Source organism: Diaphorina citri, unplaced genomic scaffold (assembly GCF_000475195.1).
Source record: "Diaphorina citri unplaced genomic scaffold, Diaci psyllid genome assembly version 1.1 scaffold199, whole genome shotgun sequence".
NCBI classification, from domain to species: Eukaryota; Metazoa; Arthropoda; class Insecta; order Hemiptera; family Psyllidae; genus Diaphorina; species Diaphorina citri.
This window is the reverse complement of record NW_007377636.1, coordinates 210,513-280,609: the sequence shown is the minus strand read 5'-3', so window position 1 is coordinate 280,609 and position 70,097 is coordinate 210,513. Positions and strand designations below refer to the sequence as shown.

Here is a 70,097-nt window from a genome sequence, read left to right as displayed (position 1 = left end):
TGTGGCGTATGGTACAGGTGGGCCAATAAATGGTACGTTTTTTAGGTGGGCGAATAAATGGTACACTTACCCTACTATCTGATTTGCTCGTACATAAGAATAATATTTTGGCCTGACCAGATCATTCAGATCATTAAAAGACTTACCTAAAGATATTTCACTTTTGTCGTTCATCGCTGTCGTTCGTGTTGCACGACGACCGACATTTCGTTCAAGTCGTGTTGCAGTTGCAGATCTTCATTAATTCAATATCATTTGCAGATATTCTGATTCTGTAATCGTCACTTTTCCATTCCAGAGTACAGAGTTTAGCGAAACCCAACAGGACTTTTCGATTCACCCTGTAACATCACAAGTTTCCTCCGGAATACTCCTCCAACGTTGCTGAAATGAGGAAACAAAACCCCCGAAATGATCAAAAACTTTCGAAATGAAAAGAGAGAAAATGGAGCAGAGGAGGTTGTGGGGGCAAACAAAACCCCCGAAATGATCAAAAACTTTCGAAATGAAAAGAGAGAAAATGGAGCAGAGGAGGTTGTGGGGGCAGAAAAGGGTTGGAGGGGAGGTTACGGTAGGGGGTGAGGGAACCTCAGAGAATGGAAAGAAGTAAACATGGCGACCTCTTCACATCTGAGTTGTATAATGGAGGATGCCGATGATTTTCGATCTTCGACAATATCGTTATACTGCCCGCATATTTGATTTATCAATACTTTTGACAATATTAGGTGTATTATCCTTTCGGAAATGCAACCGATTTCGATGGGGCGCTATATTAGATTTCCTATGATTTAATACAGGCGACATTTCTTGATACTTTGATCCAAATGTCAGTGGTTAATTTGCAATGCGGCTTGGAAGCATCGATTTCCGTCAGATCACTGAAGTTGAACAATGTCGCCCGTACCTTTCGGACAATCTAGGATCGAGTTATGCTTTTGCTTACTATTTCGACATTTCGGAGCATTCATTCTAGTGGTAGGTAACAAAAATTGGGACTCAAGGTAAAACCCTACCTAAAAAGGCCAGGCGGAATAAAGCATAAAGCCCGAGTTTCGAGTTCGTTTCTGTCCCCAAAAACACCTAATCTTCGACTTTCAATAGTTTCCAGCTTGAACGGGATGGCGACCTCTTCACATCTGAGTTGTACAATGGAGGATGCCGATGATTTTCGATCTTCGACAATATCGTTAAACTGCCCGCATATTTGATTTATCAATACTTTTGACAATATTAGGTGTATTATCCTTCCGGAAATGCAACCGATTTCGGTGGGGCGCTATATTAGATTTCCTATGATTTAATACAGGCGACATTTCTTGATACTTTGATCCCAATGTCAGTGGTTAATTTGCAATGCGGCTTTGAAGCATCGATTTCCGTCAGATCACCTTTGATCCAAATGTCAGTGGTTAATTTGCAATGCGGCTTGGAAGCATCGATTTCCGTCAGATCACTGAAGTTGAACAATGTCGCCCGTGGTTACCTTTCGGACAATCTAGGATCGAGTTATGCTTTTGCTTACTATTTCGACATTTCGGAGCATTCATTCTAGTGGTAACAAAAATTGGGACTCAATGTAAAACCCTACCTAAAAAGGCCAGGCGGGATAAAGCATAATGCCTGAGTTTCCCATTTCATTTCTGTCCCCCAAAAACACCTTATCTTCGGCTTTCGATAGTTTCCAGCTTGAAGGGGATATGAATGAGAGAGAGAGAGAGATAAAATTCTGGAAGAGGATAAAGTGAAGGATGAAAAGAAGATGAAGGAAGGAGCAGAGAGAGAAGAAGAAAATTATTAAATTGAATTTTAATGGATAGAAGAGAGAGCAAAAAACGGGAAGGAGTGAGGGAGACAGATTTGGTCTTCTAAACTTTGAGATTAAAATGAGAAAAACATACGCCAGTAAGGAGAGAGAAAGAGAATGTTTTACGAGCGAGTAGGAGTGAGAGAAAAGGACAAAGGTAAGTGGGCGACGGATTTAGAGGAAAGAGATGCAAGGAGTTCTCGCATTCTGATTGGTTCTTTCATTTTGGGTCGATGACTCCTTGCTGCCATATTCAAATGGATAAGGTATAGTTCTAAAAATAGGTACTCGTACAAAAGCACTCAGTAGTTACCATAGAATCGTCGTGTGTAGAGTAGACAGAAACACCATTATTTCGATTGGGAACATGACAGTGAAATCGATAAAGTTTACCCTTACCCCTAAGCCTCTGAGGGGGCTTTTTGTGTAGTTTTTATAGTTTCAACAGAAGTTCATAGGGTTTCGTCATGTAAGCAGCCTTTATAGGTGCACACTTAACTAAGCTTCGAAAAATTCTAGTTCAGGTTTCAACAAAAATAATCTACCTACTGGAATCACTGGATTCTGGACGGGGGCGAAAATTTGGTGTTTGGTTGATGGCAGTGAAAATTTTGTGTCTAAATACCTACTACTCATAGGGTTTCGTCATGTAAGCAGCCTTTATAGGTGCACACTTAACTAAGCTTCGAAAAATTCTAGTTCAGGTTTCAACAAAAATAACCTACCTACTGGAATCACTGGATTCGGGATGGGGGCGAAAATTTGGTGTTTGGTTGATGGCAGTGAAAATTGTGTGTCTAAATAAGTAGTAGGTAAAGACAAAAATATGGCCGGCGACGATTCTGTCAGAAGAGAGTGTCTAAACATCTGTCAAGTAGGTTGAAACATATTTTGTTCGGTACTACTATAAAGTTTACCTGCTCTCAACTCCATACCTTCCTAGCATCCAGGAAAAAAGTTTCCCGAAAACGTAAAATTCCTACCGCGGTGTTTTTTGAGGATCTCCTGATTTTCCGCGGATCAGGTAGGCAATGTGGTGAACAAGAAAAATGCAACATGATCGATTTGATTTTAGGGGAACGTGGGGCGAAATAGATATACTTGGATGTTTTGAAGAAGACTTTGGATTTTCAGAAAAATTCAGGATTATTTCGACAGATTCTTGAGAGGAAAGTAGACGAGATTAATAGATTAATACCTAAAGTTCTTGCTTCTTTCTAGGGCTAGGGACAAATAATCTGAAAGAAATAAGTATCAAACCAGGAATAACTTTAGTAGATACCTATCGATGCATGGAATCGTATAGACCTACATTTTTGTTCCAGTGTTTCATCATTAGCACATATCAATATTGAGTTCTCAGCATAAAATGCTGAGTATGCTGAGAATCGCAAGGAAATGTCTAGTGGTTAGTGGTTGCACTTATTATTATACTTGGATGTTTTGAAGAAGACTTTGGATTTTCAGAAAAATTCAGGATTATTTCGACAGATTCTTGAGAGGAAAGTAGACGAGATGAATAGATTAATACCTAAAGTTCTTGCTTCTTTCTAGGGGTAGGAACAAATAATCTGAAAGAAATAAGTATCAAACCAGGAATAACTTTAGTAGATACCTATCGATGCATGGAATCGTATCTACATTTTTGTTCCAGTGTTTCATCATAAGCACATATCAATATTGAGTTCTCAGCATAAAATGCTGAGGAAATAAGTATCAAACCAGGAATAACTTTAGTAGATACCTATCGATGCATGGAATCGTATCTACATTTTTGTTCCAGTGTTTCATCATTAGCACATATTAATATTGAGTTCTCAGCATGAAATGCTGAGAATCGCAAGGAAATGTCTAGTGGTTAGTGGTTGCACTTATTATTTGCTTCTTCAAAAATTTGATTTTTGATGTGATAAAACGAGAATGACGAGCTTTTGAGCGATTCGTTGATATCAAGTTTAGAATGGGGTAGATCTCAAATACTGACAAGAGCAAAAAATTGCACAAAATTCCACACTTAACTAAAAATAAAACTAAGTTTCGTTTTTATCTATCTATCTTAAAAAAGACGAAAATGTATTTTAAATTGAATTTCATACATTCTGAAGCTCTCAAAACGGCGAAAGAGTTTAGGTTTGCTTCTTCAAAAATTTGATTTTTGATGTGATAAAACGAGAATGACGAGCTTTTGAGCGATTCGTTGATATCAAGTTTAGAATGGGATAGATCTCAAATACTGACAAGAGCAAAAAATTGCACACAATTCCACACTTAACTAAAAATAAAACAAAGTTTCGTTTTCATCTACCTATCTTAAAAAAAAGAGGAAAATGTATTTTAAATTGAATTTCATACATTCTGAAGCTCTCAAAACGGCGAAAGAGTTTAGGTACCTATATGACATTTTATAAATGATAAATTATGTGTCCTGTTTATTTTCTGACAGGGATACTCTACTCGACAAGAGATGGGGGATCGTATGACATTTTATAAATGATAAATTATGTGTCCTGTTTATTTTCTGACAGGGATACTCTACTCGACAAGAGATGGGGGATCGCCCCCCCCACTTGCTCCAAGTTAGAAAATGAGGGCACGTAGTATAGAAAATATTTATGTTAGGTACGTAAACCAAACACAGGGTGTTCAAAGGGTGCTGAGTTGTTTTTCCCATGGAAGTTCGATGCTAGAAAACTAGAGCACAAGCATGCCATAACGTTTGAATAGAAGTTTACATTCCAGATTTTCTACACAACGATAACTCCAAGTTAGAAAATGAGGGCACGTAGTATAGAAAATATTTATGTTAGGTACGTAAACCAAACACAGGGTGTTCAAAGGGTGCTGAGTAGTTTTTCCCAGGGAAATTCGATGCTGGAAAACTAGAGCACAAGCATGCCATAACGTTTGAATAGAAGTTTACATTCCAGATTTTCTACACAATGACAACGGTAGTTACTTTCTAGCTGGTGGGTTAGTTCTTGCTTTTGCTTGATCTATACATCTGTTAGACTAATGTCATTCGTGGGTTAGTTCTTGCTTTTGCTTGATCTATACATCTGTTAGACTAATGTCATTGACTTAATTTTTACGAGTCTCAAGACTAATCATCAAAAAGTGGTTTTTCACGCTGGGCTGATGGAAAACGCCCCATTTCCATAATGTAGTTTCTTAAAGAAAACCTTCTCAAGATCTCAAGTCATGTTGAACAAACTAAGCTGCCATACTTCAAACTTGAAAAACGAAAGATCTGCTGAGAGTCTCAAGACTAATCATCGAAAAGTGGTTTTTCACGCTGGGCTGATGGAAAACGCCCCATTTCCATAATGTAGTTTCTTAAAGAAAACATTCTCAAGATCTCAAGTCATGTTAATTGATTGATTGATTGATTGATTGATTAACAAATCAACGGGTAAAACCCATGTAGTCTCAAGACTAATCATCGAAAAGTGGTTTTTCACGCTGGGCTGATGGAAAACGCCCCATTTCCATAATGTAGTTTCTTAAAGAAAATATTCTCAAGATCTCAAGTCATGGCATGTTGAACAAACTAAGCTGCCATACATTCAAACTTGAAAAACGGAAGATCTGCTGAGCCCACGACAGTTTGCTGGGCCAAGTTCCATCAACTAAACCAAGATCCAAATGGAAAACGCCCCATTTCCATAATGTAGTTTCTTAAAGAAAACCTTCTCAAGATCTCAAGTCATGTTGAACAAACTAAGCTGCCATACATTCAAACTTGAAAAACGAAAGATCAGCTGAGCATATAAAGTGAAGGATGAAAAGAAGATGAAGGAAGGAGCAGAGAGAGAAGAAGAAAATTATTAAATTGAGTTTTAATGGATAGAAGAGGGAGCAAAAACGGAAAGGAGGAAGGGAGTTGAACAAACTAAGCTGCCATACATTCAAACTTGAAAAACGGAAGATCTGCTGAGCCCACGACAGTTTGCTGGGCCAAGTTCCATCATCTAAACCAAGATCCAACATCCTTACCAACCGAGTTTCCGATTGAACTACCTATAACCTCCTTCAAGATGATGTGTAACGATTGCCAGGTCAGTAAACAACTTCAAGAATAGACTGGACAGGTGGACAGTTACTGCAAACACTTTTTGAGACAGACATTCTTTCAAAACAGTGACCATTGAGAGTCAAAGCTTTTGGGAACATGCGGTAATAGTCCCATCTCAGGTAGAAAGAGAGATACGGGATGGTTTTTGAAGAGAGACAGAGAAAGAGTTGGGAACATGCGGTAATAGTCCCATCTCAGGTAGAAAGAGAGATACGGGATGGTTTTTGAAGAGAGACAGAGAAAGAGGAGGAGGAGTAATGAGTAGCGTTCCTCGCTCATTTCCAAAGAGGTAAAAAGAGGAGTGAGAGGGAAACTCGCTGGGTTTTATAAAACTAAGGGGTTTTATTTGTTCAGACATCTCTTCTAAATGGTTGGAGAATAAATTTATAAAATATAGAAGTTTCCGACGTTGCCAGTCTCACACAGAGAGGATAAAAAAAAGGGAAAATGTGAACAGAACACACAAAGAAGGGAAGAGGAAGGGAGAAAAGAGTCTCTTGGCTTCAACTTTAAACAGGGTCATAGTGGTCCCACACCCAAAAGGGACGGGGTTTTACTTAACAAGCAGTAAGCGCCAATTACATGGTTAGAGATCATCACCCCAGTGTATGTATGGCAGATAAAAGAAATACCTATCAATCCTTTATTCTGCCATCACCATTGGGTTACAGCCAAAGCCGCTACAACAACAGGCAGTGCAAAGCGGCATATACTATACATTTTCCGGAGTGTCTTTGAGGATGCGGCACGAATTTTGGGGTGTGGTAAGTACGAGTATTTTAAGATTCTAGGATTTTTGACATTTCTCCAATAACTAATTCACGCAATAAATGAGAAGAGTATCCTTTACAGATATTGGGTAGAGTCAAGAAGTGTAATATTGTTGCTTGGCTCCCTTTGAGATTTGTGTCCAAGCCATTGCAGGTAGGGCCGAAAATACTTACCAAACACAAAGAAGGGAAGAGGAAGGGAGAAAAGAGTCTTTTGGCTTCAACTTTAAACAGGGTCATCATGGTCCCATACCAAAAAGGGACGGGGTTTTACTTAGCAAGCAGTAAGCGCCAATTACATGGTTAGAGATCATCACCCCGGTGTATGGCAGATAAAAGAAATATTAATCCTTTATTCTGCCATCACCATTGGACTACAGCCAAAGCCGCTACAACAACAAGCAGTGCAAAGCGGCATATACTATACATTTTCCGGAGTGTCTTTGAGGATGCGGCACGAATTTTGGGGTGTGGTAAGTACGAGTATTTTAAGATTCTAGGATTTTTGAGATTTCTCCAATAACTAATTCACACAATAAATGAGAAGAGTATCCTTTACAGATATTGGGTAGAGTTGCTTGGCTCCCTTTGAGATTTGTGTCCAAGCCATTGCAGGTAGGGCCGAAAATACTTACCACCCATCTCAAATAGGTCCTGATGGGTGAAAACAAAAGCAGCAGAAACAGGTTTTTCGAAACAACATTATAATTACAGGTCTTCATCTTTCAGAGGAGACTTTAGGTACCATGGGTGAAAAACAAAAGCAGCAGAAACAGGTTTTTCGAAACAACATTATAATTACAGGTCTTCATCTTTCAGAGGAGACTTTAGGTATGTGCGACATCTTGTTAGAGTTCTACCGCTTTCTAATACCTCACAGGTGCTTCTTGTGTACACTGTAAGTCTAATGCTCTGTACTCTACATACAGAATTATGTGTTCAGCTCTGCAAAAAGATATAGATAATATGAAATCCATAAAAGTGGAAGGAGGGTTTTTTTAGAGGAAAAAGGCTGGTAAAGGTTTTCTAACTTGAAATTTCATTGGCCAGGAAAACGCTCCTTCTCTCTTTCACTCCCTCTCGCTCCTCTTATGTATAATTTATATTTTATGTGCTTTTATTTACAGTGAAAATATAAGCTCTCTCTTCCTCTCTTTCTCCGTTCTCGGGCTATAATTTTGAAAAAGTACTTTACCTTCCTTTATACAGGATGACTTTGGTCTTTCAGTTTACACATTGACTTTTCTGGTTTGTGAGCCACAGGCCACAGAGCAAGTTCTCAAAGACCTCAGTCCCTCTGTGAAACATACAAGAACAAATGTAGGACCAAACGTAATAGGACCAATTGAAGTGAATTCAAATCTAACCAAATCTCACAAGATCGGAAAGGATAGAAACATCAATTTCATAATTACTTCCATAATTCAGTTCTCAAAGACCTCAGTCCCTCTGTGAAACATACAAGAACAAACGTAGGACCAAACGTAATAGGACCAATTGAAGTGAATTCAAATCCAACCAAATCTCACAAGATCGGAAAGGATAGAAACATCAATTTCATAATTACTTCCATAATTCCATATGATTCTTGAACAAGAAGGATCATAAATATGCAATCTTTAACCTTTTATCCCCCACCAGGGATTTCAACCAGTTCCTTAGGTGTCCTCAGGAGGCTGAGTGCACCTCGAAATAGTCAGGTAACTTGTTCTAGAAGACCACCCCTACAGATACCAACCACGAACAACACTGTTGAACTTCAGTGATCTGTTGGGAACTTGGGCTTTCAATTCCCTCTGTGAAACATACAAGAACAAACGTAGGACCAAACGTAATAGGACCAATTGAAGTGAATTCAAATCTAACCAAATCTCACAAGGTCGGAAAGGATAGAAACATCAATTTCATAGTTACTTCCATAATTCCATATGATTCTTGAACAAGAAGGATCTTTAACGTTTTATCCCCCACCACAGGGATTTCAACCAGTTCCTCAGGTGTCCTCAGGAGGCTGAGTGCACCTCAAAATAGTCAGGTAACTTGTTCTAGACGACCACCCCTACAGGTACAGATACCAACCACGAACAACACTGTTGAACTTCAGTGATCTGTTGGGAACTTGGGCTTTCAACCAGCTAGTTCCACAGTTTTGAATGCAAGGTTTTCCGGGAGCTTTCGTCAACTAAGACGCCCCTCAGGGTGCAATAGTCCTACATACTGGACTCCGCACACAGGAATTTCGTCAGAAAAGACCCCCATTTCAATGCAATGTAAGACGCCCCTTAAAATTTGATTAGGTCAAAATTCACCTCACAAGGGACATGGGATACCACCTGTGTATCACCCCACGGTGTGCGTTAGGTATCGTCAGTGGAGCTGTCGTAAAGAAATTACCTACTACATTACGGGAAAACTTTGATCAACATTTTTCTGGCTGAATTGACTCGTTATCCCCCACCAGGGATTTCAACCAGTTCCTTAGGTGTCCTCAGGAGGCTGAGTGCACCTCGAAATAGTCAGGTAACTTGTTCTAGACGACCTACAGATACCGACCACGAACAACACTGTTGAACTTCAGTGATCTGTTGGGAACTTGGGCTTTCAACGAGCTAGCTCCACAGTTTTGAATGAAAGGTTTTCCGGGAGCTTTCGTCAACTAAGACGCCCCTCAGGGTGCAATAGTCCTACATATTGGACTCCGCACACAGGAATTTCGTCAGAAAAGACCCCCATTTCAATGCAATGTAAGACGCCCCTTAAAATTTGATTAGGTCAAAATTCACCTCACAAGGGACATGGGATACCACCTGTGTATCACCCCACGGTGTGCGTTAGGTATCGTCAGTGGAGCTGTCGTAAAGAAATTACCTACTACATTACGGGAAAACTTTGATCAACATTTTTCTGGCTGAATTGACTCATGACTATACCCATGATGTATGATGTCACAGGAGCTCACGTGACGTAACCTAAAGATAATAGGTAAAGTGTTTCACTCTAAATTAAAACTATGTACCTAATTTAGAATTTTGGACAATACCTAGGTTAGATTAGTAATTTAGGTTTATTAAATGGACATGGGATACCACCTGTGTATCACCCCACGGTGTGCGTTAGGTATCGTCAGTGGAGCTGTCGTGAAGAAATTACCTACTACATTACGGGAAAACTTTGATCAACATTTTTCTGGCTGAATTGACTCGTGACTATACCCATGATGTATGATGTCACAGGAGCTCACGTGACGTAACCTAAAGGTAATAGGTAAAGTGTTTCACTCTAAATTAAAACTATGTACCTAATTTAGAATTTTGGACAATACCTAGGTTAGATTAGTAATTTAGGTTTATTAAATCACTAGCTGAATTCCGTCGCTTCGCTCCGGAATCCCGCTAGTTTATCCCGAGGCATGGCCAAACTTGTGGAAAAGGCATGGCCGAACTTGTAGTTATCAAACTAAAAACATAAACGAAACTCAAATATTAGGCGAGCGAGGAAAAGTTTTCTCTCCCGCAGTCTCTGCACTCTGTGTATTTCTTATGGAGATTTCAGCGATCAAAAATTGATCATATCTCAGGATCGGTGTAGATTTTCGCAAAATCCTTTCTTATTGCACACCCAGACCATAAAAGGAATATTCCTACCAAATTTAAGCTTTCTAGGTGTTGTGGTTCTCGAGATAGAACGATCAGTGTGTGAACTATGAAATGTGAATGAGTGAATGGATCTCGTTCTTATAATATAAGACTAGCTGAATTCCGTCGCTTCGCTCCGGAAGCCCGCTAGTTCATCCCGAGGCATGGCCAAACTTCTGGAAAAGGCATGGCCGAACTTGTATTTATCAAACAAAAAAAACATAAACGAAACTCAAATATTAGGCGAGCAAGGAAAAGTTTTCTCTCCCGCAGTCTCTGCACTCCGTGTATTTCTTATGGTGATTTTAGCGATCAAAAATTGATCATATCTCAGGATCGAGACTAGAGCCCGTTCGCCCAAATCCGCGAACATAATCGCCAAATCCGCGAACATAATCGCCAAATCCGCGAACATAATCGCCAAATCCGCGAACATAATCGCCAAATCCGCGAACATAATCGCCAAATCCGCGAACATAATCGCCAAATCCGCGAACATAATCGCCAAATCCGCGAACATAATCGCCAAATCCGCGAACATAATCGCCAAATCCGCGAACATAATCGCCAAATCCGCGAACATAATCGCCAAATCCGCGAACATAATCGCCAAATCCGCGAACATAATCGGGAAATCACATAGGTACGATATGTACATAGGTACGATAGGTGATATGTGATAGGTAACATACCTATTTCTGGGAATTTTTTCTGGGACAAAAACGGAAATTCGGGACAAAGCGCCCCAAAATGAAAAACTGAACGGGACGCCGGGACACCCCCTGAAATTCGGGACGTTTGGCAAGCCTACTCTTACACACACTGTGTTAACTGATAGGTAACTTATACATCTGACAGATGATCTCGATGTTTTCGGTCACTATGTTTACGCTGCTTATCGTACCGTATGGCTGCTCTGAAAGCCTTGTTATAGATTCCAAGATCTCTCTAGGGCAGGGGTGCACAAACTGCGGCCCGCGAACTTTTTACGTGCACGCCGCGGGACATGGGATACCACCTGTGTATCACCCCACGGTGTGCGTTAGGTATCGTCAGTGGAGCTGTCGTGAAGAAATTACCTACTACATTAAAACTTTGATCAACATTTTTCTGGCTGAATTGACTCATGACTATACCCATGATGTATGATGTCACAGGAGCTCACGTGACGTAACCTAAAGGTAATAGGTAAAGTGTTTCACTCTAAATTAAAACTATGTACCTAATTTAGAATTTTGGACAATACCTAGGTTAGATTAGTAATTTGGGTTTATAAAATCATTGAAGTCGAAATATGACTCACAAAAAATTCGTTTTAACTCGACGACTGCTTAAATCTAAGAGTCGGAGTGAGGTCTGATACAACTTGTAAGATGTTGAGTTCATACACACTCCTGAAAAATGAAAGGAGTGAGAAGTTATATGTTGTATAATATTGTGCAGTGTGCACAGTGAGTACAAAAAATTCCTGACTCGTGACAGGAAAGGAGTGAGAAGTTATATGTTGTATAATATTGTGCAGTGTGCACAGTGAGTACAAAAAATTCCTGACTCGTGACAGTCGTGACTCGTGACTCCATTTTGTAGGAGTCAAATTTTGTTACATTTATAGATTTTAATTTTGGGTGATTTTTACGGGACTAAATTATTGTGTTTTAAATTTTTAAATGCCTATATCTTGCAAGGTAGCTAAGTTTTAACCCTATAATATTATGTTGATAGGAAAACTTACACTCATCCATATTTTCTGGAATCAAATGCTGATTTTCTACCTTTGAAAAGCTTTAGATCCTCTTCAAAAAGTGGTTTGTCTTCTGCAGCTAGCCAGAGTAATACAGTCATGATACGTCATGATGTTACAAGGTATTGCTTGATTGTACAAAGTTTATCGTATCGTCTTTACTAGGATATGAAGAACCCTTCATATGCTAGTAAAGCCAAAGACATTAACCTAGTATTTGCGGTGAGCATACACTCTACTCATCGAAGACTTTACATCCTGTTGGTGTAATCCCTCCATGGACGTCTCAGAAACCAACTCACACCGTCACCATGGAGGACGGAGCACAACTATGCCACTGATATGTATGAAATAGGCCATTTCTTTCAATGTCTCCAAAAATAATTATATTGTCTAAAAGTAAACCATGAAAAAAGAAACTGGGCCTTCACGTTTGTAGGTAGGTATCATTATCACATAATCAGTGATCCTCTTTTATAACTTTTGTTTTCGGAGTACCCTCCCTCTGAATAAAAGACTCGCGGCACTTCGCGATTCACGTTTCCTACCGCGGTGTTTTTTGAGGATCTCCTGATTTTCCGCGGATCAGGTAGGCAATGTGGTGAACAAGAAAAATGCAACATGATCGATTTGATTTTAGGGGAACGTGGGGCGAAAGCACCCCCAAACGATATTTCCCCCAGCTCTTTCTCTTATTCCAAAATGTTTCATTAGCTTTCCACGATAATAAACGACGGCAAAAAAAAGGAGAAAAAAAAAGTCACGAGAGAGAAAAAAGAGAGAAACCCCCATGCCAATCTATTGTGCGCAAGTTCCGAAAAAAAAAAGAAATACAGACAAAAAAGCAACCAGCAATGTAGATAAAGAAAAATGGAAGTTTGCTGGCAAAATGAGGGTGTGAGTTGGAAAAAAAGATGGGAGGAGAGATTGGTACATTGGATGGAAAAAACTGAGCAAGAAATACAGACAAAAAAGCAACCAGCAATGTAGATAAAGAAAAATGGAAGTTTGCTGGCAAAATGAGGGTGTGAGTTGGAAAAAAAAGATGGGAGGAGAGATTGGTACATTGGATGGAAAAAACTGAGCAAAAAATAATGGTATTAAAATGTGTACTAACGTATCCTAGAGTGAAGGGGAAGGTTGAAATGAGGATCTGGAAAAGTGGAGGGGGTAAAGTTTGCGAATATTGTACAGGGTGTGATAAATGTTCTTTGGAGAGATTTTTTTCCACCAGTTTTGATAGAGAGAACTGTAACTGCTAAGGTCTTATCGTCACGAAAACGAAAGTTGAAATGAGGATCTGGAAAAGTGGAGGGGGTAAAGTTTGCGAATATTGTACAGGGTGTGATAAATGTTCTTTGGAGAGATTTTTTTTCCAGCAGTTTTGATAGAGGGAACTGCAACTGCTAAGGTCTTATCGTCACGAAAACGAAGAGAGAAAGGATTGGAGAAAGCAAGTCGTTCCGAGAACGAACATTTTCCGTTCAGGATAAAATCCGTCCCGGGCAGGAATCAAACCCTAGCGCTTACAAGGCAGACGCGCTACTAACCAAGCGAAATGTAGCAGAGCCACAGAATGGGCTGCGTCCTCTAAAATTTAGGCTATTTGGACTGATAGACTCATCACCCGTCGTATGTAGGCACCATTACGAATCAAAGAACACTCTGGTGCGGATTGCCTTTCTAAGCATTACTTTACAGTAGAAGGTACGTTACTAGCACTTTGGTTTTAGGAGGATCATCTTTTACCTCTCAAATTTTATGATCCGCTAAGTAGAGACAATTTTATGATCCGCTTTGCTGTGTTTTAAATGGATCACTGAATTTAAGCAGCACAATGTTGAGAGAAGAAGTCTTGTGACGGGTAGGTACATGGGACTTGTTTAGACTGCTTAAGTAAAGGGACTTTTCAGTCTCATTCTGGCTAGATAGACAAGGTGTATTCTATTCTATTCCTTGGGCTGCTGAATAAATACCCTGTACGTGTGTGTTATAAAAACTCATACCTACCATTTACATTTGGAAAAACTTTTTAAAAGAACAAAATATGAAAATATTCCCCGGTGAAAGTTATGGACATGGGAGTAATGGAGATTAATTTCACGCAAAACTAACGTTTTTTTTTCCAAACCCCCCGAAAAAACAAAAGACCGCGGAAATTGCTAAAACAAAATCCAATCACCTAACAAAAATACCACGCGTACCTCGGGGGTGATTTTTTGAAAATTTCCCATTAGCCAAATAACTGCCCAAGTCACTCTGGACCAAAAGTAGGGATAGAAGGTATTGTAATAATTTTATAATGCTACATTTTTGAGTCGTTTTTCCCTCTAGATCTTCATTTCCTTCAAAATAATCCCATTTCACAGCACTCTAATAAATACAAATAAAAATCCCTTTTCTTATCCCCAGAATTTCAAACTAGGACATTCCTCTCTTTTTTGTCAGCAGAATGTCAAACTAGGACATTGGCCAGCTCCCTTAAGAACACCCAGAAAATTTAAAGGGTAAGGGTAGCTTCAGATATTATATAAATGAGGGTAAAAAGTTACCTTCTTTGGTTAATCAGGTTTATACCCTGAGAACCTTTACTCGAAGAATCATGCTTTTCTTTAGAAATAAAACGTCTTAACCCAAAATATTTGCTAATACTGCCGTATGTAGGTATATATATATACCTATACCCAGCTCTCATTTAAGCAGAACATTATTCTGACAACACCAATCCTAATCACTCTAGCAGTCATCAGTACTTTCATTTTGGGGAAGCAAAGCTTTATACATTAAATAAAGAGAAAAATAATCCCATTTCTAGAAATTTCAAAAAGCCCAGATTAAAAAAAAAAGTCCCAAACGCCATTATTGTGACGGCAAAAGGCTTTTTTTCTGTATTTATTTTTTAAATAATAATATGCTGCAGTTGTCATGTTTTCCTTGCGGAGGCTTTTGATGAATTCGTTTTTTGAAGACACTCAGGATTCTGATTTCAATTAATGAAGTAAAGACTCTATAAGTTTTTCCCTCGATGGTTTTGGCTGTTTGTTTGATACACGATAATTCTGGAACAGTTGGAGCTCAACATAGTGCCCGTCATTCGCGCTCAGACCGTTGCGTAGCGTCTGAACGTGTGTGGCGGAAAAAGATCTAGGTCTGTCAGGCCTGGGTCTGAAGCTTTTTCCACCACACACGTTCCGACGGTTTGAAAGACCGGTCTCTCAGACAGTCTGAGCGTGAGTGGCTGCCTTGGGCTCCATTGAAAGATCTCCGTAGACCCATGAAGCTCCGTTTTCTGAGGGGTACCAGCAGCAGGATCTTCGTAGTAGATTGAACCAAAGGCACAGTTTAGCCAAGGTTTGTGCCTGTGGAACTTCTGCGTAATTTTTGAAGCTTTGGATGATGAACTACTCACCAGCTAATGGAAGATACCTAATACGTACATACCTAGAACACAAACACATGTATTATACTGAAAATTTACAATAGCTATTTTTAGTTCTTTTTTTAATATACTCATGTACCAAAAATCTTACATACATCTTACATAATGAATTTCCTTTCTTGATCTTTTTTTTTCGATCAAAGATCTTCATTTACATTAGGTTTTGAACTTTGACTTTTAAATCCAATATCTAAAACTTGAGCCTCCTACATTTTGTTCTGTTTTCTACATTTATAAAAATAAAATAGGTACCAGGTCTCTCAGACAGTCTGAGCGTGAGTGGCTGCCTTGGGCTCCATTGAAAGATCTCCGTAGACCCATGAAGCTCCGTTTTCTGAGGGTTACCAGCAGCAGGATCCTCGTAGTAGATTGAACCAAAGGCACGGTTTAGCCAAGGTTTGTGACTGTGGAACTTCTGCGTAATTTTTGAAGCTTTGGATGATGGAACTACTCACCAGCTAATGGAAGATAGTATTATCCTGAAAATTTACAATAGCTATTTTTAGTTCTTTTTTTAATATACTCATGTACCAAAAATCTTACATATCTTACATACATCTTACATAATACATTTCCTTTCTTGATCTTTTTTTTTTTCGATCAAAGATCTGTATTATACTGAAAATTTACAATAGCTATTTTTAGTTCTTTTTTTAATATACTCATGTACCAAAAATCTTACATACATCTTACATAATAAATTTCCTTTCTTGATCTTTTTTTTCGATCAAAGATCTTCATTTACATTAGGTTTTAAACTTTGACTTTTAAATCCAATATCTAAAACTTGAGCCTCCTACGTTTTGTTCTGTTTTCTACATTTATAAAAATAAAATAGGTATCGATCCGAATTCTGTAAAAAGGGGCATTTCTTTTGTTTTATTTTCATATTCCACACGGGCTTTTCGGTTCTTATGTTCATTGTTTTCTCCTCTTTTTGGGTCTGAGCTTTTGGAACAGATTTCCGCTTGACGGCAGTGGACATTACCATTCATCTGATCATCTCCTTACTGATGATGGTTGGTATCATCTTATAAAATTATGTTCGCCAATCTTGGAGATTACTAGACTGAAAATACAGTGAAAAATTCGCAAAAGAATGTTAAAAATGGTCTCTAAAGAATGACAAATTAAGAACTAAACTTACCGGAATGTCCATCAATACTCCTGAAGTTTTTTTAATTTTATCCAATGGTAAAATGGCACATCCACTAATACAAGAGGATCTTTTTATATAACCACTCGTCATAAATATTCAACGCTCAGCATTCCGAAGCTCAAAGCCTATACTCGGTTAACCCTTTGGTGTAGTCGAACACTGGATTGTTTTGAAAATTTGAAATTCAACCAGAATAAGGACAGGTAGTATCCACGCTCAACGTTGCTTATTTCAGTGATCGGACGGGAACTGGTGTATTCAACGTGATATGAACGCCGATATAATTTTATAATTTATTCAAATGTTTATTTATTTACACGCTAAGCAACAAGGCCTAAGAGATTAATGAGAAATGTATTTTCGTGATGTCAACACTCAATACTATCAAGAAGTACGAGGAAATGAAGAAATTATCTCACTCAATGGAGAAAACTATGAAGGAGGTGAACGAAGACTACCGCTATCAACCAATGAGATTGTGAACAAGACAAGATGAGTGGGAGAATACAAATAAATAAATTCGAACACTGGATGGTTTTGAAAATTTGAAATTCAACCAGAATAAGGACAGGTAGTATCCACGCTCAACGTTGCTTAAATTCAGTGATCGGACGGGAATTGATGTATTCAACGTGATATGAACGCCGATATAATTTTATAATTTATTCAAATGTATGTATTAGAAAAAAAATTGGAAAAAAATGTATTAGAAAATCGAACACTGGATGGTTTTGAAAATTTGAAATTCAACCAGAATAAGGACAGGTAGTATCCACGCTCAACGTTGCTTAACTTCAGTGATCGGACGGGAATTGGTGTATACAACGTGATATGAACGCGGACACAGAAATGTCTTGGGTATTTACTGGCCGATATAATTTTATTCAAATCTATTAGAAAAATATTCAAGTTTACCCATAAGGCCAGTATAATTTTTATTCGTTCTAAGAATTAAACTCCTGCATTGTCACAGTGCCGAGGTTCTCAAAATTCAGTGTTCAAAATTTTCCAAATTTTACTAACAAGTCGGATTGGATCTGCCATGTCGAGACACCCTATGGCAGATCATTACAACGTTGCAAACCCACGCTTCTGACCTCAGACCGTCAGGTTTGGGGTCCTAGTGGCTAGCACATCTTTTAGGTCTTATAGACCAACCCTTTACTTGCACGAGGACTGTTTTTAGTTAGATTTGTATCCGTGTGGTAACAAGCACGGTGTCGTCCCGGAACTCCGCTCTGTTTGGGTCCCGGTTCTCCAGACTTTTTAACCTCAGTAAAAAAAGAAAATCAAACGCCAAGGCCGGTCAGCCCCTATGGGGAAACTCATAGCGAGTGTGGGGATGGCATCCCGGCTCCTATTGGTAAGCCGGACATTGGTAAGGTTTGCTGATATCTGGAGTGACTGAGTGCAAGTTGGGTAGCTAGGGGTTTCTTCTCCTTATGGGACTTGGTTTTTTCTTTCTCAGATAGGTTATCTGAAGGGTTTTGGAGAGATAGCACCTTTGACCAGGGTTGACTTGGCACTGGTTCTCACAAAACCCAGGGTTAGATGACGGCTTAGCCTCTCTCTAACCAAGACGGGACCATGTGACTAGACTACTATGGACGGATCTAGACTGGGAAGTCGATAAGGGAGGGAAAGTATTGACAGGAGTGGGAGGGGAAGGGGGAGGTGAGGAGCGATTTTCTTTTCTTTTCAGATCAAATAGAAAACGAATGTTAAAGCAATATTATGGTTCAAGCTTTACCTAGAAATATCCATGACTGGAGAAAAGAGAAAAAAATGACTGCAGGAAAACTCAAACTTATTTGAAGTACTGGAAGAAGTACCAACATACAAAGAAGTAGACAAACAAAGGAAGATCTCTGCAGGACAGGCGAAATTGATCGGTCACATCATCTAAAACATGAAAAGAAATTGTTTGAAACAGTTATTGGAAGAAGTGATCAAGAGCAACGTATCCCAATAAGAGATTAATGAGAAATGCATTTTCGTGATGTCAACACTCAATACTATCAAGAAGTACGTGGAAATGAAGAAATTATCTCACTCAGTGGAGAAGACTATGAAGGAGGTGAACGAAGACTATACCGCTATCAACCAATGAGATTGTGAACAAGACAAAAGATGAGTGGAAGAATCTTTCAATTTTCCGCAATTATTTAGAAAGCCACAATTAAGTGCAACCAAGTGGCAGATGGCCGATTTTTTTTTTCTATCTCTCATTTATTTATTTTAATTAATTCAAAATCGAGTGTTCCCCCCAATCATGTCCGAATAGAGTTACGATCTAAACTCCCTTTTTTTTTGTTTTAATTATTATTAGGTATTATTATTTTTTTTTTTCACCTGCTTTCTCAGTTTATCTCCTAGTATCGGAAGAAAGAAATTTCCAACAGAAATTACTTCCAGATACCTCTATACGCTTACGTTACTTGATCGTAGGCAAGAAAAGTAGATATTATTTTACCATTTTGTAAACGAAATCTTTAGTGAAAATACCTAATTTTTCTAGTAAATGCAGGATGGAGAAGGGGGAAATATGCTAGCGAGAAGAGGGAGAGAAAAGAGAAATAAAATGATAGGTATACACCTACATTACATACCTATGAAGATAGTTTACCTGATAAACTTTATCAAGATTAAAATAACGTGAAAATACCTAATTTTTCTAGTAAATGCAGGATGGAGAAGGGGGAGAGAAAGAGAGATTTGAAAGTTAATACAGAAAATATTTTTTTAGAGGTTATGCCAAATAACAAAATATGCTAGCGAGAAGAGGGAGAGAATAGAGAAATAAAATGATAGGTATACCTACATTACATACCTATGAAGATAGTTTACCTGATAAACTTTATCAAGATTAAAATAATATTTCTAATATTTCAATCGAATACCTACATATCTTTTATTTGTGATTCTATCATTATTATGACCTCATTCTTCTCCCATAGGATTATGTAGTTCTTCAAGTCGTAAACTTGGTAGGTTAGGTTTCCAGACTGCCAGTCAGTGTACTTGAATATGTAAATAATATTAAATACCTAGGAACAGGTAGGTACCTAACTAGTACCTAAGTAACAGAACTTAGGAGCTGTTTTCATAAGTAAAATAATAATAGGTAGAGGTATGTAATAATCCTATTGGTAAGCCGGACATTGGTAAGGTTTGCTGATATCTGGAGTGACTGAGTGCAAGTTGGGTAGCTAGGGGTTTCTTCTCCTTAAGGGACTTGTTTTTTTCTTTCTTAGGTTTTCAATAGGACTGAGAATTGAAATAGGAATGAGAACTTATGTATGAACATTTATTTTTACAACTCGGCACATGAGTTTACAATAATTTTTTCATACCTAGTTTTTTTTTCAAGAGGTTTAACATAGGGAACTTATCTTAATGAAATCGAAGAGAGAAGGAAGACAGGATAGGAGAAAGCCGGCTGTTCCGAGAACGAACATTATCCGTTCCGGATAAAATCCGCCCGGGCGGGGATCGAACCCAGATAGCACCTTTGACCAGGGTTGACTTGGCACTGGTTCTCACAAAACCCAGGGTTAGATGACGGCTTAGCCTCTCTCTAACCAAGACCGGACCATGTGACTAGACTACTATGGACGGATCTAGACTGGGAAGTCGATAAGGGAGGGGAAGTATTGACATGAGTGGGAGGGGAAGGGGGAGGGCAGGAGCGATTTTCTTTTTTTTTTCAGATCAAATAGAAAACAAATGTTAAACCAATAATATGGTTCAAACTTTACCGAGAAATATCCATGACTGCAACAAGCTATCTAGGCTGGCTTGAAGTGAAACGATAATGGGTAGTGTACGGACCTATTGGGTAATTATTTACATTTACTGAAAAAGGTCCGTTAAGTTTAACGGACCTTACTGAAAAAGTGCCAATTTCTTCTGAATTCATACTAGGTAGGTACCTTACCTAAACCCTAAACCTAACCACATCTACAAATGAAAAGAGTAATAATATGGTTCAAACTTTACCGAGAAATATCCATGACTGGAGAAAAGAGAAAAAATTGACTGCAGGAAAACTCAAACTTATTTGAAGTTATGGAAGAAGTACCAACATACAAAGAAGGAGACAAACAAAGGAAGATCTCTGCAGGACAGGCGAAATTGATCCGTCACATCATCATCTAAAACATGAAAAGAAACTGTTGAAGAAGTGATCAACAGCTACGTATCCCAATAAGAGATTAATGAGAAATGTATTTTCGTGATGTCAACACTCAATACTATCAAGAAGTACGTGGAAATGAAGAAATTATCTCACTCAATGGAGAAGACTATGAAGGAGGTGAACGAAGACTACCGCTATCAACCAATGAAATTGTGAACAAGATAAGATGAGTATCCCAATAAGAGATTAATGAGAAATGTATTTTCGTGATGTCAACACTCAATACTATCAAGAAGTACGTGGAAATGAAGAAATTATTTCACTCAATGGAGAAGACTATGAAGGAGGTGAACGAAGACTATTGCTATCAACCAATGATTTTGTGAACAAGACAAGATGAGTGGGAGAATACAAATAAAGAGGTTATGTTATGCAATTCATTTCATAAAACAAAATAAAAAATATCAAATGCATGAATATGAAGGGTTCTTGTCTTTTTTCTCTCCATTTTTGCTTCCTCTTTTTTTTCCAAAAGGAATGAACTATCCATATTTTCTGGAATCAAATGCTGATTTTCTACCTTTGAAAAGCTTTAGATCCTCTCCAAAAAGTGGTTTGTCTTCTGCAGCTAGCCAGAGTAATACAGCAGTTACATTGAAGACCTAAGTTAGTCAATGAAACCTACATATATAATACAATACGTCATGATGTTACAAGGTATTGCTTAATTGTACAAAGTTTATGGTATCGTCTCGCAAGAGTAATTGAGTACCTACATATCTTTTATTTGTGATTCTATCATTATTATGACCTCATTCTTCTCCCATAGGATTATGTAGTTCTTCAAGTCCTAAACTTGGTAGGTTAGGTTTCCAGACTGCCAGTCAGTGTACCTGAATTTGTAAATATTAAATACCTAGGAACTGGTAGGTACCTACCTAGTACCTAAGTAACAAAACTTAGGAGCTGTTTTCATAAGTAAAATAATAATATGTAATAAATTTTAGCGGGTATGTAGGTACCTACCTAAAATATTATCATCATTAGGTATTTATCTTTTTTTTTACAAAGATATGGGAGAAAATTCAGTGGTATTGCAGAAGCGGAAATTTAATTAGAAATGAAAAGCACGAAGCAAAAAGTTCCATTTTTTCAACTTAAATTATTAACATTTTTCAAAACTTTGTTTAATTTTTATTTAATTTCATAAAACAAAATAAAAAATATCAAATGCATGAATATGAAGGGTTCTTGTCTTTTTTCTCTCCATTTTTGCTTCCTCTTTTTTTCCAAAAGGAATGAACTATCCATATTTTCTGGAATCAAATGCTGATTTTCTACCTTTGAAAAGCTTTAGATCCTCTTCAAAAAGTGGTTTGTCTTCTGCAGCTAGTCAGAGTAATACAGCAGTTATATTGAAGACCTAAGTTAGTCAATGAAACCTACATTACAATACAATACGTCATGATGTTACAAGGTATTGCTTGATTGTACAAAGTTTATCGTATCGTATCGCAAGAGGAGGTTAAATCTGAGAATGTGCTAGTAAAGCCAAAGACATTAACCTAGTATTTGCGGTGAGCATACACTCTACTCATCGAAGACTTTAGATCCTGTTGGTGTAATCCCTCCATGGACGTCTCAGAAACCAACTCACACCGTCACCATGGAGGACGGAATAGTAAAGCCAAAGACATTAACCTAGTATTTGCGGTGAGCATACACTCTACTCATCGAAGACTTTAGATCCTGTTGGTGTAATCCCTCAATGGACGTCTCAGAAACCAACTCACACCGTCACCATGGAGGACGGAGCACAACTATGCCACTGATATGTATGAAACAGGCCATTTCTTTCAATGTCTCCAAAAATAATGATATTGTCTAAAAGTAAACCATGAAAAAAGAAACCGGGCCTTCACGTTTGTAGGTAGGTATCATTATCACATAATCAGTGATCCTCTTTTATAACTTTTGTTTTCGGAGATTTTATTTAATGTGTTCATTTTTTACTCGCTCGCTTACAAGTCCCAATGAGCACTGTAGCTTTTGACTGCTGAGACAGGGCCAGCAAGATAGGAATCATACCATAATCAGACTTTCATTCAAACTCATAAAATCAGTCTAAATTCTACTCTTGCAAAAGTAAGTTGACATAACTTCACGGAGACGCTGGATTTTTGCAATCAAAAACAAGAAGGCTGCAAGAACGCTTGCACAGAATAAATGTCTATTTTCACTCGGTACGGCCTAGCCTGAAGATAGTTCTGTAAAATACGACTAGGTGCTGAATCAGCAAAAGGCAGTTCCAGAGGTTTTCATGCAGCAAAAACAGTTCGACGGAGCACTGTAGCTTTTGACTGCTGAGACAGGGCCAGCAACATAGGAATCATAACATAATCAGACTTACATTCAGACTCAGAAAATCAGTCTAAATTCTACTCTTGCAAAAGTAAGTTGACAAAACTTCACGGAGACGCTGGATTTTTTGCGATTAAAACAAGAAGGCTGGAAGAACGTTTGCACAGAATGAATGTCTATTTTCACTCGGTACGGCCTAGCCTGAAGATATTTCTGTAAAATACGACTAGGTGCTGAATCAGCACAATGGCAGTTCCAGAGGTTTTCATGCAGCAAAAACAGTTCGACGGAAAAAAAAATGGGAAATTGTGCTTTCCAGAGCTTTCTTTTTTTCATTCTGCTGGAAAAATTACTCACTATGCAAATTCGAGTTTTTTACATTATATAAAAAAAACCTCCTTCCTACCTCCCTCTCTCCTCCCCATACATATTCCCATCTCTTACAAGTTGCCGTATTTCCAAACCCTCTCTCTCTCTCTCTCCCGGACTTTCCGTTCCATATGCTGGCAGTGGGTAATTAATTCAAAATTTTATCCTCGGACTGGACATATAGGACAGAAGGAAGGGGGGAGAGGCCGTATAGAAAGAGCAAAGGGACGGAGAGTTTGGGGAAGGGGGCTGGAGAAAATAATGGCAACAACAGAAAAGGATGAACAAATTTCCCAATGGTCGAACGAAAATTACAATAGAAGAAAATTGGAAAACTGGTTTTCTTACAAATGTCTTGCAAAAGTTTCGTAAAACCAGTTTGCTTGCAAAAAAGACAATAAAATATGAGATGAATGGAAAATTGAAAAAATATCAATTGATTTGCCCCTTTTGCTTCTTGATCTTGGTGAGTAGGTAAGTATGTCATCAAATGGTGTAAATCTGTATGTATAATATAATAAGTTAATGATATGTATGTGTGATATAAACTTAAGCAAACCAATATTTCTTCATGGTTTTTCTGATCTACTCTATATCAATGTTGAGATGTTGCGTACCTTACGCTTCAAGGTACATAATATAATTTTATAAATTAATTTATGAAGACACCATAGCACCATACTATTGGTCCTGGTTGATATCTTATTCGGTCACATAAGCAACTCTCTTGCTACAAGCAGAAGAAAACCCTCTCCGTTGCAAGGTACTGAAGGTACCAAATATGATGAGAGAGAAGAGGACTCGGAAAGTAAGTAAGCAGCTTTCCAGTCTTGATCCCATTTTCTGTTAGTCTTCAATTTACTGTATTGCCTTCCATTGCAAATTCTTCTAAAGTTGAATAGGTAGGTACATATAATTATGTTTGTTGCACCACCTGAAACTTTTGAAGTAAAAGGTCATCAAAATGTTATCGAACTAGTTCTCAATATAAACCGGACAGAAGATGTGGGTGGAATACCCCCCTATTGAACTTATTGAACCAGTTATAAATATTATAATCCTCATCTATTTGTTTCAATTACAAAGCCTGATGTTACGGTAATCAAGAAGGCGTGGGTTCAAGTTCAGCCGAGGCGTAGAATTTTATCCTCAGCATTGTTTGAGAATGTGACATCAAGAGTAGTAGCCTACTGCTGGGGTAAAGACATTTTTTAGTCCTATAGTTTATTATTATTATTATTGAGATTGTCTATTGATTCCTTGTTTATTGTGTGTTTAAAAAGAATGGTTTTAGGAACTCCAATATTGAATCTTGATTTAAAGTTGAATAGGTACATATAATTATGTTTGTTGCACCACCTGAAACTTTTGAAGTAAAAGGTCATCAAAATGTTATCGAACTAGTTTTCAATATAAACCGGACAGAAGATGTGTGGGTGAAATACCCCCCTATTGAACTTATTGAACCAGTTATAAATATTAGGTATAATTCTCATCTATTTGTTTCAATTACAAAGCCTGATGTTACATCTTTTCAAGTCCACATGCTGCAAGACAGCTGATTCATCTTTGAAAGAAAACCTCTTGAAAATGAAAATTCAAGCACGAGCAAGAAGGGACGACTGGATTTTTTTTTTAAAAGAGGACATGGACATGGGCTTGAACACCGGAATGCTGCAAGACAGCTGATTCATCTTTGAAAGAAAACCTCTTGAAAATGAAAATTCAAGCACGAGCAAGAAGGGACGTTGAACACCGGTCCCGGAGTTCCATTCCCAGCCAGGTCGATTTTTTTCCTGCTTTGTGCTTGGATTTCGGTAGCTAGTTTAAACGAGTAGCGACAATTACAGTTTTTCTTTGCCATCACCACTCAGCTAAAGATGCTACAACAACATCGCCAACAACAACAACACAACCACCAACAACAACACAACCACCACCACCAACAACAACACAACCACCACCAACAACAACTCAACACCGACAACAACCAGACAAGCACCAATATTACTTCGATAGCTCAGGAAGAAGAATCTCAAAATCCACTTCCTCTTGTTTACAAGAAAAAAAATAGGCATAGGCAGACATATTGCATCAAAAGAAATTGCCACTATTGTCAAAAAATAATGTCACCAAGACCGGGGATTGAACCTGAACCCTTCTACTCGGCATTTTTTATCACCAGCTGTGGCATTAATTTCTTCTTCGTTCTCCATATTCGTTCAGTGACGAGAAGTTTTCAAATAGTTGAAGGGAAATCCACCAGACTGCGCTACTCGTGGAGAAGTTTAGAATGAACTGAATAATGTCTAGTGTACGGACCTACCTACGAGTAAGTAGTAATTATTTACTGAGATTTAAAAAATGTCATACGATAAATAAGGCATAGGCAGACATATTGCATCAAAAGAAATGGCCACTATTGTCAAAAACTAATGTCACCAAGACCGGGGATTGAACCTGAACCCTTTTACTCGTCATTTTTTATCACCAGCTGTGGCATTAATTTCTTCTTCGTTCTCCATATTCGTTCAGTGACGAGAAGTTTGCAAATAGTTGAAGGGAAGTCCACCAGACTGCGCTACTCGTGGAGAAGTTTGGAATGAACTGAATAATGTCTGGTGTACGGACCTACCTACGAGTAAGTAGTAATTATTTACTGAGATATTGCTATTTATTTCTTCTGAATTCATCTCAACGATTGGATAATAAAAACCTCTAACGAGGCCTTCAAAAAATAAATATAAGAGCAAAATGAGGACTCATTTTACCCAATTGCAACTGCTTTAAAATGATGTTTTAAAGTCATGATGATAGGTAGAGTGTGCAGGTTTTCAATAGGACTGAGAATTGAAATAGGAATGAGAACTTATGTATGAACATTTATTTTTACAACTCGGCACATGAGTTTACAATTTTTCCATAGTTTTTTTTTCTAGAGGTTTGACATAGGGAATTTATCTTAATGAAATCGAAGAGAGAAGGAATACAGGATAGGAGAAAGCCAGCTGAGTAGAGTGTGCAGGTTTTCAATAGGACTGAGAATTGAAATAGGAATGAGAACTTATGTATGAACATTTATTTTTACAACTCGGCACATAAGTTTACAATTTTTTCATAGTTTTTTTTTTCAAGAGGTTTGACATAGGGAACTTATCTTAATGAAATCGAAGAGAGAAGGAATACAGGATAGGAGAAAGCAAGCTGATCCGAGAACGAACATTATCCGTTCCGGATAAAATCCGCCCGGGCGGGGATCGAACCCGCGGCCTAAGCGCTTACAAGGCAGACGCACTACCCAACAAGCTATCTAGGCTGGCTTGAAGTGAAACGATAATGGGTAGTGTACGGACCTATTGGGTAATTATTTACATTTACTGAAAAAGGGCCGTTAAGTTTAACGGACCTTACTGAAAAAGTGCCAATTTCTTCTGAATTCATACTAGGTAGGTACCTTACCTAAACCTAAACACATCGACAAATGAAAAGAGTAAAAAACCTCCAATTTCTTCTGAATTCATACTAGGTAGGTACCTTACCTAAACCTAAACACATCGACAAATGAAAAGAGTAAAAAACCTCCATTATTCTGCTTCTGATTTCTTCTGTGCAGCTTCCGTTTGATTTTATTAATCCTCCCAGGTATCTGAAGTTTTCTACTTGCTCAAGTCTCCCACCATTACAAGTTACAATTACAACCCTCTACAAGACTACAAGTATATGATTGATGATGTAAAAAACTTAAAAACCTCTATTAGAGGTCCTCAAAAAATCGTTAAAGAGAGAAATGAGGGAACTCATTTAACTCGTAACTGCTATTTTAGAGGTCTTATCGTTGGAGAGGAAAGGGAAGTGCAGGCTTTGAGTCGGAATGAGAATTGAAATAAGAGTGAGAACTTATGTGTAAATTTTTATTTCTACAACTCGGCACATGAGTTTAAAGTTTTTACTTCCTTTCATACAGTTTTGGTTTACAAGTTTACATTTCAGTATCACACATGGCCTTGCTGCTTAGCGTGTAAATAAAATGCCGAAAAACGCTGAAATTCTGTTTCGTGTTAATATAGGCCGGGCGGCGCTTCGAACTCTTGACGTTCGCGCGCCTCCCGGCACGCTTGATAAATAACATTTCAGTGTAAATCTGCCTCGATGGTGTAGTGGTTGACATTCACCTGGTAATCAAGAAGGCGTGGGTTCAAGTTCAGCCGAGGCGTAGAATTTTATCCTCAGCATTGTTTGAGAATGTGACATCAAGAGTAGTAGCCTACTGCTGGGGTAAAGACATTTTTTAGTCCTATAGTTTATTATTATTATTATTGAGATTGTCTATTGATTCCTTGTTTATTGTGTGTTTAAAAAGAATGGTTTTAGGAACTCCAATATTGAATCTTGATTTCTTGATACATGAATGTGTAATAGGTACGTAGGTATGTTTATCTAGGGTCATTAGATTTTTCATTTCAGGGGCATTAGAATTTTCATCTTTGTTTCCAAATTGGACTTTATCAAGGAACATAGGAGAAGGTACTTACGTACCTTTTATGTACCTACTCGTATGTAAAAAATGTACATACCTAGCTATTCCATAGTCAATGTAAAATATGTTTAGAGAATAGTCCATGTACTCTGTTGTTCATTGTGGCAAGGGCAACATTGTTTTCAAAATACTAATGAGTTGCATTTTGTAAAACCTTTTTTCTTTTCAGCGGCATCGGGAAAAACAGAGGCCTCTTTTTTCCTCCTATTCCCGTGTATATCACCGAAAATATTTATTGTAACCTTTTGGGCTGTATTGAGGTATGTTTTATATGCGGGAGGGATAGGGTTTTCATACAAAGCAATAAAAGTTACATTCAGATGCAGGCCTCGTGTTTATTGTTCGGCACACTTGTCATTTTGGAAATTGAGAAGCACAAATAGGAAATAATGAGAGAGCCCCCCCCCTCCCCCCTATCTGGCTCATTATTCATTGCCCTTCCCGGTCCCTTTGTCACATAATGAGGAAAATGGCAACCGTGTGGTTCAAAAATAAATACTTACTTTACTTTCCGTGTCCGTCTTTAACATCACCATTAGATTTTGTTCTCCCACAACTGTGCTGTACATATTGCTGTTTCATTTGCATTGATAAGGTCATCCCGGGTGCACTGATCTAGGAGGCTACATACGAGGAGGTGGTCGCCTGTCTGCCCCAAATAATAAAAATAAATTATCTCAAGGAATTCACCGTCTGAAGTATTGTCTTCGACACCAGACACCATCAGAAAAATACGAGTAGGTATGCTCAACAGCTATGGAGTCAAATCGCTAGACAATGTCTGGTAGACATGAAACTCTGAAAGCAGTAAAAGATGCTCGATTAGTAAGCAGTAAAAACGCAAGCTTATAGTTTTCTTTGTAAGCAGTAAAATATGCTAGATCGGTAGTGCTCGGATGCTAGATCCGGGCAGTAAAGTAATTTTGTCCGGTAAGCACCTAAAGACGCTAGACCAGTAAGCAGTTAAAGACGCTTGACTCGGCTAGACTACTCCTGATATTTAGCACTATCTGACTTTTTGAGTGCAGTTGAAGAAAATAAGGTGTCGATAGGATAAGTAGGTATTATAGGTAGTTCCCAACCGAACATTTCAAATTTTTCCTTTAAATTGTTCACATCACCCTTTATGTGCAGATTGTGCAGGTACAACTTCAATTTAAAATGGACAAAAAGCGAAAGAGGATGAGGGAAAAATACCACTTCAAATATAAATTGAAAGTTTTTGTCCAACTGAGAAAGAATTTTCAATTTCCCAGTCTCTCTCTATCTTTTCCAAGAGAGAAATAGTGCTAGCAAAGTTTTTAAAGAGCACTGGACAAAATGAGGCCCACATAAGACAATTAACTACCACATTGTGAAAATAAATTATCTCAAGGAATTCACCGTCTGAAGTATTGTCTTCGACACCAGACACCATCAGAAAAATACGAGTAGGTATGCTCAACCGCTATTGGAGTCAAATCGCTAGACAATGTCTAGTAGACATGAAACTCTGAAAGCAGTAAAAGATGCTCGATTAGTAAGCAGTAAAAACGCAAGCTTAGTTTTCTTTGTAAGCAGTAAAATATGCTAGATCGGTAGTGCTCGGATGCTAGATCCGGGCAGTAAAGTGATTTTGTCCGGTAAGCACTTAAAGATGCTAGACCAGTAAGCAGTTAAAGACGCTTGACTCGGCTAGACTACTCCTGATATTTAGCACTATCTGACTTTCTGAGTGCAGTTGAAGAAAATAAGGTGTCGATAGGATAAGTAGTTGTTATAGTTCCCAACGGAACATTTCAAATTTTTCCTTTAAATTGTTCACTTCACCCTTTATGTGCAGATTGTGCAGGTACAACTTCAATTTAAAATGGACAAAAAGCGAAAGAGGGTGAGGGAAAAATACCACTTCAAATATAAATTGAAAGTTTTTGTCCAACTGAGAAAGAATTTTCAATTTCCCAGTCTCCCTCTCTCTCTCAGTTTTCTTTGTAAGCAGTAAAATATGCTAGATCGGTAGTGCTCGGATGCTAGATCCGGGCAGTAAAGTAATTTTGTCCGGTAAGCACTTAAAGACGCTAGACCAGTAAGCAGTTAAAGATCCTTGACTCGGCCAGACTATACTCCTCATATTTAGCACTATCTGACTTTCTGAGTGCAGTTGAAGAAAACAAGGTGTCGATAGGATAAGTAGGTATTATAGTTCCCAACGGAACATTTCAAATTTTTCCTTTAAATTGTTCACTTCACCCTTTATGTGCAGATTGTGCAGGTACAACTTCAATTTAAAATGGACAAAAAGCGAAAGAGGATGAGTGAAAAATACCACTTCAAATATAAATTGAAAGTTTTTGTCCAACTGAGAAAGAATTTTCAATTTCCCAGTCTCTCTCTTTTCCAAGAGAGAAATAGTGCTGGCAAAGTTTTTAAAGAGCACTGGACAAAATGAGGCCCACATAAGACAATTAACTACCACATTCTCCCTGAAATCACATTGAGACAAGTTACTTCTGTTGTTGAGGCAAGTTGGATAAGCATAATCCTTTACCCCTTTCAATTTCTAAAATATACTTCCAGCAGTGATTCCTCCAAGTACAATAAATATATTCTCAGGTATGCATTGCATATCTATAAAAAATTGAAGGGTCAGACTTACATCTACCTGCCCCTGATAATGTTGAGACAACGCACTTAACATCTCAACCCCCTTTTTTTCGATTTCTGTGGTATACTTCCCGCAATAATTCGCACAGGTAAATTTTATTAATAGTTCAGGTGCTTGTTACATACCTATGAAAGGTAGCTGATTATGAAGGCGTATCATTTGCTATAGAAAATTTGATAAAAGTTTTTGAACCCAACATCAGGACTCAGAGGCATGTGTTTCGGTATCTGTTATTAATTTTTAGAAAATCTCAGAATGATCTAGAAAATTTACGAGGAGAAACTAAAATTTCATTACCAATTTCATTTCCGTACTTAGGTATTTATTGTACCATTGTGCAAAAAAATTAATAAATTGAAATAATCCCATGTCTACAGTTCGTTTTGTTGGAAAATTCTGGACAAGGTAGTATTTTAAATAGGGGGAGTTAATGGGAGTAAAGGACGGACATTGAGACAAGTTACTTCTGTTGTTGAGGCAAGTTGGATAAGCATAATCCTTTACCCCTTTCAATTTCTAAAATATACTTCCAGCAATGATTCCTCCAAGTACAATAAATATTTTCTCAGGTATGCATTGCATATCTATAAAAAATTGAAGGGTCAGACTTACATCTACCTGCCCCTGATAATGTTGAGACAACGCACTTAACATCTCGACCCCCCTTTTTTTCGATTTCTGTATCTATAAAAAATTGAAGGGTCAGACTTACATCTACCTGCCCCTGATAATGTTGAGACAACGCACTTAACATCTCAACCCCCTTTTTTCGATTTCTGTGGTATACTTCCCGCAATAATTCGCACAGGTAAATTTTATTATTAGTTCAGGTGCTTGTTGCATACCTATGAAAGGTAGCTGATTATGAAGGCGTATCATTTGCTATAGAAAATTTGATAAAAGTATGAAAGGTAGCTGATTATGAAGGCGTATCATTTGCTATAGAAAATTTGATAAAAGTTTTTTTTTTTTTTACAAAGAGACTTCCAAAACAGGATTTACTTACCAAAGATTAGCTTTGTCCAGGGTTAATCACAATCCTTCGAACTAATTTCACTTGGTGATTCCCGGCCTAAGAATCCTAAGATGGTGGAAAATTGTGACTTCCAAATCAGGATTTACTTACCAAAGATTAGCTTTGTCCAGGGTTAATCACAATCCTTCGAGCTAATTTCACTTGGTGATTCCCAGCCTAAGAATCCTAAGATGGAGGAAAATTGCCAAATGTTCCAATTAAAATATATATAGATTTAAAAGTTATAGTTTTATTTGAATGACTTCCAAATCAGGATTTACTTACCAAAGATTAGCTTTGTCCAGGGTTAATCACAATCCTTCGAGCTAATTTCACTTGGTGATTCCCGGCCTAAGAATCCTAAGATGGAGGAAAATTGCCAAATGTTCCAATTAAAATATATATAGATTTAAAAGTTATAGTTTCTAAATAAAAATAAAAAGTTATAGTTTTATTTGAACAGCCATTAAAAGTTGCAATCTCCTATTGCAAAAATTCAGATAAAACACCGATTCTTCAAGTTACAATAAAACCGCTCCAATTTGAAACTGCATTTCACGTACCTTTTTAATTGGATACAATTTGTTCACGATTTTTTTTTTTGCAAAAATTCAGATAAAACACCGATTCTTCAAGTTACAATAAAACCGCTCCAATTTGAAACTGCATTTCACGTACCTTTTTAATTGGAGACAATTTGTTCACGATTTTTTTTCCTAAATTAACATAATTTGGCAATGAAGTCAATCCGACGCTCGCATGTTATGTTTTGGGAAAAATCAAATAATGTTTCCACTGGAAAAAGCTAGAATTACATTTTATTTCTAGAAATTAATGTGCCATTTTTATGTTAATCTAAATTCTGTACGAGCTTTTCTATTTTATTTCTGTTTGTACAATTCACAATAAAGCAATACACACGATTGCTTAATTTGAATTTACAATGGCCCTGTAGCAAACCACACCTTTTTGGTGGCTTAAAATGGCACACCGAGATATTTCCACGACCCTTAAAGTGTGTCCAAACATGGTCGAGCGGCCGTCGATCGATGAGATAAGTCTATATCATCGAGGCAGTATGGACGGGTCAGTCGACATCGATCGACGGCCGGTCGACCATGTGTGGATACACCTTTATGCTGCGTCTTTTTAATTCAATTCTCTTATCTATCATCCCCAATGGGAAACAATCTTCATTTGTACAAAGGAGAAAGTTGGCGAATTGCAAAGAAAAACGCAAAATGGATTTGCGTGTATTAAAGAGTTCCGTTCCAGGTTTGAAAAGAGTAAAGGATAGACAAAGTGTGGTAAGGAGAGCGTGCAAAATATGACTAATCTTATCAGGTTGGGAAGTTTGGCATCTGTTCTCACCAGTCGGTCTAAGATAAGAATGTTAGCTTAATGTTCTTTGCAGAACATCTGAATACATACAGGGTGCTTGTGTTTGCAGTTCACACTTTTGTAAAGAAGATTTCGTACTTCAGAAGTTTTGACAGTATCTACTCATATTATGAACCATATTAATCCTGTAAAGTTCCATCCCTAATACCTATTAGTATGCTGTGTCTTTGTGATCGAACCCGCGGCCTAAGCGCTTACAAGGCAGACGCACTACCAAACAAGCTATCTAGGCTGGCTTGAAGTGAAACGATAATGGGTAATGTACGGACCTATTGGGTAATTATTTACATTTACTGTAATTTAACGGACCTTACTGAAAAAGTGCCAATTTCTTCTGAATTCATACTAGGTACCTTACCTAAACCTAACCACATCTACAAGTACAAATGAAAAGAGTGAAAAACCTCCCTTTGAGTCGAATATTTGAAAAGAATCGAATCGTGGTATTCGAATATTCAAAAAGAGTCGAATATCCCATCCCTACCATTAGAGGTCCTCAAAAAATAAATCGAAGAGAGAAATGAGGAAACTCATTTAACTCGTAACTGCTATTAAACAGGTCTTATCGTTGCAGGGTAAGGGAAATGCAGGCTTTGAGCTGTAGAGTAACATCCCAATAACATGAAGCGTATCTTTAGCGATATTTGAAATTTTTTAACTAACAAAATCAAAAAAGTAATTCAGAAGATTTCGTACATAACTTTTAGCAGTATCTACTTATTATGAACCATATTAATCCTGTAAAGTTCCATCCCTAATACCTATTAGTATGCTGTGTCTTTGCACAGGTTAAGTAAGGTTTTGCATGTCTGATATGAATTATTTTCCACGGGCACTAGAAATCGTTCTTTTATCTTTTTCTGCGTTCAAATGGGGATAAGTCGAAAATGTGTTATTTCCTTGCTATTTAGTCCTTTTCGTTGGTTATTATTATTTCGTTATACTTTACTACCTGTTCGGACGTTTTAAGACACCTTAAATTTCCTGAATCCAGGCATAATATGCGAGGTTCGAAAATGTGTTATTTCCTTGCTATTTAGTCCTTTTCGTTGGTTATTATTATTTTGTTATACTTTACTACCTGTTCGGACGTTTTAAAACACCTTAAATTTCCTGAATCCAGGCATAATATACGAGGATGCCATTGAGGTGTATGGAAGAAAAAGTGTACTTTTCAGCATTAAATTCACATGGGATAATAATTCTGCAACAGCCTCACAAACAGTACTCGAAAATGTGTTATTTCCTTGCTATTTAGTCCTTTTCGTTGGTTATTATTATTTTGTTATACTTTACTACCTGTTCGGACGTTTTAAGATACCTTAAATTTCCTGAATCCAGGCATAATATGCGAGGTTGCCATTGAGGTGTATGCAAGAAAAAGTGTACTTTTCAGCATTAAATTCACGTGGGATAATAATTCTGCAACAGCCTCACAAACAGTATATAATGCTCGTATAGCTTTCACATGAATTGCATTGACTAATTACTTTCGAGTCCGCTTATAAAATATCCACTACTGTACTTAATGTTCAAAGTCTAAATGAAGGATTAGCAAACAAACAAAAGAATCGGGGGAGGGAGAGATTTTTTGCCAACGTTATTTTCAAGTTTTACAGCGAGAAGAAAAAGGGGCCTGCAGAAGAATGCAAATAAAGCGGTGCATTGACTTTTGCAATAATGCAGAAAATTGCATTGTTGTTGGAAAAGTCCGAGCTTCATTGTGAGTTTTTTTACAACTTTAATACGTAGAATGGGCATTTTCTGAAGAGTTCTTCCATTGTTCTCCTCGTTATTAGTTCTTGTTCGATTTTTACAACTTTAATACGTAGAATGGGCATTTTCTGAAGAGTTCTTCCATTGTTCTCCTCGTTATTAGTTCTTGTTCGAGCGTTTTTTAATTAAAGAGGGGCCTGGAGCCAAGAGCAGGCGAAAAATAATGGAACTCTCTCTCACACTCTCCCACGCCACGCCATCAGCTTTGAATAGGGCCGAACTGAAGTGAGCCCCAATTACTGGTTTTTGACTGGACTCAGGTACCTACATATGTATGTGCTATAGGTACCTATGTACGTGCTATGAAAACAAGGTAGGTATGCATGTATAGTAATAAAAAAAGTTCCTTAAAAATAAAAAGTAGGTACCTTAAAAAGCCTCATTTCAGGGTTTAACTATCATGCCAATTGGGTAGGTATCTCAAATAAATCTGCAAGGTAGGTAATTGGTTCTGGTGAATCATCTCCACCAATCTTTCTGGTGTCCCAGGCATCTCCACTAATCTTTCTGGAGTTCCAGGCATCTCCACTAATATTCCATGTATATATGCAACCAGATGTGCGTATTGCATAGTTTAACGGCGCCATATAATTGCCTACCAACATTACTGATCAAGTGTTTACCTATTTTGAAGAAAGGATGTCAAAGTTCCCAAAAGAATGTGGTCACTGGCCAAATATTTTTTCCTGCGAGTAAAACTTTTCCCCCAGCATGAAGCATATGGGTACAATAGCCCCACTGAAAAATTATGAAAAAGAGTTTTGCATATGTGCAATTTTGTATTCTTTATCGGAAATCCAAACCATAGGACTTTGGGATTGGGGAGTGAGTTTAGCAAACTGCACTAAAAAAAATAAAACTTTCTATATTGACAGGTAGGGATAGGGGCGGAGGAGGAAAGGGAAGGTTTTTTTTGTTCTGTTGAGCGAGATATTCGGGCTCATACCAACCTTTTTTTAATTATTAGATTTTCAAAAAATGATTTCCCAAAAGGGGAACAATGAATAAAATTCCTACCGTGGAGCGGGGGTACAGGGATGATGGGGGCTTAATTTTTTTGCATAGAATATTTTTTGCATGTAGGAGGTTTTGGGCTCCCATGTATTGTACCGAGGGGGAACTGAAGTAATGGGCGTTTCAATCCTACAGAAGTTTGCGGCTTTGTGAGACGTTGAAATAAATTAGTTTGTCAATAGAACACTGAAGTTGAGCAACGTCAAGTGTGGAGACTAACTGAACGGAGAGGTTAGTCGCAAGAACCCAACATCAGGACTCAGAGGCATGTGTTTCGGTATCTGTTTTTAATTTTTAGAAAATCTCAGAATGATCTAGAAAAATTACGAAGAGAAACTAAAATTAGGGACCAGCTCATTTTTTCGTTTAAGGCGGTTTAATACAACATTTTCTCGTTTATAAAGGTTTAGCAAAGTGGAAGAGCGAACTGATATGAAAGCATGACAAATTTAAACAAGTTAAGAACAAATTCTGATTTATAGAGGTACCTAATTTTAAAGTTAAAACGCGTCCCGAATTTTTTCTGGGACAAAAACGAAAATTCGGGACAAAACGCCCCAAAATGAAAAACTGAACGGGACGCCGGGACACCCCCTGAAATTCGGGACTGTCCCGGCCAATTCGGGACGTTTGGCAAGCCTAACTATAACAACAGAAGTCTCCTCGTCCCGAAAGCCAGCCGTTCTGAGAACGAACTTAATCTGTTGATAAACTATAAAGCTGACCACTGTTGCAAACCCGCAACCTAGCGATTACAAGACGGGCGAGCGTACAAAGCAGGCGACCTTCCAAGGCTGGAAGGTTGCTCTTTATTAGTCAGAGGCGCCAATTAGTTGAATGTTGCACGTGGTATGTGTCCGGATGTGGGACTATCTGGGTAGTTGCGTACTGTTGAGTGAGGAGGTGGGTAGCTTGTCGCGAAATGGAGTGTGAATCCCGGTATAGCTACTCTTTACAATATGTCTGTCTACTTGGTCTTGCAACCAGGTCCTTCAATAGATATTTGTGTGTGTGTGTGTGTGTGTGTGTGTACTCTATTTTTACTCGAATTTCACTCGTTTAGACCTGAAATTTTGCTCAAATATCGCGTAAACTCGCAACGATCTATCGTAAGACCATTTAGGGAGACAAAGTTTATTGACGTAATATTGACGTCGCTGGCGTGTGGTTTACTGCATCATTTTTTTCTTTTTACAATCTCTCTCTCACATTCCCATTCTCACTTTGGCTTCCAGGTACAAAGACATCGAGATCAGCGTGAACAAGCTGTTCCTGGAGTTACCACTCAACTTGAAGTACAAACTCAAGCAGTTCCACATCGATAAGAAACGGAGCACACTGTCTGATTGGTGGAATATCGAGACCACATTGGACGCCGAGTTTACTGATCTGTTCAATAGGATACGCTATGACTTGTACAAGGCGTTTGATATGTTTGACGCAGATTTGCACGTGGCGTGCTTTCAATATGGTGAGTATTGTGTTTTTACGGAAATGTTCGCCAGCCTAGTTAGCTTGGTTGGTAGCATGTCTGCCTTGTAATCGCTAGGTCGCGGGTTCGATTCCCGCCCGGAGCGGATTTTATCCTGATGGGATAAGGTTAGTTCTGGGAACGGCTGGCTTTCTCCAATCCTATCTTCGTCTCTCTTCCATTTCGAGACCTCTTAAAAAAAAATAAATAAATAAATAAAAAAAAATCTACATATGTAAAATGTTTGAAATACAACATAGGAGCTAAGAATGAAATGGAAAAAAGGGTAAGTTAGAGGACAAATTTCGGCTCTCCACAAGGGTCGTAAAGTGGCCCGTAGTCCGTACACTTGCAATAGTGCTTGTCAAGCTTTGCCCTCTAGCTATTCAAATCAAAATTGATCGCAACCACTTCAAGCTTGTGAAATTGGCTTGACAACCACAGGCGTGAAATTGGCTTGACAATCACAGGCGTGAAATTGGCTTGACAATCACATGGTCAAAATGATTGACAAGCTCGGTTGCTTGACAAGCATACTTGATCGTTGATCGTCTACAGGGCCCTTGAGCGTAAAATGTGAAAAATTTCAAATATTATTAATTTATCGTTCTCATGTTTCTCACTTACAACAATAATTAAGTGTGTTTCTCCGATTTTTTTTCTTTCTCTACTTATCTACAAATAAACAAGCTGGGCCCGTCCCTCCGGGAATTTTTTAGCCCGTAGTTTATTCGATCGTGGTTAAAGAATACCTATGTAGGTACCTACCTAATTTGTTTAATATTCAGTTTATTATTATTCTTGATTTGATAAAAAAAAAGCGACCCCAAAAAAAAAAAAAAAAAAAAAAAAAAAAAAAAAAAAAAAAACGGAGTCGCCCAAGATACATAGAAATAAAAAGATCTAGAGAGGAATGATATCTGGACATTCTGGACCAAATCAACATCACAGAGGAAGAGGTTCAAGGCAGAAGGCTTCAATTAGGTACCACATAGTGTAGTGTACACCCAGTTCTCAATTAATAAGAGACAAAATTTGTAATATCTATTGACAAAATATACCTTAATATGTTTTGATGGCCTATGTATCTGTCAGCAATTCAGATGTCTGGGAATGCCAATGATTGAATCATAATAATGGACGGAATAGAAGATCGATACTAACCATTAACTTTGAGTATAGACTTTGTCTAGATTTCTACAATTCATAAGGTGTCCACCTTATCCTTTAAGTCTTCAAGATGTTTCAAGTCACGCCAGACTTTGCTCAACTTATCCAGGTTTTAACAAGACGTGGCTCTAGTTGTACCCTATAACCATATAAGAGTGAGAATTTATGTATAAATATTTATTTCTACAACTCGGCACATGAGTTTACAATATTTTTACTTTCTTTCATACAGTTTTGGTTTACAAGTTTACATTTCAGTATCACACATCATGGCCTTGCTGCTTAGCGTGTAAATAAATAAATAACATTTCAGTGTAAATCTGCCTCGATGGTGTAGTGGTTTACATTCACCTGGTAATCAAGAAGGCGTGGGTTCAAGTTCAGCCGAGGCGTAGAATTTTATCCTCAGCATTGTTTGAGAATGTGACAGCAAGAGTAGTAGCCTACTGCTGGCGTAAAGACATTTTTAGTCCTATTCGAGCTTATTATTATTATTATTATTGAGGTTGTCTATTGGAGGACCAAATCAACATGAAAGAGGAAGAGGCTCAAGGCAGAATATAATGGAGGAAGGCTTCAATTAGGTACCACATAGTGTAGTGTAAACCTAGTTCTCAGTTAATAAGAGACAAAATTTGTAATATCTATTGACAAAATATACCTTAATATGTTTTGATGGCCGGTAATCAAGAAGGCGTGGGTTCAAGTTCAGCCGAGGCGTAGAATTTTATCCTCAGCATTGTTTGAGAATGTGACATCAAGAGTAGTAACCTACTGCTGGGGTAAAGACATTTTTTAGTCCTATTCGAGCTTATTATTATTGAGATTGTCTATTGGTTCCTTGTTTATTGTGTGTTTAAAAAGAATGGTTTTAGGAACTCCAATATTGAAGATGGCCTATCTGTCAGCAATTCAGATGTCTGGGAATGCCAATGATTGAATCATAATAATGGACGGAATAGAAGATCGATACTAACCACTAACCTTATGGATGAGTATAGACTTTGTCTAGATTTCTACAATTCATGAGGTGTCCACCTTATCCTTTAAGTCTTCAAGATGTTTCAAGTCACGCCAGACTTTGCTCAACTTGTCCAGGTTTTTAACAAGACGTAGCTTTAGTTGTACCCTATAAACGACAACATAGTATCCAAATATTGGGACGCAAGGAGAAAAATGACATAATAGTCAATCTCAAGCATTAGATAACAACAACAACACTATGATATTCTGTTCAAAGGGCATTCATTTTCCCTGCTCGGAAAATTTTCTTCTGTCCATATTATATTTTTCTGTCCCTCCTACTAATAATGGACGGAATAGAAGATCGATACTAACCACTAACCTTATGGATGAGTATAGACTTTGTCTAGATTTCTACAATTCATGAGGTGACCATGACCACCTTATCTTTAAAGTTTAAAGATGTTCCAAGCCACTCTAGACTTTACTTTACTTTACTTAACTCATCCAGGTTTTTAACAAGACGTGGCTTTAGTTGTACCCTATAACTATGATAAATATTGAATCTTGATACATGAATGTGTAATAGGTACGTAGGTATGTTTATCTAGGGTCATTAGATTTTTCATTTCAGGGGCATTAGATTTTCATCTTTGTTACCAAATTGGACTTTATCAAAGTACATAGGTGGAGGTACTTACGTACCTACTCGTATGTAAAAAATTTACATACCTAGCTATTCCATAGTCAATGTAAAATATGTTTAGAGAATAGTCCATGTACTCTGTTTTCATTGTGGCAAGGGCAACATTGTTTTCAAAATACTAATGAGTTGCATTTTGTAAAACCTTTTTTCTTTTCAGCGGCATCGGGAAAAACAGAGGCCTCTTTTTTCCTCCTATTCCTGTGTATATCACCGAAAATATTTATTGTGTCCTTGTTTATTGTGTGTTTAAAAAGAATGGTTTTAGGAACTCCAATATTGAATCTTGATTTCTTGATACATGAATGTGTAATAGGTAGGTACGTAGGTATGTTTATCTAGGGGCATTAGCATTTTCATCTTTGTTTCCATATTGGACTTTATCTAGGTACTCGTATGTAAAAAATTTAGATTGTAAAAGTTAGGGTAAAATAACACTCAAATAAGCATCATTCAATAGGATAAGGAAAGTCGTGTGATGTTCACACCAGATTTTTTTAATTAAAGAGGGGCCTGGAGCCAAGAGCAGGCGAAAAATAATGGAACTCTCTCTCACACTCTCCCACGCCATCAGCTTTGAATAGGGCCGAACTGAAGTGAGCCCCAATTACTGGTTTTTGACTGGACTTAGGTACCTACATATGTATGTGCTATAGGTACCTATGTACGTGCTATGAAAACAAGGTATGCATGTATATGTATAGTAATAAAAAAAGTTTCTTAAAAATAAAAAGTAGGTACCTTAGGGAACTCTCTCTCACACTCTCCCACGCCACGCCATCAGCTTTGAATAGGGCCGAACTGAAGTGAGCCCCAATTACTGGTTTTTGACTGCACTCAGGTACCTACATGTATGTGCTATAGGTACCTATATGTACGTGCTATGAAAACAAGGTATGCATGTATAATAGTAAAAAAAGTTCCTTAAAAATAAAAAGTAGGTACCTTAAAAAACCTCATTTCAGGGTTTAACTATCATGCCAATTGGGTATCTCAAATAAATCTGCAAGGTAGGTAATTGGTTCTGGTGAATCATCTCCACCAATCTTTCTGGTGTCCCAGGCATCTCCACTAATCTTTCTGGAGTTCCAGGCATCTCCACTAATATTCCATGTATATATGCAACCAGATGTGCGTATTGCATAGTTTAACGGCGCCATATTTATAATTGCCTACCAACATTACTGATCAAGTGTTTACCTATTTTGGAAGAAAGGATGTCAAAGTTCCCAAAAGAATGTGGTCACTGGCCAAATATTTTTTTCTGCGAGCAAAACTTTTCCCCCAGCATGAAGCATGTGGGTACAACAGCCCCACTGAAAAATTATGAAAAAGAGTTTTGCATGTGTGCAATTTTGTATTCTTTATCGGAAATCCAAACCATAGGACTTTGGGATTGGGGAGTGAGTTTAGCAAACTGCACTAAAAAAATAAAACTTTCTATATTGACAGGTAGGGATAGGGGCGGAGGAGGAAAGGGAAGGTATATATGCAACCAGATGTGCGTATTGCATAGTTTAACGGCGCCATATAATTGCCTACCAACATTACTGATCAAGTGTTTACCTATTTTTGAAGAAAGGATGTCAAAGTTCCCAAAAGAATGTGGTCACTGGCCAAATATTTTTTCTGCGAGCAAAACTTTTCCCCCAGCATGAAGCATATGGGTACAACAGCCCCACTGAAAAATTATGAAAAAGAGTTTTGCATGTGTGCAATTTTGTATTCTTTATCGGAAATCCAAACCATAGGACTTTGGGATTGGGGAGTGAGTTTAGCAAACTGCACTAAAAAAATAAAACTTTCTATATTGACAGGTAGGGATAGGGGCGGAGGAGGAAAGGGAAGGTTTTTTTGTTCTGTTGAGCGAGATATTCGGGCTCATACCAACCTTTTTTTAATTATTAGATTTTCAAAAAATGATTTCCCAAAAGGGGAACAATGAATAAAATTCCTACCGTGGAGCGGGGGGTACAGGGATGATGGGGGCTTAATTTTTTTGCATAGAATATTTTTTGCATGTAGGAGGTTTTGAGCTCCCATGTATTGTACCGAGGGCGAACTGAAGTAATGGGCGTTTTAATCCTACAGAAGTTTGCGGCTTTGTGAGACGTTGAAATAAATTAGTTTGTCAATAGAACACTGAAGTTGAGCAACGTCAAGTGTGGAGACTAACTGAACGGAGAGGTTAGTCGCTAGAACCCAACATCAGGACTCAGAGGCATGTGTTTCGGTATCTGTTATTAATTTTTAGAAAATCTCAGAATGATCTAGAAAATTTACGAGAAACTAAAATTTCATTACCAATCTCATTTCCGTACTTAGGTATTTATTGTACCATTGTGCAAAAAAATAATAAAATGAAATAATCCCATGTCTACAGTTTTGTTGGAAAGTTCTGGACAAGGTAGTATTTTAAATAGGGGGAGTTAATGGGAGTAAAGGACAAGGGACACATCTGTTCAGAAGTCCCTTAAGAAACATTTAAGATATTTTTCGCTGACCCATCTGAAACACGGCGATAAATTAACATTCAAGATGACACATTGTACTAGCCCTACTTTATTGTTACAAGGTTGTGTACCTTGTTACTCAGTTAATAATATGTACTGAGTATCATTTCTTTGAAAAAAAAAAAAATCTATTCCTTTGCAATGTTATTGAAGATTTCAAACTACTTTAATGACTTGAGGTACCGTCTGTTATAGAATCGTATGTAGATGAAATAATAACTGTTGACCAGGACTATGAAAAACTGGGTTAAGCACGAACCTTTGTCATAAACGTCGTTCCCCGATCAAATACACTTTGTTAAATTCTATAGCATGACGTTAAATTCTATAGCATGACTTAGACTAACCACTGAGGGACTATGAAAAACTGGGTTAAGCACGAACCTTTGTCATAAACGTCGTTCCCCGATCAAATACACTTTGTTAAATTCTATAGCATGACTTGGACTAACCACTGAAGTGGGTTTACCTAATCTAATAAATTAGGCACATAATTATTGATGTATGCCCCAGTTATTCCCCTATACTTACAACTACAATACCGTGGTTTCCTTCACAAATGCTACATAATGTACTACGACTAAAAAAAATCCTCATAAAAGCTGCATACTAAGTGGAAATAGCTCGATTGATGGCCAACCAGGTGAATTATTGAAAAGTCAATTAGTAATACGGTAATGCGCGAAAGTATTTGCATTAATACTTTGCCAAATTGTTTAGGTTGGAGGATAGCGCACCTGCCTTGGTCGGGGGTTCGATTCCCGCCCAGCGAACTCTATCCCCACAGAAAGCGTTCGTTATTGGAAAGTCTTGCTTCCTCCTATCCTGTCCTCTCTTCGATTTCGGAACGATAAGACCCCAGCAGTTACAATTCTATCAAACTTCTGAGAAAAAAAAGTTATTTATTTTTTTTTTTTTTACCTTGGAATGCAATGTTGCCGTAGCGAGAGTTGAGCACCTCGTTTGCTTTCTCTTTGGCTAAATCTTTGAGAGAGCGGACCGACATGTTCTGTCTGACATCTGTCACCTTGGCTGTGATATAGCTCTTTGCTCCCTCGTATAGCTGAAAAAATAATGTTATAATGTTGTATATATTTATACGGAGTAATTTTATTAGCCATGGAAAGTTAGATGACTCGGTGACGCATGACGGTAGCTTTAGATAAACAGATTTACCTAGATACTGAAGGTGACATAATTACCAATAGACCAAAGAAGATTTTACAAAAGCAACTAATGGATGGTTGGTTGGTTTGAACCTATGATTTTAGGTGTTTACAATAAAGGTATCTTTTAAAAATAACAATAATACCTAGTACTCATTTATATGTACAGCTCGAATAGGACTAAAGAATCTCTTTACTTTAGGCTACTTCTATCATTGCGGTCAAATTCTCAAATAATCTTGGCGGATAAAAACTGGATACTTCGGTCGGAATTGAATCGTATGTAGATGAAATAATAACTGTTGACCAGGACTATGAAAAACTGGGTTAAGCACGAACCTTTGTCATAAACGTCGTTCCCCCAATAAATACACTTTGTTAAATTCTATAGCATGACTTGGACTAACCACTGAGGTGGGTTTACACTGAGGTGGGTTTACTTACAACTACAATACCGTGGTTTCCTTCACAAATGCTACATAATGTACTACGACTAAAAAAATCCTCATAAAAGCTGCATACTAAGTGGAAATAGCTCGATTGATGGCCAACCAGGTGAATTATTGAAAAGTCAATTAGTAATACGGTAATGCGCGAAAGTATTTGCAAATGTAACATGAATCTCTTAATGTAATAATTAATAATGTACGTAGGATGATTATGTTATAATGTTGTATATATTTATACGGAGTAATTTTATTAGCCATGGAAAGTTAGATGACTCGGTGACGCATGACGGTAGCTTTAGCTTTAGATAGTATTTGCAAATGTAACATGAATCTCTTAATGTAATAATTAATAATGTACGTAGGATGATTATGTTATAATGTTGTATATATTTATATGGAGTAATTTTATTAGCCATGGAAAGTTAGATGACTCGGTGACGCATGACGGTAGCTTTAGATAAAACAGATTTACCTAGATACTGAAGGTGACATAATTACCAATAGACCAAAGAAGATTCTACAAAAGCAACTAATGGATGGTTGGTTGGTTTGAACCTATGATTTTAGGTGTTTACAGTAAAGGTATCTTTTAAAAATAACAATAATACCTAGTACTCATTTGTATGTACAGCTCGAATAGGACTAAAGAATCTCTTTAGGCTTCTTCTATCATTGCGGTCAAATTCCCAAACAATCCTGGATGATAAAACTACATACTTCGGTCGGAATCGAACTCACACCCTCCTGATTACCAAGCGTCTTGACCACTACTCCAGCGATGTAGGTATAGATAGTTCTGAAGTAAAGAAGGTTCCAAAACTTTTCCTTCTCAAAGTCTAACCTGTGGTGTCTTGTTTCATTTGCCTGAGTATTTCCGTGCGAGGAAAGTCGAGAATGAAATTCATGTCGGAGAATTCAGAGCGGGAAAAAGTTCATGACTTGATAAATTATGAGTCCTACAGTAAAGGTATCTTTTAAAAATAACAATAATACCTAGTACTCATTTGTATGTACAGCTCGAATAGGACTAAAGAATCTCTTTAGGATACTTCTATCATTGTGGTCAAATTCCCAAACAATCCTGGATGATAAAACTGCATACTTCGGTCGGAATCGAACTCACACCCTCCTGATTACCAAGCGTCTTGACCACTACTCCAGCGATGTAGGTATTCATACTTCTGAAGAGAAGAAGGTCGCAAAACTTTTCCTTCTCAAAGTCCAACCTGTGGTGTCTTGTTTCATTTGCCTGAGTATTTCCGTGCGAGGAAAGTCGAGAATGAAATTCATGTCGGAGAATTCAGAGCGGGAAAAAGTTCATGACTTGATAAATTATGAGTCCAGTCAGGGGCGTAGCTGAACTTCGTTTAAGCAAGAAACTTGAGCTGTGTCAAAGAGTTTAAAGACAGAGAGGAGAAGAAAAGAGACTCATAAGTAGGGGGTCACTGGGTCAGAACTCAGAAGTTGCCACCAGTGGAGTCAATACCAAAGGAGATAATGGACAATCATAAGGCTTTCAAAGTCAACGAGACAATGTTCCATTTCCCATTATGAGTCCAGTCAGGGGCGTAGCTGAACTTCGTTTAAGCAAGAAACTTGAGCTGTGTCAAAGAGTTTAAAGACAGAGAGGAGAAGATAAGAGACTCTTAAGTAGGGGGTCACTGGGTCAGAACTCAGAAGTTGCCACCAGTGGAGTTAATACCAAAGAAGATAATGGACAATCATAAGGCTTTCAAAGTCAACGAGACAATGTTCCATTTCCCTTTTTCCCACTATGAACAGCCTAGTTAGCTTGAAATATAGCATTACGCCTGCCTTGTAAACGCTAGGTCGCGGATTCGATTCCCGCCCAGGACCAACTTTATATTGAACAGATAAGGTTTGTTCTCGGAACGGCTAGGTTTTTGCTTTTCTGTCCTCCTTCTCTCTCTCTCTCTGTCTCTTCTTTTCGATTTAGGGATGATACTTTGTTTCTAATATTCCCTTTATCAAACCTCTTGGAAAGAAAATTAAAATACTCTGCCCACGTTTTTTCTGCTCTCCACCACTGCCCACATCATAAGGACCGCGCCCAAAACTTTCATTAAGACTTGTCCCCCCGCCTCCCCCTCTGGTGTGTTGTAAGAGCACACCCTAAGCTTTCTTATCTTATCGGACTAATTGATGTTAGATCTAATATAATTACGGGGATGGGTCAGTGTAGGTATGTTTTTTTTTCTTCCTTCAAGGCGCATTATCACTACGGACAGTAGGTCGTTCGTGCCAAGTATAGGTCTTGTTTCGAAAATAAAATCCCCATTTGGCAAAATATCGAGCTGCCTTCGGCAAACATTGTCCAACTGGTAGTAGAGGGAACTGTAACTGCTGGGGTCTTAACACCCCGAAAGCGAAAAGAGAAGGAAGACAGGATAGGAGATTATGAGTCCAGTCAGGGGCGTAGCTGAACTTCGTTTAAGCAAGAAACTTGAGCTGTGTCAAAGAGTTTAAAGACAGAGAGGAGAAGACAAGAGACTCTTAAGTAGGGGGTCACTGGGTCAGAACTCAGAAGTTGCCACAAGTGGAGTTAATACCAAAGGAGATAATGAACAATCATAAGGCTTTCAAAGTCAACGAGACAATGTTCCATTTCCCACCATGAACAGCCTAGTTAGCTTGAACCATAGCATTACGCCTGCCTTGTAAACGCTAGGTCGCGGATTCGATTCCCGGCCAGGACCAACTTTATATTGAACACATAAGGTTTGTTCTCGGAACGGTTAGGTTTTTGCTTTCCTGTCCTCCTTCTCTCTCTCTCTCTTCGATTTAGGGGTGATACTTAGTTTCTAATATTCCCTTTATCAAACCTCTTGGAAAGAAAATTAAAATACTCTGACCACGTTTTTTCTGCTCTCCACCACTGCTCACATCATAAGGACCGCGCCCAAAACTTTCATTAAGACTTGTCCCCCCTGCCTCCCCCTCTGGTGTGTTGTAAGAGCACACCCTAAGCTTTCTTATCTTATCGGACTAATTGATGTTAGATCTAATATAATTACGGGGATGGGTCAGTGTATGTTTTTTTTTCTTCCTTCAAGGCGCATTATCACTACGGACATTAGGTCGTTCGTGCCAAGTATGGGTCTTGTTTCGAAAATAAAATCCCCATTTGGCAAAATATCAAGCTGTCTTCGGCAAACATTGTCCAACTGGTAGTAGAGGGAACTGTAAGCAACTGATGGGGTCTTAACACCCCGAAAGCGAAAAGAGAAGGAAGACAGTATAGGAGGAAGCCAGCCGTTCCGAGAACGTACCTTATTTGTTTAGGGATTTTAGGATAAAGTTCGCCCCGGACGGCAATCGAACCCGAGACCTAGCACTTACAGGTAATGTTTCAGTAGAGGAGAAAGCCAGCCGTTCCGAGAACGTACCTTATTTGTGTTAGGAATTTTAGGATAAAGTTCGCCCCGGACGGCAATCGAACCCGAGAACTAGCACTTACAGGTAATGTTTCAGTAAAGTTAAAAACGCACCCTAACCAAACCGGTCGTTGAAAAAGTTGACAGCACCAAACCTCGAGGAGTCTTTACATTAACATAGGTTCCCTTAACTTTACGTTAACCCCAAAACCAAGGGGTCATTTTTCAGCAAAGTTAAAAACGCACCTTAACCGAGTTAACATCCCAATAACATGAAAAGTCAGGACAAAAGATGAAGCCCTATATGAAGCCCCATGATCACCTCAGATTAGGTGTTATCTTCTAAGCAAACATAAACATCTTGTCGCCACACATATAATGGGGGAAACTCATATCTTTCCTCCCCTGTGCTTCTCCCCAAGGTTTTCCCCACTCTCTCTCTCTATCTATCTCTCTCTCTCTCTCTCTCTCTCTCTCTCTCTCTCTCTCTCTCTCTCTCTCTCTCTCTCTCTCTCACACACACACACTCTCTCTCTCTATTGCAACAACATAATGTCTTTTTTTACGATGTGAAAAGTCAAACAAACCTTCTCTCCAAGAGTCACGAAAGAGCTTCGTCTATTCTGTACGGTGCTTTTCTTTTTATAGGAAGAAAAATAAACCCAGTGATGGAGTTGGAATTTTGTTAACGAAGAAAAAATCTAGTCGGGTAGATGACTTTTCCCTGACTTTTCCAGTCTCCATGAAATTCCCTGACTTTTCCCGGTTTTCCCGGTTTTCCAGTCTGGTAGACACCCTGCACCGTAATAATATCCTAAGCCGAATTAGGCACTGTCATTTTGGATACTTAGAACTGGATGAGTCTAACGAAAATAGACATATCCGAATTCTATCCCCTTTCAGAGACCACCTAAGCCTCAGTACCTAAGGGAGGGATGGTAACTTTATCTTCAATGGGTTTGATACAGATTTCTGTACAAAATTGCAAACCTCTGACCTGTTCCACGAAATCTGCAGTCCCCCATTTTCAATTCACGAGCGGAAAATACTATGGAGTAGAGTTGTTCGAGGAATAAGGTCCTCATAACCCATACTGGTTGTCGGACTTTCTGATTTTAATTCACCGTAATAATATCCAAAGCCGAATTAGGCACTGTCATTTTGGATGCCTAGAACTGGATGAGTATAACGAAAAAAGACCTATCCGAATTCTATCCCCTTTCAGAGACCACCTAAGCCTCAGTACCTAAGGGAGGAATGGTAACTTTATCTTCAATAGATTACCACCTGATTCTGTTTGGTTTTATGAATTGGTACTTACAATAATGAGTAGAGAAGAGCACGAACGTGGCTGAATCTATCAAAGTCCATTGTTTGATTTACTGCTACTTGACTATTTCTGGCTTCCAAATTGAAAGCCAATATGATATCTGGACTGGCGCTGCACGGAGAAGATCATATGAAGCTAGTAATCAATGAATATATCGCAAGGTATCCGCCCCTGGAATCACGACATCTTGTCGCCACACATATAATGGGGGAAACTCATATCTTTCCTCCCCTGTGCTTCTCCCCAAGGTTTTCCCCACTCTCTCTCTCTCTCTCTCTCTCTATCTATCTCTCTCTCTCACTACATCTTGTCGCCACACATATAATGGGGGAAACTCATATCTTTCCTCCCCTGTGCTTCTCCCCAAGGTTTTCCCCACTCTCTCTCTCTATCTATCTCTCTCTCTCTCTCTCTCTCTCTCTCTCTCTCTCTCTATTGCAACAACATAATGTCTTTTTTTTACGATGTGAAAAGTCAAACAAACCTTCCTTCTCTCCAAGAGTCACGAAAGAGCTCCGTCTATCCTGTACGGTGCTTTTCTTTTTATAGGAAGAAAAATAAACCCAGTGATGGAGTTGAAATTTTGTTAACGGAGAAAAAATCTAGTCAGGTAGGTATACAAAGTTATTGGATTTGATACAGATTTCTGTACAAAATTGCAAACCTCTGACCTGTTCCACGAAATCTGCAGTCCCCCATTTTCAATTCACGAGCGGAAAAAACTATGGAGTAGAGTTGTTCGAGGAATAAGGTCCTCATAACCCTACTGGTTGTCAGACTTTCCGATTTTAATTCACCCTCTATTGCAACAACATAATGTCTTTTTTTACGATGTGAAAAGTCAAACAAACCTTCTCTCCAAGAGTCACGAAAGAGCTTCGTCTATCCTGTACGGTGCTTTTCTTTTTATAGGAAGAAAAATAAACCCAGTGATGGAGTTGGAATTTTGTTAACGGAGAAAAAAATCTAGTCAGGTAGGTATACAAAGTTATTGGATTTGATACAGATTTCTGTACAAAATTGCAAACCTCTGACCTGTTCTACGAAATCTGCAGTTCCCCATTTTCAATTCACGAGCGGAAAATACTATGGAGTAGAGTTGTTCGAGGAACAAGGTCCTCATAATAACCCTACTGGTTGTCGGACTTTCTGATTTTAATTCACCGTAATAATGTGCAAAGCCGAATTAGGCACTGTCATTTTGGATACCTATAGCTGGATGAGTATAACGAAAAAAGACCTATCCGAATTCTATCCCCTTTCAGAGACCACAGTATATAAGGGAGGGATGGTAACTTTATCTTCAATGGATTACCACCTGATTCTGTTTCGTTTTATGAATTGGTACTTACAATAATGAGTAGAGAAGAGCACGAACGTGGCTGAATCTATCGAAGTCCATTGTTTGATTCACTGCTACTTGACTATTTCTGACTTCCAAATTGAAAGCCAATATGATATCTAGGCTGGCGCGGAGAAGATAATATGAAGCTAGTAATCAATGAATCTATCGCAAGGTATCCGCCCCTGAAAAACGTGGCTGAATCTATCAAAGTCCATTGTTTGATTTACTGCTACTTGACTATTTCTGGCTTCCAAATTGAAAGCCAATATGATATCTAGGCTGGCGCTGCACGGAGAAGATAATATGAAGCTAGTAATCAATGAATCTATCGCAAGGTATCCGCCCCTGGAATCACCCATATAAAAATTGCTCTCAGAAAACACATAACTCAATTACTTAATTAAAATGCTGGAAAGATAAAGAAAGTTCAATAAATATAGGTGAGGTCGCTGAGCTATACGAGAAAATTGCCTTGGTCTTTTTGTCGTAAAAACACGCTGGACACTTTCTCACATTGATTTCTGTGATTGGAATAATGTTTAAAATGAAAATTTGATGTGTGGAGACCTCGTAAACACGCTGGACACTTTCTCACATTGATTTCTGTGATTGGAATAATGTTTAAAATGAAAATTTGATGTGTGGAGACCTCGTAAAAGTCTCCTTTCGTGCTTTCCCTTGGTGCTCCCTCAAGGAAAAAAGAAAAGCTCCAAAAGTGATTTAAAATCCAGATAAAGAAGGGAAAATTGGGGAATGTTCTGTTTTACTGAGTTGTTACTGACTCATATTTTGAAGACAGTAATCACGAACTACGAATAATCAACAGTATAACATTGTCAATTCGTCATATCTTTTAAGGTGACCGATATAAGTCTCAAGATTCGTAATCAAAAGAGCAATTCGTCAAAGAAGTAATTTGTGCTGTTCCTATAATCAACAGTACAACATTGTCATATCTTTTAAGGTGACCGATATAAGTCTCAAGATTCGTAATCAAAAGCGCAATTCGTCAAAGAAGTAGTTTGTGCTGTTCCTAATATCTCCAAAAAGAGATATAAACTTTACAACTTTTAAACATTATGAGAAAGCATTAAAAAAGCAATAGTTTTCAAGATTTTATTAAGAAAATATCGATCAATATTTTGGAAACTTTTGTTGGTACTTATTCTTTTACTGTCGTGGTCGTTTACGTTTAAGGTGGTATCAGAAAAATAATTATGAATTTCTTATGCTTTCCATTTTATAACTAGGATTTTGAAATAAATCGATTTTCGAAATTTTATAGGTAACAATGTTTCGAAATCTTCTTTGGTTCCTTATCTTCCTCCCTTATCGTTGTATTCATTCAAGCAGGATGAATAATTCTTTGGAATCTTTAGCAACATAGCTCATCTAAGACCTTTGATTTTATACATATTTGGTATACTATCAAAGAAACCCAAAGGTAAGAGTACGAGTAAACCTCGTAAAAGTCTCGTTTCGTGCTTTCCCTTGGTGCTCCCTCAAGGAAAAAAGAAAAGCTCCAAAAGTGATTTGAAATCCAAATAATGAAGGGAAAATTGGGGAATGTTCTGTTTTACTGAGTTGTAACTCATATTTTGAAGACAGTAATCACGAACTACGAATAATCAACAGTACAACATTGTCATATCTTTTAAGGTGACCGATATAAGTCTCAAGATTCGTAATCAAAAGCGCAATTCGTCAAAGAACTAGTTTGTGCTGTTCCTATATCTCCAAAAAGAGATATAAACTTTACAACTTTCGAACATTATGAGAAAGCATTAAAAAAGCAATAGTTTTCAAGATTTTATTAAGAAAATATCGATCAATATTTTGGAAACTTTTGTTGATACTTATTCTTTTACTGTCGTGGTCGTTTACGTTTAAGGTGGTATCAGGAAAATAATTATGAATTTCTTATGCTTTCCATTTTATAACTAGGATTTTGAAATAAATCGATTTTCGAAATTTTATAGGTAACAATGTTTCGAAATCTTCTTTGGTTCCTTATCTTCCTCCCCTTATCGTTGTATTCATTCAAGCAGGATGAATAATTCTTTGGAATCTTTAGCAACATAGCTCATCTAAGACTTTTGATTTTATACATATTTGACTAGCAAAGAAACCCAAAGGTAAGATTGTACGAGTAGGTATCCACAGATAGTAAGTACCTCTCAAGAGTCTGGCTCGGAGACTTGAAGTAGGGAGGAGACCCGCCTGAAATTTCAAAGGTAGAGAGCTTTTGAAATAAATCGATTTTCGAAATTTTATAGGTAACAATGTTTCGAAATCTTCTTTGGTTCCTTATCTTCCTCCCCTTATCGTTGTGTTCATTCAAGCAGGATGAATAATTCTTTGGAATCTTTAGCAACATAGCTCATGTAAGACCTTTGATTTTATACATATTTGGTATACTATCAAAGAAACCCAAAGGTAAGAGTACAAGTAGGTATCCACAGATAGTAAGCCTCTCAAGAGTCTGGCTCGGAGACTTGAAGTAGAGAGGAGACCCGCCTGAAATTTCCCGTGCTAAAGAAATAGCAAAGGCAGAGTGTGGAAGGTATCCCCTCGTACAATATTGTGGCCAAAACCAAATGTCAGCCCAAAGCAATAGCTCTAGCTCTAGAGCTGATTGAGAGGCTGAAGGAAAACTGTTGACCCCGCCTGAATGCGGGAAAAGGCGAAGATAAAAGAAGAGGGGTAAGTACCTCTGAAGCAATACGTCAATTACTAGTCCAAATATCTTGGCATTTACACCGATGTTTACATAAGATATAACATGGGAGGCGAACTATTTCGTATTGCGTGCTATACTCACATGAACCGCAGTGTGACACACGACATATGCTCGTAATACGACATGTGGCACAGTCTCATGTGATAACACATACTTCAAAGTGGTCTGTGTTCGCGTTTTTCTTTTTATCACCACAGGGTTTTATGTCATGTCAACATAAGCCGGGAGAAGACACTTTCCTTATCTGTGAACCGAGCGTGCTGCAAGCGCCACGGAAGAAATTTCGCAGAACACCGAGACTGGCACTGAAAAAACATCCAAGGTGGTTATGTTTAGGGCTTTTGAAAATAGTTCAGGTGGACATTTGAGGAATAAATTCAAATTGTACTAAGCTACAGACCAAGACCAAATATGGATAGACCAAATATGGCTTGGGTGTAGGGTCCAAAGGTCCCATAAGTGTGCTAAGCTTTACGAATCCAAGGACCAAGTTCAAATCTGTTAGTTGGACTAAAGACTACACCAAGTGGAGTATGACATTCCACTCTAAAGCTTATTATATCAACATAATTATGTATAATTTTATGATATTTGTATTGGTATTATCTGTTAAATCTACCTTAACAAATAGGTAATAGGAAGTAAAAAAGTTGAACGCCACAATTGTGGTACCTTCGGGATTTCAAAGAAGGTAAAAAATTCACGTTAACTCCAATATCTATTATTAAAAATACCTGTGGCCAAGTTCATTTTCGTGAGAATTCCCCGTCGAATAAATTTCAGGTATGTTGTTCTTCCGATGAAAAGTTCAGATAAGATCCGAACATCGGAGAGGGGGGCGTTGTAAAAAGACTGTCACGTAAGGTTTGGTGAGAATCCGCCACGGAAGAAATTTCGCAGAACACCGAGACTGGCACTGAAAAAACATCCAAGGTGGTTATGTTTAGGGCTTTTGAAAATAGTTCAAGTGGAGATTTGAGGAATAAATTCAAATTGTACTAAGCTACAGACCAAGACCAAATATGGCTTGGGTGTAGGGTCCAAAGATCCCATAAGTGTGCTAAGCTTCACGAATCCAAGGACCAAGTTCAAATCTGTTAGTTGGACTAAAGATTACACCAAGTGGATTATGACATTCCACTCTAAAGCTTATTATATCGACATAATTATGTATAATTTTATGATATTTGTATTGGTATTATCTGTTAAATCTACCTTTACAAATAGGTAATAGGAAGTAGAAAAGTTGAACGCCACAATTGTGGTTCCTTCGGGATTTCAAAGAAGGTAAAAAATTCACGTTAACTCCAATATCTATTATTCAAAATACCTGTGGCCAAGTTCATTTTCGTGAGAATTCCCCGTCGAATAAATTTCAGGTATGTTGTTCGTCCGATGAAAAGTTCAGATAAGATCCGAAATTCGGAGAGGGGGGCGTTGTAAAAAGACCGTCACGTAAGGTTTGGTGAGAATTAAGCAAGCACGTTATGCTGTGGATGGAGAGCTGAAATATTTCAGCAGAAATGAGTGAGACTTCCGTCAAAAGTTAGGAAGGCAACACCTCAAAGAACTGGAAGGACCTCTAAAAAAAAAGAAGAAAATGTCTCTTTCCAAATCCAATAAAAGATGAAGAATTCCAAAAAAATATTTTAGTCGAATAAAGTCAAAAACACTTGAGTCAGTCAGAAAAAGCAAAAACTTTTCGCACATCCATTAATTTTATCTGTGATTTGGACACATCCACTAAAATGTCTTCATCAAATCTTGAAATTTATCAAGAAGGTGATGGTATTCTTTTATGCCTTTAAAAGAGATCGACCATTTTCAACAGGATGGGCCCCATTATCATTTCTACCACTTTTCTGTTGGCAAGACGATGAATTATTCAAATATTTGACTCATGTAATGATGTGTATCATGTAGCATGAGATATGGGATAGGAGAACATCGTATAGCTCACATTATTACGAAAACGACTCTTCAATGGAGTTTAAGTACAGAAAAAACACGAGATTTTTAGGAGCTGGGTTCCACAGTCATATCTTGCAAATTTGGATGTATTATATTATATCACATGTACATAATGTAGCATGAGATATGGGATAGGAGAACATCGTATAGCTCACATTATTACGAAAACGACTCTTCAATGGAGTTTAAGTACAGAAAAAACACGAGATTTTTAGGAGCTGGGTTCCACAGTCATATCTTGCAAATTTTTATATATTATATTATATCACATGTACGAGTAAGTACTATTATTGTGATCAAATCCTCATATTAGGTAGGTACGTATATTGAGGGCAGAATTCCATACCTCGGCTTTGATTAACCCCCCCCCTCCCCTTCTGTTTACTAGGCGAGCGTCAGGTACACCACCAAGGCAAGTAAGATACTGTCATAGGAATGCAATTTGGTACAAATACATCGCCAGCAGTAGAGAGTTCCACTTCAAGATTCAAGATCATTCCTAAAGGTGTGTCCACACCTCCACACCACATATAGTCGACGGCCGTTGATCAATCATCAATTGATGTCAATTTATTGTGTCGGGCCCGTCGACCATGTGTGGACACACCTCAAGACAACACTTTGGGTTCTCCCCGTTTTAAAACTCTTGCAGGACCGAACAGTCCAGGATAGATGATGGCATTACATGGAAACCCGGCGGTCTGATAAGGAAAAAGTCTAAACGTTGCGTGTCAGTCATCGGTTACTCGAGTACATCAGAACTTGTTGCTTCGTTTCGTGTAAGACCCCCTCCTCAAATGTGTCTCTATGCCCCTCGAATTACTTATCCTATCTATGCCCCTCAAAATCACCTATCCTAAACTCTCCCTCTTTTACAACAGAACAGAAAGTAAACATTGGATGTATACCCCCGATTATTCCCTTCGACAGAAAAAACACGAGATTTTTAGGAGCTGGGTTCCACAGTCATATCTTGCAAATTTGGATGTATTATATTATATCACATGTACATAAGTACTATTATTGTGATCAAATCCTCATATTAGGTAGGTACGTATATTGAGGGCAAAGTTCCATACCTCGGCTTTGATTAACCCCCCCCTTCTATTTACTAGGCGAGCGTCAGGTACACCACCAAGGCAGGTAAGATACTGTCAAAGGAATGCAATTTGGTACAAATGCATCGCCAGCAGTAGAGAGTTCCCCTTCAAGATTCAAGATCATTCCTAAAGGTGTGTCCACATATAGTCGACTGCCGTTGATCAACCGATCGATGTCAATTTATTGTGTCGGGCCCGTCGACTATGTGTGGACATACCTCAAGACAAAAGACAACACTTTGGGTTCTCGTTGATTAACCCCCCCCCCTCTTCTGTTTACTAGGCGAGCGTCAGGTACACCACCAAGGCAGGTAAGATACTGTCATAGGAATGCAATTTGGTACACATGCATTGCCAGCAGTAGAGAGTTCCCCTTCAAGATTTATTGTGTCGGGCCCGTCGACCATGTGTGGACAACTGGACACACCTCAAGACAACACTTTGGGTTCTCCCCGTTTTAAACGCTTGCAGGACCGAACAGTCCAGGATAGATGATGGCATTACATGGAAACCCGGCGGTCTGATAAGGAAAAAGTCTAAACGTTGCGTGTCAGTCATCGGTTACTCGAGTACATCAGAACTTGTTGCTTCGTTTCGTGTAAGACCCCCTCCTCAAATGTGTCTCTATGCCCCTCGAATTACTTATCCTATCTATGCCCCTCGAAATCACCTATCCTAAACTCTCCCTCTTTTACAACAGTACAGAAAGTAAACATTGAATGTATACCCCCGATTATTCCCTTCACCCTGCGTTTAATTTACTCTTTTATTACTCAGGTGTAATGGGAATAACAATAATTAAGATACCTCGTTGTTTTGATGTGTAATTACTTCAATTATTGTGATGAAAGGTATTGGTTATCGCCCCAATCGAAGATAATAGTCGCTGCGGCAGTAGGTATTTTGCTAATTTTATTGTTAGGTTTTTTTTTATAATTCGGAAATTTTCAATGAAAATGGTCTTTTTCTTAATCTTGTAAGAAGTCCAAGTTGGTTATTTTACGGAGCTTGGATTAGGCATTTTTATATTACCCAAGTCCACAATAAGAAACATTTTCCTAGTCTCATTGAATTTCATCTAGCTTTAATATAAAAGTTCGTTACAAAATCACCAATGTGACGGTCCCATTGTTTAATATAAGACTAGTAACTACACCTAGATCGCATAGAATATTGTCATCTTCAGTAACGTTTCAGTATGTATGGTTGTATGTTATAATTGGACGCGGCACATAAGGGATCAGGAAGAGACCGCCTTAACATAATAATGCTATAATTGGATAATCAACTCAAAGTGAAATCAGTTGCAGTGCTGCGTCATGGTTTTTGTGTGGTTACTGTGATCTGAAAATCTTGAATATTTGAATGTGAACAAACGACACACGATAGGATATTGGTGATTCCTTTTTGTTTTCAAGAAAGGGTAGGTAGTAGAATCTCTTTTATTTTAACAGTCTCTCTAGTTGAGTGACCACATTTGGTTTCGTCCGTACGTACATGTTTCTGTATGGTACATTAAACCACATACAGACACACGTCTGAAGGACTGCTTGTGGTCATCTCTGGGTCAAAGTTCCCCACTCTAGACTACGGTGTGCTGGTCATACTAGGTTAACATAGTTTCGACTGTGACCTTTACCTTTAATCTAGATAGGTGTTACCATTAATAAATGCTGAACCTTCCTACCAGAAAGTCTCATCCTGGCAGTTGGTCAATTCTGAGTTTCTTCTCTATTTAGAACACGGAAAGTATAACGCAGAGTAAAACCGGTAACCAGTAAAAAGTTCTGAGTTCTGATGTTATTTTTCAAGCTGTGTCCACACATAGTCGTAGGGGGCACGGTTGGTCCAGTGGTAGCGCGCTTGCTTGCCATGCAGAAGGTCCCGGGTTCGAATCCCACCATCGACAAAAGTTTGTACTCGTTTTTCGATTGCAAATATTTCAACGGGTTACTTTCTGGTGTTCTCGTGTTGAGCCAGCACCTAAATGGGAAGTATTGTGTCTCTTCTCGCCCATCTGATGAGAGGCATACTACGGGATGGGCATGCTACGACACAGGCCACATGCGTCTAATGTAGCAGTTGTTTCATTGCTACGAAATAAAAACGGCGGTGGAACACTCATCTTAAAAAAAAGAGCATAAAATTAGATAGAAGTAGGCTCCTAACGAGAGCATGGGTAGACTCGAAAATCCTACACGATATATGCTAAGAAAAATATTGAGCTCATCAAAATTAAGAAAATTCGAAACCAATAAAATTAAAATTTGTAGAATTATCACACTAGTTACGATTAACAAGAAGAGGTTTATGAAAATGGAGTATGTTCCCAGAAAGGCAAACAGAAGGAGTGGGAGAGAAAGAGAGGAGAGAGAGAGAGAGAAGAAGAAGGTAGAAAGATATGCAAAAATAAAGAGAAAGAAGTGAGGAGAAAGAGAAAGAAAGGAAGGGGAGAAAGGAGAGGTCAATAAAGAGTAAATTGACATTTCAGTTAAGTGAACATCTTCACTGGAAAACCTAATCATTGTTGGAAACAAAGAAACTGCCGTCAGGGATTTTCCTACAAGTTGTTTTCTTTCTAACAATACTCTTCCTTACTCCCTCCTCACTCGGAGTTTAAATGAGCTTTGAACAGTAGAGTGAATCTTTCACCTCAGAGTTGAAGATTTTGTACTTCGTAGGATTCACTCAAAGACAAGATTCAACTAAGGACAAAAGGAAATGAGCCAAATTTGAAGAACCGATATAGAAATCAGTGAATAGGTATGTATCCTCTTCGTCTGTTGCCTTCTCTAAGGCGGGTAAGTTTGGTAACGGATGCAATATTCTTGAGTAACCTTTAACAACAACTCTTGGCCCCTAAGCCCTAACCCACTTTTGTAAAGATAAACAAAAGAAACAAACAAACAAACTGTTTAGAAATTACATCGCTTGAACTTCTGATCTTGGAAGTAAAAGCGAGATAAAGTGATAAATCTCTTCGAGTAAGCAAAGTGCTTTCTTGATCGGATTGACCAAAGAAAACCTTCTCAGCACAATGAATATTCCAAGTTCTTGTGAGCATGTTTACAGAAAACTTTCATTAATACAATTAAACTGTCACTTACATGTGAATTTATTAGCCGGACTTGTCTTGTCCAGGGAATCTATAGTGACCAACCCCTCTCCCTCTCTGAATCCCAAGTTGTATAGAAAGTTACTGTTTAATATTCATCCCTTTCTAATACGATAGCTTCTTCGCTTACCCAGGGGTAACTTTGTAACTTGAGAACTTTGAAGAGACTCAAATCTTGAAAGTTGCGTCTGGCTTCTAAGAGAGGGCTCATGATCACACCTACTTACCAAGCCCCGGGAGCGCGCAGCGCGATGCTTACGGTTAGAATTTCTTACGGAATAATTTAGTGCTCGTGTAGCACCTACGGAGATTTCCCGTTGGCACTTTTTCCAAATTACCTGATTGTGTTCTCGTCCCATCTATCGATACTAGACTATCATCCAATGCATTAGGAGGGTGTGATCAGTTGTTTGGACGTCTTGGAGTCAACTTTGGGATCTTCGTCCTCAGGAACTTCGGCTCTCTAGAACAGAATAAAATCAACGGGGGTGAAAAATATGGCTTGGAACAAGGTCTTGAGCCAGAAGTATGTGTCACAAGGTGATCTGAATTGAGGAGATATACATGGCATATTTATGACGAAATCAAAAGGCCTCATCTAGTTGTGAAGAGTGCGTTGGAGATTTCATCCCGAAAGATGGATGGATTCCCATTTCTTATGAACGTGAAGAGGTTACAAAAGTAGATTGAAAAGAAAGGAAAGATCCCCCCTAAGTGGTCGGTGGGGGTGGAGGGATAAGGAAGAACACAAAGTTTACATATGAATGAACTTCAGGTGGGTGGAGGGGGGGACACTAATTCGGACCCCTGGGGGAGTGTCAGATCTTATTAGACTTTAGTCAAACGTTCGACTCTTTAGCATGGAAAGATGTTTTCCTTTATGTGAAAATACGTAACTTTTCCTAATCTCTGGTCATTTCGGAGTTTTGTTTAAGAGACTTACGGGTGGGAGATGAAAATTTTCGTCCATTGCAAATTCATGATTGAAGACTGACAATTTTGAATTTTATTTCATAATTGTAAGACTCATGATACGTATGACAAGTGAGTTCGTACTTGAGGATCAATTACATTGTTGGCCAATGAAAAACTAGAGGAGAACTCAAGTTCGTCAATTAGGTATGGCCGATTGGCCACCTATCAATAATGTTGAGCCTGTGTTCATATTATTTGCAACATATTGCAGGTGTACTTCTAGAAGAGCTCTTATTTTGGCCACCAATAGGACTAAAGCTAAAATATCGTTCCGACTATACATAGTAGTTTTGTTTGTAGTACTAAGTCAGAGAAGGATTTCAAGGAAAACCGTTTACTGTATCAACTTAATTATTACCTTTTGAAACATAAAACCATCAAACAAAAAGACAACAGCGTAATCTTCTTTCTATCGCTTTTAGGAGTTTTATCTCCACTAATATCAGTGAAAGAGTCAGTTCTTTCGTGTTTGTTTAAAATGATGAAAGTTGGTTGATATGCACCTCACGGAAAGTTTGTGCTCTTCCGATGCCCTCCCGTTTATCAGACGAGTGCCCACTACACCACCGAGCAGGTAATAGCTTCTCCTTCTGAAAATCTCACGACGCACCACTGCCCCTTTTATTACTCAGGTGTAATGGTAATAACAATAATTAAGATACCTCGTTGTTTTGATGTGTAATTACTTCAATTATTGTGATAAAAGGTATTGGTTATCGCCCCAATCGAAGATACTAGTCGCTGCGGCAGTAGGTATTTTGCTAATTTTATTGTTGTTAGGATATTCCTTTTTTTTCTTCGGAAAATTCGGAAATTTTCAATGAAAATGGTCTTTTTCTTAATCTTGTAAGAAGTCCATGTTGGTTATTACGGAGCTTGGATTAGGCATTTTTATATTACCCAAGTCCACAATAAGAAACATTTTCCTAGTCTCATTGAATTTTATCTAGCTTTAATATAAAAGTTCGTTACAAAATCACCAATGTGACGGTCCCATTGTTTAATATAAGACTAGTAACTACACCTAGATCGCATAGAATATTGTCATCTTCAGTAACGTTTCAGTATGTATGGTATAATTGGACGCGGCACATAAGGGATCAGGAAGAGACCGCCTTAACATAATAATGCTATAATTGGATAATCAACTCAAAGTGAAATCAGTTGCAGAGCTGTGTCATGGTTTTTGTGTGGTTACTGTGATCTGAAAATCTTGAATATTTGAATGTGACCAAACGACACACGATAGGATATTGGTGATTTCTTTTTGTTTTCAAAAAAGGGTAGTAGAATCTCTTTTATTTTAATAGTCTCTCTAGTTGAGTGACCACATTTGGTTTCGTCCGTACGTACATGTTTCTGTATGGTAAATTAAACCACATACAGACACACGTCTGAAGGACTGCTTGTGGTCATCTCTGGGTCAAAGTTCCCCACTCTCGACTACGGTGTGCTGGTCATGCTAGGTTAATTATTTTGAAGTCAGGAGTGTATTAGAAGTCTATCAGTCTCGTAATTAACAACCTATTTTACCTCATTATTTACTCCTCGGGCGTGACCAACATCTTTTAACCGTCAAAATCTCCAGTGTCCTTGACTTCAAAACATGCTTAATATCTAAATCAAGAGCATAAAATTAGATAGAAGTAGGCTCCTAAAGAGAGCATGGGTAGACTCGCACTCCTCGGGCGTGACCAACATCTTTTAACCGTCAAAATCTCCAGTGTCCTTGACTTCAAAACATGCTTAATATCTAAATCAAGAGCACGGTTGTAGATAGAAGTAGGCTCTTAACGAGAGCATGGGTAGACTCGAAAATCCTACACGATATATGCTAAGAAAAATATTGAGCTCATCAAAATTAAGAAAATTCGAAACCAATAAAATTAAAATTTGTAGAATTATCACACTAGTTACGATTAACAAGAAGAGGTTTATGAAAATGGAGTATGTTCCCAGAAAGGCAAACAGAAGGAGTGGGAGAGAAAGAGAGGAGAGAGAGAGAGAGAGAGAGAGAGAGAGAAGAAGAAGGTAGAAAGATATGCAAAAATAAAGAGAAAGAAGTGAGGAGAAAGAGAAAGAAAGGAAGGGGAGAAAGGAGAGGTCAATAAAGAGTAAATTGACATTTCAGTTAAGTGAACATCTTCACTGGAAAACCTAATCATTGTTGGAAACAAAGAAACTGCCGTCAGGGATTTTCCTACAAGTTGTTTTCTTTCTAACAATACTCTTCCTTACTCCCTCCTCACTCGGAGTTTAAATGAGCTTTGAACAGTAGAGTGAATCTTTCACCTCAGAGTTGAAGATTTTGTACTTCGTAGGATTCACTCAAAGACAAGATTCAACTAAGGACAAAAGGAAATGAGCCAAATTTGAAGAACCGATATAGAAATCAGTGAATAGGTATGTATCCTCTTCGTCTGTTCCCTTCTCTAAGGCGGGTAAGTTTGGTAATGGATGCAATATTCTTGAGTAACCTTTTTAACAACAACTCTTGGCCCCTAAGCCCTAACCCACTTTTGTAAAGATAAACAAAAGAAACAAACAAACAAACTGTTCAGAAATTACATCACTTGAACTTCTGGCCTTGGAAGTAAAAGCGAGATAAAGTGATAAATCTCTTCGAGTAAGCAAAGTGCTTTCTTGATCGGATTGACCAAAGAAAACCTTCTCAGCACAATGAATATTCCAAGTTCTTGTGAACATGTTTACAGAAAACTTTCATTAATACAATTAAACTGTCACTTACATGTGACTTTATTAGCCGGACTTGTCTTGTCCAGGGAATCTATAGTGACCAACCTCCCCTTCTCAGCACAATGAATATTCCAAGTTCTTGTGAACATGTTTACAGAAAACTTTCATTAATACAATTAAACTGTCACTTACATGTGAATTTATTAGTCGGACTTGTCTTGTCCAGGGAATCTATAGTGACCAACCCCCCTCTCTCTCTGAATCCCAAGTTCTATAGAAAGTTACTGTTTAATATTCATCCCTTTCTAATACGATGCCTTCTTCGCTTTCCGAGGGGTAACTTTGTTAACTTAAGAACTTTCAAGAGACTCAAATTTTGAAAGTTGCGTCTGGCGTCTAATAGAGGCTCATGATCACACCTACATACCAAAAATTAGATCGATTCTAGAATGTAATAATCTCACCTTTAAAGATACCTTACAGTGCTTACCTTTACGGTTAGAATTTCTTACCGAATAATTTAGTGCACGTGTAGCACCTACGGAGATTTCTTGTTGACGCTTTTTCCAAATTACCTGATTTTGTTCTCGTCCCATCTATCGATACTAGACTATCATCCAATGCATTCCCCCTCTCTCTGAATCCCAAGTTCTATAGAAAGTTACTGTTTAATATTCATCCCTTTCTAATACGATGCCTTCTTCGCTTTCCGAGGGTTAACTTTGTTAACTTTTAAACTTAAGAACTTTCAAGAGACTCAAATTTTGAAAGTTGCGTCTGGCGTCTAATAGAGGCTCATGAATTCATGATCACACCTACATACCAAAAATCGATTCTAGAACGTAATAATCTCACCCTTAAAGATACCTTACAGCGCTTACCTTTACGGTTAGAATTTCTTACGGAATAATTTAGTGCACGTGTAGCACCTACGGAGATTTCTTGTTGACGCTTTTTCCAAATTACCTGATTGTGTTCTCGTCCCATCTATCGATACTAGACTATCATCCAATGCATTAGGAGGGTGTGATCAGTTGTTTGGACGTCTTGGAGTCAACTTTGGGATCTTCGTCCTCAGGAACTTCGGCTCTCTAGAACAGAATAAAATCAACGGGGGTGAAAAATATGGCTTGGAACAAGGTCTTGAGCCAGAAGTATGTGTCGACGCGGCACATAAGGGATCAGGAAGAGACCGCCTTAACATAATAATGCTATAATTGGATAATCAACTCAAAGTTAAATCAGTTGCAGAGCTGCGTCATGGTTTTTGTGTGGTTACTGTGATCTGAAAATCTTGAATATTTGAATGTGACCAAACGACACACGATAGGATATTGGTGATTTCTTTTTGTTTTCAAGAAAGGGTAGGCAGTAGAATCTCTTTTATTTTAACAGTCTCTCTAGTTGAGTGACCACATTTGGTTTCGTCCGTACGTACATGTTTCTGTATGGTAAATTAAACCACATACAGACACACGTCTGAAGGACTGCTTGTGGTCATCTCTGGGTCAAAGTTCCCCACTCTTGACTACGGTGTGCTGGTTAGGGTGGAGTGAAACTATAGGGATGGAAATTTTTTTCGAATTTCGAAACGCCTGATATGTCAAAAGTTTGAGGAGATTTACATGGCATATTTATGACAAAATCAAAAGGCCTCATCTAGTTGTGAAGAGTACGTTGGAGATTTCATCCCGAAAGATGGATGGATTTCCATTTCTTATGAACGTGAAGAGGTTACAAAAGTAGATTGAAAAGAAAGGAAAGATCCCCCCTTAGTGGTCGGTGAGGGTGGAGGGATAAGTATGTGTCACAAGGTGATCTGAATTGAGGAGATTTACATGGCATATTTATGACAAAATCAAAAGGCCTCATCTAGTTGTGAAGAGTGCGTTGGAGATTTCATCCCGAAAGATGGATGGATTCCTCCTCACTCGGAGTTTAAATGAGCTTTGAACAGTAGAGTGAATCTTTCACCTCAGAGTTGAAGATTTTGTACTTCGTAGGATTCACTGATTCACTCAAAGACATGTTTCAACTAAGGACAAAAGGAGATGAGCCAAATTTGAAGAACGTAAAACGATATAGAAATCAGTGAATAGGTATGTATCCTCTTCGTCTGTTGCCTTCTCTAAGGCGGGTAAGTTTGGTAACGGATGCAATATTCTTGAGTAACCTTTAACAACAACTCTTGGCCCCTAAGCCCTAACCCACTTTTGTAAAGATAAACAAAAGAAACAAACAAACAAACTGTTTAGAAATTACATCGCTTGAACTTCTGATCTTGGAAGTAAAAGCGAGATAAAGTGATAAATCTCTTCGAGTAAGCAAAGTGCTTTCTTGATCGGATTGACCAAAGAAAACCTTCTCAGCACAATGAATATTCCAAGTTCTTGTGAGCATGTTTACAGAAAACTTTCATTAATACAATTAAACTGTCACTTACATGTGAATTTATTAGCCGGACTTGTCTTGTCCAGGGAATCTATAGTGACCAACCCCTCTCCCTCTCTGAATCCCAAGTTGTATAGAAAGTTACTGTTTAATATTCATCCCTTTCTAATACGATAGCTTCTTCGCTTACCCAGGGGTAACTTTGTAACTTGAGAACTTTGAAGAGACTCAAATCTTGAAAGTTGCGTCTGGCTTCTAAGAGAGGGCTCATGATCACACCTACTTACCAAGCCCCGGGAGCGCGCAGCGCGATGCTTACGGTTAGAATTTCTTACGGAATAATTTAGTGCTCGTGTAGCACCTACGGAGATTTCCCGTTGGCACTTTTTCCAAATTACCTGATTGTGTTCTCGTCCCATCTATTGATACTAGATTTTATGGCATCTCTACAGAATTACCTTGGAATTTAATAAAAAATATTGGAAAATAAGAATTCCAACCAGGGACTTAATCATGATGGGGTCCAGGGTATTATCAAAAATATCTCCTGACCAGCACCCAAACGGTAAATTATCGAAAGAAGGAAAAGATTTGTGAAGTCAAACTAAGTAAACGCCATTGAAATTGACATGTGTATAAGTATAACTGGAAAAAAATAATCTTGGACACTTCTACAAACGAAAAGAAAGGAACGATTACCACGATTAATGCAAACATTAAGAGGGGGCATTATCCAATAAAAACAAGTTCTATGGAATATCTAGATACACATTGACGTCCTATATTTTTTTCTTTTTGTATAATTTAAACAAGGTTTTCATTCACATAATATGAAAACTATACCTATAAAATACATAAAACCTTGTTTAGACTGCAGGAGTAAAGGGACTTCTCAGTCTCATTCTGGCAGGATAAACAGGGTATATTTTATTCTATTATCGCCCCTGTGTTCTGTAAGAGATGAGAACATCTTATCATGTCCAGGTGCGCCATTTATGGCATCTCTACAGAATTACCTTGGAATTTAATAAAAAATATTGGAAAATAAGAATTCCAACCAGGGACTTAATCATGATGGAAGGCCCCCAAAAAAAAAAAAAAAAAAAAAAAATCTTTCCAAATCCAATAAAAGATGAAGAATTCCAATAAAATATTTTAGTCGAATAAAGTCGAAAACACTTGAGTCAGTCAGAAAAAGCAAAAACTTTTGGCACATCCAATAATTTTATCTGTAATTTGGACACATCCACTAAAATGTCTTCATCAAATCTTTAAATTACTCAAGTACCTAGGTGGTATTCTTTTATGCCTTTAAAAGAGATCGACCGGTATTATCAAAAATATCTCCTGACCAGCACCCAAACGGTAAATTATCGAAAGAAGGAAAAGATTTGTGAAGTCAAACTAAGTAAACGTCATTGAAATTGAAAGGAACGATTACCACGATTAATGCAAACATTAAGAAGGGGCATTATCCAATAAAAACAAGTTCTATGGAATATCTAGAATCTAGATACACATTGACGTCCTATATTTTTTTTTTTTTTTCTTTTTGTATAATTTAAACAAGGTTTTTCATTCACATAATATGTAAACTATACCTATAAAATACATAAAACCTTGTTTAGACTGCAGGAGTAAAGAGACTTCTCAGTCTCATTCTGGCGGGATAAACAAGGTATATTTTAAATTGAAAGGAACGATTACCACGATTAATGCAAACATTAAGAAGGGGCATTATCCAATAAAAACAAGTTCTATGGAATATCTAGAATCCAGATACACATTGACGTCCTATATTTCTTTTTCTTTTTGTATAATTTAAACAAGGTTTTTTTATTCACATAATATGTAAACTATACCTATGAAATACATAAAACCTTGTTTAGACTGCAGGAGTAAAGGGACTTCTCAGTCTCATTCTGGCAGGATAAACAAGGTATATTTTATTCTATTATCGCCCCTGTGTTCTGTAAGAGATGAGAACATCTTATCATGTCCAGGTGCGCCTAACTTCTAAGGTTCCGGGGGTGCTTGCATCTGTGTACCCGATGTAGATGGATTAACAAGTCCGTTGCTAATCTGGTTCTTAGCTGAGCACTATCGACCAAGCGGAACTACTGGTATCTGCTATTGAAGGGGGGCTAGGGGGTTGTTGACTCATGAGGGTGGGGGGACTTGTGTCTTGTCTTAGGAGAAAAGTGTCTTATCTTCTGTTTATTGACAGTAATTTAGGGCGCACACCTAGTATTTTGAAATGTGTTCACAATTCAAAAAGATAAGACTTCAAAGTATAGGTAAGTATGAGCATCTACGTTACTGAGTTTGACAAGGGTCATAGTTTCGAGGTTGTTGACTCATGAGGGTGGGGGGACTTGTGTCTTGTCTTAGGAGAAAAGTGTCTTATCTTCTGTTTATTGACAGTAATTTAGGGCACACACCTAGTATTTTGAAATATGTTCACAATTCAAAAAGATAGTATAGTTAAGTATGAGCATCTACGTTACTGAGTTTGACAAGGTTCATAGTTTCGACTGTGACCTTTAATCTAGATAGGTGTTACCATTAATACATGCTGAACCTTCCTACCAGAAAGTCTCATCCTGACAGTTGGTCAATTCTGAGTTTCTTCTCTTTTTAGAACACGGAAAGTATAGCGCAGAGTAAAACCGGTAACCAGTAAAAAGTACTGAGTTCTGATGTTATTTTTCAAGCTGTGTCCACATATAGTCGACGGACGTCTAAGTGTGGACACACCTTCAAAGTGTACTATTGCGTTGACTGATGAATACCTAGATGGGCAACGTACTCCTAACATCTCCCTAGCACCAGATGACACAGAAATCCAGTCAGGGAAAGAAAAGGGGAAAAGAGTCTTATCTTCTGTTTATTGACAGTAATTTAGGGCGCACACCTAATATTTTGAAATGTGTTCACAATTCAAAAAGATAAGAATTCAAACTATAGGTAAGTATGAGCATCTACGTTACTGAGTTTGACAAGGGTCATAGTTTCGACTGTGACCTTTACCTTTATTCTAGATAGGTGTTACCATTAATAAATGCTGAACCATCCTACCAGAAAGTCTCATCCTGACAGTTGGTCAATTCTGAGTTTCATCTCTTTTTAGAACACGGAAAGTATAACGCAGAGTAAAACCGGTAACCAGTAAAAAGTTGAGTTCTGATGTTATTTTTCAAGCTGTGTCCACATATAGTCGACGGACGTTTATGTGATGTGGACACTGGACACAGCTTCAAAGTGTACTATTGCGTTGACTGATGAATACCTAGATGGGCAACGTATTCCTAACATCTCCTAGCACCAGATGACACAGAAATCCAGTCAGGAAAAGAAAAGGAGAAAGTATAGCGCAGAGTAAAACCGGTAACCAGTAAAAAGTTCTGAGTTCTGATGTTATTTTTCAAGCTGTGTCCACACATAGTCGACGGACGTCTAAGTGTGGACACAGCTTCAAAGTGTACTATTGCGTGGACTGATGAATACCTAGATGGGCAACGTACTCCTAACATCTCCTAGCACCAGATGACACAGAAATCCAGTCAGGAAAAAAAGGAAGCGCCAGTGATTTATGCAAATCAAAACAAAATAACCAACTGACACAGTCCGTCCTCAAATCAGGATAGAGAGGAAACGCACGCCGCGTGTATGAGAAGCAACAGAAGTGTGCTCATTGAAATTAAGCACAGGAAATCAATCCAGTTTGTACGTTTTTCACTGTGAAAGCAACAGAAGTGTGCTCATTGAAATTAAGCACAGGAAATCAATCCAGTTTGTACGTTTTTCACTGTGAAAAATACCCAGAGCACCCGATCAGTGGCGTGACCTAAAGTGGAAGTTAGGGACTCATCGCTCCTCTTCCTCCCTAAGAAGGTTTTCCCCTCAACCTCCGTACTTACTTCCCGAAAATGGTAGTAGAAGAGATCATTCAACCTTCACTGTGAAAAATACCCAGAGCACCCCGATCAGTGGCGTGACCTAAAGTGGAAGTTAGGGACTCATCGCTCCTCTTCCTCCCTAAGGTTTTCCCTCAACCTCCGTACTTACTTCCCGAAAATGGTAGTTGAAGAGATCATTCAACCTGGATTCTAAAAGTGTGCCCAAACATGGTTGATCGACAAGTGAACCTATGTTATCGAGGCAGTTTGGACGGTTCAGTTGACATCGATTGAGGGCCGGTCAACTATGTGTGGACACACCTAAAGACCACCAGCAGATCGGCATCGGGCATACTGTGCATGGGTTTGTAATTTTATCAAAATAATAGTGCTTTTTTATGCTGCTCGAGTAAGACGGTAAAGTTCCTTTGCTCCAGCAGTTCAAATCATATTGAGGCTGAAATTTCCCACCTCGGATGGAATTGAACCCACGCCCTCCCGTTTATCAGACGAGTGTCCACTACACCACCGAGCAGGTAATAGCTTCTCCTTCTGAAAATCTCACGACGCACCACTGCCCCGTTGAACCCACGCCCTCCCGTTTATCAGACGAGTGCCCACTACACCACCGAGCAGGTAATAGCTTCTCCTTCTGAAAATCTCACGACGCTCCACTGCCCCGGGGTAATGTGAGTTAGTACCCTCAATAGATCAGTTGCGCTTACTTGGGTGATGTTTCAAAGCCATGGAGCAGGAAAAATGAGGACCAACGGAATTTTTCTTTTTTTTCTACGACTTCTAGATCCCGAGATAAATCGATTTAAAC

At 38.2% G+C, this 70,097-nt stretch overlaps 2 long non-coding RNA genes across 2 annotated transcripts; both read right to left on the bottom strand.

The window, feature by feature from the left end:
- Positions 1-24,326: 24,326 nt before the first annotated feature.
- On the bottom strand, positions 24,327-31,772 carry LOC113466022. Its single transcript, XR_003390565.1, has 3 exons — positions 31,679-31,772; positions 28,532-28,677; positions 24,327-24,431 (listed from the first exon to the last, which is right to left on the bottom strand). It is a non-coding gene; the product is annotated as an uncharacterized LOC113466022 (long non-coding RNA).
- Positions 31,773-50,587: 18,815 nt separating this feature from the next.
- On the bottom strand, positions 50,588-59,766 carry LOC113466021. Its single transcript, XR_003390564.1, has 3 exons — positions 59,648-59,766; positions 53,205-53,428; positions 50,588-50,728 (listed from the first exon to the last, which is right to left on the bottom strand). It is a non-coding gene; the product is annotated as an uncharacterized LOC113466021 (long non-coding RNA).
- Between the last annotated feature and the right edge of the window lie 10,331 nt (positions 59,767-70,097).